The sequence below is a fragment of the Peromyscus maniculatus genome, chromosome 13, assembly GCF_049852395.1.
Source record: "Peromyscus maniculatus bairdii isolate BWxNUB_F1_BW_parent chromosome 13, HU_Pman_BW_mat_3.1, whole genome shotgun sequence".
NCBI classification, from domain to species: domain Eukaryota; kingdom Metazoa; phylum Chordata; class Mammalia; order Rodentia; family Cricetidae; genus Peromyscus; species Peromyscus maniculatus.
The window spans coordinates 63,326,668-63,398,756 of record NC_134864.1 but is presented as its reverse complement, the minus strand read 5'-3'; positions in this window follow the sequence as shown (position 1 = coordinate 63,398,756).

Genomic DNA, 72,089 nt, shown 5'->3' with positions numbered 1-72,089 from the left:
CAAAGCTCATAAGAACCCACAGAGTTGTGGTACTTACTTTTAATCCTCAATACCAAACAATATGAAGCAGGAAAGCTGAATTCTTGTCTATCAGAATGTGTTTCATCAGAGCCTTCCCCAAATTCTAAACCCTAAGTCTCCAGCATATGGGGCTAGTCCATACCACATTGCCTTGTCTTTGGGACATGCTGCCCATACTGTGATACAGCTCTAATAAAAAACTCATAGGGGAAAGCATCTCTCCAATGATGACTTCCACTATGGAGCTGGGAACTAGTTTCTGAAATATATTAAATGGCAATACAGTTAGATAATAGTCAACTTAAGAATCAGAAATTGTGATGGCGAAATTAACTCTGAAAGATAAAGATACTGCTGTTTAGTATGTTACTACCAGAAAACTGGGATTGATTCTTTATTTTGTGAAACTCAGGAGACTTTTCCCCCAAAGTCTAACACTTTGTTTTAAGACTTGTCAGACGGAAATTAAATCAGATTAAATTACATATTAAGTTTACAGAAATATGTTCTCATGAATTACTAGAACACTAACACATAGGATTAAACTTGTTATAGAATATATTTGTCTTGAAATATTCAGTCCATGACACTCACATTTATTGTAGTTATAGGAAACTCTATTTTGAGCAACACTGCTGTGGAAACAGGAAGAAGGGCTGGGTGAGACTCTATGATTAGTCAGACTGTCTGTCCAGCTACAGCCATAATCTGGCTGTGAGGCAGCATGTATTTTCTAAATCTCTGCATTTTGTTTCTATCTTCTGAAAAAAGTAAAATATCAATGGCCTACATTTATCAAAATATGTTTTGTGAGAACCTTTGAGCTAATGATATAGAGGTACATATTCAAGATGTACTGTTTTTGTGTGAGATACTTCCTAAAATATGTATATACTATCATATACTTTGTTTAAAGCTCTTAAATTATTGTGTGGTGCACTATTATCTTCCTTGAATAACATAATAAAAAGCTCTAGAGGAAGTAAGGATTTCGTGGTGACATTTGCTACAATTTTGTGTCATTGTCAATAGTCTTGAGGTAAACAAAACAAAGCACACTTGCCCAAAAGGTTTTTAAATAGCTTGGTATTGATTTTCAATGTTTGATGTCCTTATGCATTTAGATATTAGAAACAATTTTGTTTTTATAAATGACTTAATAATAGTGTACCTACACTTTAGCTTATTGAACTTATTTGGAAAAAAAAAACACAAGATCATTAAATGGCATGCTGTTTATATTAATGCAAAATAAAAATAGCTTAATTATTTGAAAAAAATGTAAACCAAATGGTCATGTTAAGATGCACTGTATGGCTAAATAATGTGAATTTAACGAATTATCTTGTAAAGAAGTATATATAAGAATTTGTGAAGTATTACCATTAAGTAGTTTGTGAAACCCCATAACATAACTAATAACTACGCTCCAAGATTGGGTATTTTGGGCACCTAAGATAAAAAATTCTTTATTTAGAAGTTTAAGCTTTTGGGGCAAGTAGGGTGGCTCAATGTATGGAAACAATTGCCCAGCAAACCTGATGCTATGAGTTCGGATCCCTGAATGTGAAGGGGGAAAAAGAAATGACTCAGAAAATTGTTTTCTGCTCTCCTCACCTTGGCAGGAGCGTCCTCGCCTGCAACACACTTCATGTGCATGAACACAAAGTAGGAATAAAATAGTAAGGATGATGTTTCTATGAAACTCTTCCACAGTCTTTTAGCCAGATCTGTTTTTCATAGTAGATGGATTTTCATTATTCTCCCACATGACTCACATTGGTCTGTTTTTTCCAATATTGTCCCTGGACTTTGAGTTGGAGTGTAAGTTAAATATTTGATTTCCTTGTATCTAATATAACAGCATATCATGTGTAACTTCTAATCAGGCTAGATTTTTCATGTTGCTATCTCTATATCTGTATCTACATCTAATCTAAAATTATTTCCCCAATAGGCCTGTAGTGGACTGTTACTACTTCATGGATTCAATTATTCATGGTCTTCACTCATACTCTTTCCACTTTATCTTTTTCTTTCTCTTTGCATCTTGGAATCTCTTTCTCTTTGCACCTTAGAGCTATTGAACATTTCTTTTCCTAAACTTAACTCCCACCCCTTTATTCCTTGAAAATTCTACTTTGGAAGTTTATACAAAACAAAAATTTTAATCTTATTAAATTTTAAATATTTTACTTAGGTTTTAAAAATAATCATGGTAATGCCCCAATAAGTCCTTTTTTTTTATTAGAAAATATACTGTTTGATGTTGATTCTGAATATTACTACTCAATTCCAATGGGTGTCACATAGGAAGAGATATTGAGGTCTATTGTGCCAACAAATGCTAACAACCTGCTTCAGCTTCACCGCAGTAGCCTTTCCTGTCTAAGGGAGTCCTATGTGAGCACCAGGAGAAGGAATTTCAAGATTATTTTCACACCTTTGTCAAAATTTCTGCTGTCAATTTTTTTCTTTAATGAATAAATTCATGTATTTCTAAAGTGATAGTGTACATTTCTTCTTTTGAGAACCAGAGCATGTGAATGATTGTATCAATATTTATGGCTATGGGGTTTTTTTGTTGTTGAATTTCTTCCTGAATTTAGTTTAAGAAAATATGAACTTGAGACATACATAAATATTGTAAAAGTCGGTACATTGATAGTCACAAGTAAAACTATCTAATAAATTCATATTCACAAGTAAAACCACTATGATAATATCTGTCTTCCAACAGCCAGGTAAATACATTTCACTCCCCAGTTGTGTTTGACTTGCTAGTTTCATATGTGCATTCTATTTAAATAAAGAGGAAAGATCCTGTTCTCAAGATAAATAGTTTTATCTTCTTACTGGGACTCTAAATTGGGTGAGACCATGTCCATTGAGTATGAACAACCTCTGAAATCAGATGTCCATTCTTCTAGTTAATACACCTGCAACTCTTCTTTTCATGAATAATAGAAAAATGCTACATACTGGAGGTGTGTAGATTATCTATGGTAACATTGATGTCTGCTCTAATAGTATGGAAAGAGAATAATTATTAAAAAATATGGATACGGTTGCATACCACTCTACTTTCCTCCTCATCTTCATGCTGTAGTTTATTGATCCTTGTTTCTTATTACTCATTTTTAATGTTTGCTTTGCTCACTGCTTTCTAGTATTTTCAAAGAAATTTATTGTGCACTATTGAGAAATAATGCTCAAAAGTCAATATTGTGTGTGCTTGGGGTACTCTTCACTGAGTAATATCTTTGCCATGCAGATCTGACCAAAATCAGTTCAAATGTCCAGGACACAAAAGCCAGGTAAAAGCAAAAGGAAGAGAATTCTTCAGTTTCCTGTCAGCCAGCTGGCCTGCTACATACAGTAGTAAACTACAAGAGAAACTCTGTCTCAAACTAGGTGGAGGAAGGGCAGACATTGAAGTTTGTCTTCTGAACTCCACGCCTAGGCTGAGGCATGTATGGTTCCTCACTCATGTACACTAAAACATATAATCACATACAAATATACATATATCACGCACACAAAAAAGTTAAAAGTATCAAATGTTCATTTCAGCATTATTTTTGTAAAGAATACAAATTTGTGTATTTTTATATTGCAGTAAATAATGTTGGTAAAATTTTACTATTAGCAAACATATCTCCTTTAATTAGTAGGTGAAAATATGTGGTACTTTCCATATAATTACATGGGACCCCATATTTTAAATTTTTAGTTTCAGATTTTAGCAATACTGGGAGGTAACACAACTTTGAAATGCTGAGTATTTTTAGCTATATTTAGAGACCTACAATTGATTTCACAACAACTTTATATTTGTATTCCCATAATATGAACATATATTCTGTTACTAGATTTAGAGTGATAAATCTTGAAATATGGTGAGGTGATGGAATCATGTAACCATACTTAATATGGTTTACTTAATTAGATTATAGAAGGAAAATAAATGAAGAAAGAAAAAAAAACATAGTATTATTGTCATGTAGCATTGTGATGACATCCTCAACTGAGTTTCCCAAGCATCAGCTTTTTAATTAGATAATAAATTGCAATAGCAGTCCAGGATTAAAGATTGCTGGCTGACATAAATAGATGGAACAGAAAATTGCACTGCACCTTCACTACATTAATACGGCTCTCACAACAACGTGTGCACCGTATGCTCTCTGTTTATATCCTGTCTCCTTTCTACCTGTGATACGTGTTTCTCTTAGTGGTTTCCTGATTATGTGCCACTCTGTTATACATGATAGTTTTATACAGCGGGTACAGAAATAAGACAACAAAACGGTAAAAATATCATACTCAGAAAAGCAATCTAAATGTGTTTGATACATTTTACCAAAGGAAAAAATAATCATGTAATTAGCTATTCAGAGTATGAGTTATAACCCTTTAACAGAAACATGTATGCAAATCCACCCCTCTTTGGTGAGGACAGTGAGGTAGCAGTGATTGCTGATCTTAGAAATAATACAATATGTAAATGGAATGGCTGGGACTGGAAAGCAGGGATGAGGATTTGTGGTGTACACTTTGACTTATAATACTCTGCTTTTCCTGACACCCTCATTTAAAATCAACAAGAATTGATTTGCCTCCCCCTTTCCCATAGCCCTTCTCTCTCTCTAATAGTCTTCCAAAGTTTGGATTACATTGTTCTTATTTTTAGAGAAGTAACATGGCACACATCTTTCTATATTTGACTTATTTCACTTTACACTATCATCAAGACCACACGTGTTCCTGGAAATAATATAATTTCTTATTTGTATCCCACTAACATTCCATTTTATATAAATAAATTTCCTTTATTGATTTATTTTTGATTTTTTAATCTGTTTCATATCTTGGCTGTTGGAAATTGTGCTAAAATGAACGTGGGCATGCAATGTATGAGTGTGTGTGTGTGTATGTGTGTGTGTGTGTGTGTGTGTGTACACACACATGCACTGGCTGTGGTTCCTTTAGATAAACACTCAGAAGCTTCTTAGTGGGATCACATAAAGACTTTTTTCAGTTTTTAAGGAAAGTCAATACTGATTGCCACAGTGCCTGGACTCATCTGCACCCCCCACACAGTATAGGGTTCCTGCTACTTCACCTCCTCCCCAATACTTGTTACTATTTATCTGTCTATTAGTTATCCCTCTTGGGGTAAGATCAATTATCAGTATTGTTTAGATTTGCATTTACCTGGTAGTTATAAATGGGGGGCATTTTGTCATATATTTGTTACTGATCATTTGTAATTCTTCATTTAAGAAGTGTTTGCTCAGGTTGTTTGGTAACTTTTACATTGACTTATTGTCCTTTTTATGCTGTGTAAAAACCTTCACATAGTGAATAACATTTCATTGTCAGAAGACTAGCATGCTGTTCCTTCCCACTGTGTAGGATATCTCTTCAATTTTTCTATTTTTCCTTGCTATGGAGAAGGTGTAATTTTGTCAGTCCTTGATTTGATTTTGTGGGCTTCTGGATTCCTAGTAGGGAAATGCTCCTTGTAACAATATTTAGAGTTTCTGGATATCCTGTTAGCAGTTCCATAGTTGTTCTCAGAGTAAACATTTTTTTTTTTTTTATCTATTTGGACTAAATCGTATACAGTATAACAGGTGAAGAACTAGATTCAATCTACCCATGGATGTCTTGTTTTATTGTGACAAAGCCTGTCTTTTCTCCCCTGCATTGCTGGTATCTTTCTTAAGATAATCAGCTGCTTGTAGATGCATGAGCTGTCACTTGGTCCATTATTCTATTTCATTGTTCTACGTGTCTACTTTTATTCCACTACCATCTTACTTTTGTTATTGCCGCCCCACCCATGAAACATTTGAAATCAAGTATCTATGCTGTTGAGACAAATATTCTGACAAAAAGGAACGTAGAGCAGAAAGAATTTTAGCTACAATTCCACGTTATCATCCAACGTGTAGAGAAATAAAGACAGCAGGTGCTTGAGTGAGCTGGTCACATCCATAGTCAGGAACACAGGGAGAATTAATGCATCATTCTTGCTTGCTTGTTTGTACTTGGCTCAGTTTCACCATTAGTGCAGTAGTGCCCCCTGCCTAGGAAATGGTGATGTCCAAAATGGACTGTATCTTTCCACATCAATTAACTCAGTTGGGACAACACCCCACAGACACGCCAATGAGGCAACCACGTAGAGACATTCTGTTGCTGAGAATCTCTTCCCAAGTAGATTGAAGACTACCTTTACACTATGCACTTTTTTTTTCTGAGATCACATAGCTTACTTAGTGATTCTGTTTACATGCGCCTTTTAGAGTTGCCCCACCCATTTCTCAGAAGTGTGTCAATTATCTAATTTCATGTTTTAAAAAGTAAGTCATCAAAGCCATCCCTCTTCCTCTCCTCCAAATCTTCACTTATTCCTCCACCTCCATTCCCTCCTAACTTGGTGTGCTCTTATTTTTTTAAACCCACTGAGTCTATGCATGGGTGTAAGCCTGTCTCCCTACATAAGCATAGGAAGTTATTAGGGAATCCATCTCTGAAGAAAGCTGACTCTCCCTCCATCAGACTTATCAGTTGCCAGGAGATGCTCAGACAGGGATGGGACGTCATAACTCCATTCCCTTGGCTAGTTTAATTGTGATCAGGTATTGAGCATGCAGCCACAGCAGCTGTGAGTTCATGCATGTGGTAGCACTCTCATGTCCAGAAAACACTATTATGTTGTGGTCATCTAACAACTCTGAGTTTTGCATCTGTCTCTCTTCTTTCCCATGATGATTCCTGAGTTTTCCTGGGGCTATGATGAAGATATCCCATTTAGAATTGGGCACTCTCTGTTTCTTGTTCTCTGTACTAGGTAAGGTACATTTTCTGCCCCCCAAAAAAAGCTTCTCTGATGACAGTTTAGAGGTGGACTCATCTATAAGTGTAAAGATAAGTACAGAGTAGGCAGTTTAATATTTTCACTTAGCAGATATTTGTAGGGTTTTCCTAGGGCTCGTGATCTCCCCAGCCATGCATTTTTTGACACAGTTAATTAATAAATTCTATCTCATGGAGCAGGTCTAAGTTCAGTTACAGCACCTGACTGAAACAGCAAGGGAATAAAGAAACTGACACATCTAGAAAAAAAGGATGAGGCTTTACAAACTCTAGTGTAGGAGCACAAACAATGCACTGATGGGAACCTCACCACTTTCACTGGGTAGAGTACACAAGAGAGGGCTATCTAGTATTGGTAGGAGGTCTCTGTAAGCAAGTAGTCTCAGGTTGCAGTTTTGGAAAGAGGACATCAAATTCCTTGGAACTGGAGTTACAGAGGGAGATGAGCAGCCATATGGGTGCTGGAAACTGAACCATGGTCTTATGAATACAAACATGTGCTCTTAACCACTGAATTATCTCTCTGGGACTTCCTCTAATTTATTCAGTTCCACACTCTTGATCCTAAAGTATGATGCTCATTCTCCAGGTGTTTGTACACTCTTTGTAGTTACTCTTACTGATTTTATTTTCATTCTACTGTGTTCTGAGTATATATAAGAAGTTATTTCATTTAAAATGTTTTGTACAGTTTGCTTTATATCTTCATATAGGATCTGTTTTGGATAGTGCTTGATGCACTGAGGAAAAAAATGACTAGTAGCTGTTTGATGGGACAGAATCTAGACTACTTAAATTCATTAATATATGGTATAATTATTACACAGTACAATTAAATCCGTTAGCATACCATATAATTCAATTCTGACATTCCTGTTTTGCTTATTTGTCTCTCTAAACATCTGTAAGTGAAAATGTAATGACGACACCCATTATTACCATATAGAGGTCATCTCTCTATTACAGTGTTGTATCTTTTATAGAGTTGTATACTCTAATTTTTGTTACATCTGTACTTATAATTGTATCTCATCACAGACAATTCCCTTTATCCAAATGCAACTGTATTGGGTACTTTTCTCTTACTGGGGTAAAATACCATGACAAAAGGCAACCTTAGAATAATGAGTTTATTTTGGCCTACAGTTCCAAAGAAAGTATCAGTAACTGCGAGGGTGGTATAGTGGTAGGTGGTCAGTGCAGGGAGCTGGTTGACGAGATTTATTCATACTCAGGAAGAGAAGACCAGGAATTAGAAGTAGGGCTGGCACAAAAATTCTTAAAGTTTTCTTCTAGTGCCATTTCCTCTAGCAAGGTTCCACATCTTGAGAGTTCCATAACCTCCCCAAACAGTACTATCGACTAGGAACCAAACGTTTAGATAACAAGTCTCTGGGTACTTTTCTCATTCATATTACAGCAGTAACTGTTGCTTTTGTCTCTCCAGACAAATTCTATTTCAAGTGATTTTTGCCCGACTTAGGACATCACAATTCATTACCTTTTCATGCCAACATCCAGGTTGCTGTACACTGAGTACATTATTCAGTGCCAATCTTACTCCAGTTCCTAACTCTTAGAGCAGCTCCAGCTATCACTTCAATAGTATCGTGGGAGATTATGGCGTGAAGTACAATGGAATGTTGACTGGCCCTTGAGTGACCTACAGGGGATGCTTTGTGTTTCCATTTGGCAATAGTATCATTTTCCTTCTTTCACACTCAGCCTGTGCACATCTTTGCCAAGGAAGGATATCTCTCACTCCACCTATTGCCGAAGTTTGCTTGTAGTGTAGGTGATGCCTGCATCTCTTGTGTTTATAGAATATGGCCACTGTTCAAGGTTCTGAATAGGAAACCTATTCTAGTTTCTGCCATTTTCCTACTCCTCTTCTGCTTCATTTCTATCATCAGTGATTTTCTTTCTCATTTTATCTTAGAGCTTTAACAGGTCACTGAAAATGTTAAATTATTTCCTAACTCTCAGTTGATTTGTTACTTTTATTATAACCTGTCTCCAGAAGCTACACTCCTCTAGCTTGGCAGCACATGGCAAAGGGAGCCACAAACCACAAAGAGGCTGTTGATGGGAGGTATATTCTGTGTGGTCCATAGCAAACAATTCCAAACACCCTAATTTGGATCCAGGAGATTCAACACAGCAGTCCTGTATCCCAAGATAACAGAAGACAGAGATTCCCTGAGCCCTCTGGCTTCCTGTGGCATGACATCTTGCTCCCTAACAGTGGACAGACATGGAAATCAAGGGATAGACATAGAAAAAATTGTTTGAAGGGTAAGAAACTCCACATTCAAGAATCTGTTTGAAACCTTTAGCCAATAAATCTTGCGGGCTACAAGAATATATCATAGAAATTCAGCTGCGTATTAAAGTTGGATTTTGACTGGCCAAGGGTCTGTCAAGAGGCAAAGCCGTTTATTTTGAGTATTTGGTGAGATCCAGCCTTTAATATTCCAGATGTCTTCTGCTATGCAGTCCTTGTGTGTCCAGACCAATTTGTAAACAGCTCAGCTCCCCAGACCTGCTGAACCTACTAAGTTACTAACTTCCCTGATGAGTTTAGGAGAGAAGCTGGCAGGAGACTCATAGCTTTGTTTCCTGTGCTAATGAAGCTCAGACCATCCCCTCACCTTGAGGCCTAGTGGTTCTCCAGAGCATTTTGACTGAAAACAAAAGAGGTTTTTACATATCAAGGTGAGAGATAAAACAGCATTCCTGAGGAGGCAGGGAAGAGGTGCCCAGGGAAAGAAAAGGCAGGCATTTTTTTGTAGATAAGGGCAGAACCGCAGGGAGAAGAGAGGACTACAGAGGTTCCTTAGAGGATCAGCAGATCTTGAGTAAAGTTTTCTGAGTGCCAGGAGTAGAGAGTAGCAGAGATGGAGAAAGAGGACACAGAGGACAGCGATGAGGCTGAAAGCATAGGAGTTAGTCATGAGCAGGACTATGAGCTAGAGAGCTGGATGGAACTGCAGTTATTGAGACATGATTTCATCAGAGAGAAATAAAATAGACGGGTATAGAGCTTGGTATGTCTAGAATTATTCCTGCCTTGAATGCCTGGTGGAGCTATAGCTGAACTGATAGAATTTTGTCTTAGAGGAATAAAGTTAACAGACATAACAACACAATGTACGTAGATTTTTTTCCCTGATATCCCACACCGGACATAGCAAAGACCCCTTGGACCTTGGGGAATTCGATAAATAAATAAAATTTCAGCACAGACAACAGCTACTAGAGTCTTTCCTCCTTTCCCGGCTGTAAATCTGTGTTTATCTAGAAATCTCACCAGAATTTTATTTCCATGACAAAGGCATATATTAAACTCCATGCACAACTCTATTGGCTCCTGGTTTTGTTATCAGAGCATAATTCCACCCAAGATAGTCCCATAGTTCTATAGCCACTTCATAGTCCCATTAATCAAAGGTGAGAAAAAAGACAAAGCACAGGTATCTTAGCAACCACTGAAATATAACTTAAGAGGCACTAAAATGGTAAATATTGCTAACAATAAGACAGCATTTACATCACATTTTCTCTAGAACTATCATCTTACAGTTGCCATGACACAACATCCATGGTTATTTCCAAGGCAGGTTCCAGACTGGGTTCATTGAGTTAGGAAGACTGACCCTAACTATGAGCTACACACTCCCTGGGTTTTGATTAGAAACTGAATTTTTTTTTTTAACAGGAAGTTAAACTCGAGCATTTTTCTTTCTGTGCTCCTTGGTGTAAGCGAGGTGTGACCGGCCACCTCAATGCTGCCACCTTGGCTTGAGAGGGAGGCAAAACAAACTTTTCCCCCTTTAGTTGCTGATGTTGTATAAATAATGGGTACATTAGCTCCTAAACATGAAGGCCTTGCACACTAACTCCTCACATTTGAATGAAATCTAGACTTGTTTTCATAGTCCCATTAATAAACTAGAGAGGAATAGACACAACAGATAGTTTGCAAAAGTGCTAAGAAGAGCTAGAGAATGCATTGGAGACCACCTTTCCACACTCTGTGTGGGAGTTTTCCTACAACAACCAAAACCAACATAAATTTCTATCTTAAAATGACAGAAATTAATTTCTGAGAGTTTGAGATCCAAGGAGACCAGAATCAACATGTCAGCAAGACTGTCCATCTCTTAGGTATGCAAGTACGAACCTGTCTGGCCTCTTCTAACTTATGGTGGCTCAAGTATTAGTTGTCTTGAAGCAAAATCACCAAATCCCTTGCCTCTATCTTTATATAGCTTCAGTCATGTGTCTGTCTATACCTCAAATATTCTTTTATTTTTAATTTTTAAATATTGATTTCTTTTATGAGATAATGTAATTACATCATTTGCCCCTTTTGTTTTTTCCTTTCCAAACAATACTATATACTTCTCATTAGTCATTTTAAATTCATAGTCTTTTTCTTCATAAATTGTTCTTTCACACAGATACAGACACACACACACACACACACACACACACACACACACACACACACACACACTTTATATATTCCTAATACATAAGTGTAGACAAATTTCTAAAATGGTCTTATTAAATAAAAACATGGAGCCAAATATAAGGGTGAATGTCTTAGAGAAAGATCAGAGGAACAGGACAAACCATGAGCTAATCTCACCTCACTGACTCTGAAGCTTCCAAATACAAGTTACTTCCTGTCTACCCACACCTTCCAAAAGAACGTCATTTATTCATTATTTTCAATTTTGGTCTTTGTTCATTTATAGAAGTTGGCCAAAAAATTCGCTTTATGGTTTCACTTGAATTTCCTATTCTCTCTGCTACAGCTGTTTTATCACCCCGAGCAGCCTGGTTTATTCCAATATGCATTTGGTTATTTAATTCCTATGAGAAGGGGTTTCTTCTATGATGGATCTGAACTGAATTTGCTGTGGGGGCCTGCATGAGGCCCCTCTGGGAGTTGCCGGAGGGCAGAGGCAAAGGATTACCTTGTCTGTCCTTTGTTGATCTACGTTCGTTCATTGGTCCAATGTTCACTTCTACTACACCTTCTGCATAATCTGGAAGGGAAGGGCATTCTGTTGCCATTGTTCCTTGAATAAACATTCTTTCTAGGAATGCCCTGTTTACACTCCCTTTTCAAATGACCTTGTTTACTGCAACTAAAACACCTGACATTATTTTTCATCAAAGCTTTTGAAATCACCTCTCCTATCCACATATCATCATGGTCATGAGACTCAATATTAATTGTGTCCCTGATCCAGTCCTCCAAGGGTGCTGATTGTGCCTTTAATGGCCTGATTATTCTTTTGCATGCTGTATTTGCTTTCTCAAAAAGCCAAAAATTTAGTTATTATCTGTTTAGTTTCTGAATTTGGTATCATTCTATTTACTGCTGAAGACAGCCTTTGTAAGAAATCCATGAAGGATTATTCTATTGTTTTAGCCTCCTCATTAAACCAGGTTCTTCACTATAACTGTGGACTGGCCTCTAGGACAACTATAATTGATTCTCTTGAGTCCTGAGGGATAATTCTATTACAAGTTGACCATGAGTTTAAGATCTGCTTTACAAATGGAGAATGCATGCCACATGATACTATAGCTTCTTTAAATCTCCTTAAATCTAACATTTCCACTAGAGTCCAATTAGCTTGTGCATGCCCTTGAGCAGGTAGTTCCTGTAAGGTTTCTGGGTATATTAAGTCTGGTTGTTTGAAAACAAGCTGTCTCTCTGTAACCATATATTTCAATCCTAATATAATTTCACCTTAAATTCTTCTGTCTAGGTCTGAATTTATTGATAATTCATTTTAACAGGTTTTTCTAAAGCATTTATCTTGGCACTTAAATTGACTAACCTATTTAATGCTAAAATAAAAATGATCAAGCAAATAATATTTATAATTGATGTTATACAAATCCCAACAGCATTAATTATCCTCTCATTTAATTGTTCCATTTTCAGACTGCCTAATGTGTTATCAAACAGAGACCAAATTCCTTCCCTTGTAAAAAATGTTTCCCATTTTTTAATGTGGGAAAAAATTCTCTTTTAACTATTTTAAGCCCTTAAGATATCTTAATTGACTTACTAAGTCTGTCAACTGCATAGAACAGTAGAAGTCTGAGAGAATTTCAAAACAGCTACCTAGTATGGTGGCAGTCCAAGATGGGAATCCAGAGAGAAAAAGCCCACCACCCACCAGGAGAAAGAAAGCCAAAAAGACTCTGGTCATGTGCTCTGGCTTGAGCCCTGGCACAAGGCCTGATCCAGGAACCCTGTAAGCCCCTAAGCATTTTTTTAAATGAATGCTTGCCACGTGGATGCCAATTGTGCTGAAATGTGGTGATATTTTATTTGTGCTTTAATAAAGTTTGCCTGGAGATCAGAGGAAATAGCAAGTCATTTTAAGTAAACAAAGAAGTTAGGCAGTGGTAGTACATGTCCTTAATCCTGTCATTTAGCAGAAAAGATCTCTGTGTGTTCAAGGCCACACTAGGAAACAGAGTCAAGCATGGTGACACATCCTGTTAATCTTAGTACCGACTATAGAGGCTTGGAGATCTGTACAGACAGACAGAAAGTGACAGAGCTGTGTAGGAAGAGGAAGTGAGGTAGCTGGGCTAAGATAGCCAATGAGAGGGCAGAACAGCAAGGCAATAAAGGCATGGGTAGACAGGAAGCAACTCACATTTGGAAGCTGCAGAGATGGTGAGGTAAGGTTGGCTGGTGGCATTCCCTGTTTCCCTAATCTAAGGCTTTCACTCCTATGTTTAGCTCCATGTGTGTTTTTTATTTAATAAGACAATTTTTGAAATTTGTCTACACATAAAGTGTCATATTCTCAGTCTGTATAATGTTACTCATATGTTTATTTTTAATGCCGATCATTTGGTATTGGTTAACCAATGGATGTGCTTTTCCATAGCATAAACTATTTCTCTCACTCTCAAAAATTCTTCAGCTGTATGCAGTTCTTCGTGTAGGATTAAGGCCTCCTGTGCTTTCCTCCATTCACCCAAGCTTATCTATTGTTGTCCTTGTTAGCTCATGTTTTTATACATTGTGTTGGTAAGATGTTATGGGTTTAGCTTCTGACATTCCAAGGAGACAATTGTCTCATAGCAAACTTCCTGATCTTCTCTGACTATTGCAATCTTTTCTTCCCCCAATCTGCAATGTTTCCCTGAGCCTTAGTTGTATAAATTGTGATGTAACATTCATCAGTTGGGACTGGCCTCCTCAATTCTGCCATTTTGATTGGTTGTAGTTTTCTGTAATGGTCTCCATCAGTTGCCAAGAGTAGTTTCCTTGATGAGGGGTGTTGTAGAGTATTAGTTAAAGATGTGTTACACGTTTTTATCCTGTGGAATATTGGTTTAATGATGCAAAGATGTATTGCATTCTTTTATGTTGCATTTGTTTAACTCTGTGCAGCTACATTACTTTGCCTGTCTAAAACACCTGATTGGTTTAATATAGAGCTGAACCACCAATAGCAAGTCAAGAGAAAGGATAGCTGAGGATGGCAGGCAGAGCGAATAAGCAGGATGAGAAATCTGGGAGAGGATTGGAGGAGTAAAGTAAAGAAGAAGGGAAGAGGACATCAGGGACCAGTCACACAGCCACAGTCAGACATGGAGAAAGAAGGGGGAAAACATAAAGAAATAAAAAAAATACTAAAAGCCCAGAGGTGAAAGGTAGGTGGGGTAATTTAAGTCAAGAAAACTCAGTTAGAAACAAGCCAAACTAAGGCCAGGCATTTATAAGAAAGAATAAGTCTCTCTGTGTGTAGTTATTTGGCAGCTGGGTACTGGGTCCCCAAAAGAGTGAAAAATGAAAAAAACAACAACAGAGGCATGAAAACTATGCTTATCTGTGGGTATAAGGACAATTATTTAAATTTTAGTTAGGGATTGTGATTTCAAAGGAGTGGTTATTGGTTTAATAAGATCAATAACTTCATTAGCCCTTCTTAGTTGCATAGGTTTCCAGTACCAGGCATCATTTTCCTCTTGATGGGGCTGGATGTCTTAAATCCAGTCTCAAGGCTATTTCCATGACTTTGTCCTGCCTACCCTGAACCACATGCCACTCCCATGCCACACCCACCCTCTCCACCCAGACAGATCTATACATCCTTCTGCAGGATGTAGCCTGGAGAATTTCTGCATGATTCTCCCCTACAGTCACCATTTAAAACTTACCACATTTAACCTTGGTCCTACATTCATTTCCCTAGCCAATTCTGTCCAGCCCTGCCTGGCTAGAGCTGACCTTTAAGCCTACTTTTACTTTTAAGGATGCTAGTTACTAGACTAATTGAAAATGTTCTTTGAGAGAGCTCACTACATTTTTAGGAACTTACCTCTCAATATAGACACATTCCCAAGTACCAAGGATTAGGACATACATATGAGGACAGGGCACAGATCCCCTCCAACTCATGTGTGTAAATAGCTGCTTTAAGTTTTTAGACAACTCTTCTAGCTCCAGAATGAGTAATGCTTCTTCCTTTTTACTTTCCTCTGTATACTGGCTTTGAAACCTTGCTAATAGTAAATAAGGATGGTTTCCTCTGTGATTATACTATAGACAGTTCTCATTTCAGAGTCTTTATATGTTTGCACTAGATTCTCTTCTCTAATGTGTCAAACTATCTGATTCATTTTCTTTGGACAGTAGAAGAATTGCCTAATTTTAACTAATCATTCTACTGAAGATAACTAGAAAAAGTGGACAAAGATAGTATCTGTTTGAAAGCATCTACTCTCCAATCAAGCTACATCTATACAGAACAACAAAGAAATGAGACCCAAAAGAGGAGGTGATTTCCTTTTCACAATTTTTCTGATTGAAAAAGGAAAATTTGAACTTCCAAAGGGCTATGGTAGGTTTACAAAGCTCACAGGATTCCAGGAGGAACAAATTGGAAATTAGGGACCAACAAGTACCCCAAAGCAGCCCTGCCAAGCATCTCCATGTGTTTGGTTAAGCTTACAAAGGAGTATAAATTAGAAGGCAAAGTGCACGACAGGTTGGGACAGATTCACTATGTTCATGAAATCTAGATTGTAAGCGGTAAACTAGCTAAACTTCAAAAGCTGAAACAACTAATTAGAATCTGATATTGTCTTTATAATTTTCAAATGTCTAGTTCCCACTCAAATGCAGTCTCTCAAAGACTATATGAGAGTTCACTAAGAACAAAAGATTATATTACATGAATATATGAATAAAAATATGAGAGCTAATTTGATGGTGCTGGAGAGATAGCTCTGTAGATAGAAGCCTCGGCTGTTTTTCAATAGGACTAGGGTTCTATTTCCATCACTCACATGGTGGCTTACAATCCTCTTTAACTTCCAGTTTCAGAGGACCTGACACCCTCTTCTGGCCTCCTTTTGCATCAAAAGTACAAGTAATGTACATGCAGGTGAAACATCCATACACATAAAGATGAAATAAAAAAAAAATGGTTCATAAAGTTCAGAGTTAGTATTCTAAGTGAATGAAATACAAAACTTGAGATAGAAAGAACTGGATTAGGTTTTGATAGTATAACTAATTTTCAAATAGAAATTTTAATAGTAATACATATATAATAGCAATATTTAGGTAGACAAAAATTGACTGGATGAATTTAGCAGCACAATAAACTTAAATTAAAAAAACAGAGAAGTATTCATTTTGAAAGCGTGTGAGTTCCCTAGGAAGACTCTGGGTAAAGAATTAATTTCATGCATATTTGTTTAGAAATCTCATGGGATGAAGACTGTGAGTAATGATAAGGGTGAAGCACATTATGCCAAAATATGAAGTCAGATTTTTTATAAGCTCAGCTCTCACCGGGCTCAGTGAGGGTGATTTAATCATCCATTCTCACTTATGCTAGTTGCAGTTCTCAGAACTTACAACATTTCCTCTGATCAGTTATGGGACATTGTTCACAACCAGATGTTATGATCTTGCCAGAGAATACTCTCCTCCACTGAGCCAGTCTCTGAGGGCACTCCTGAACATTGTGGATACCCACTCACAGCAGTATTCAAATTATTTATATGTGATGATTAATTCTGTCACTTTTATACAAACTAAAGTCACCTGTGCAGTGGGTAGCCATTCCAGCTTTGGTCTGGAAGTTCCAACCCCCACTGAGGCTTCGGTAACCATCATGCCTACAAGGCGGGTTGAAGGGAGGGCCCTGAAGATCCAGATTGGGATGCGCCATGCTCTCTTCCTTATTGGATCATGGACTCTAGAGGTAGGATATTATGGTAGATTACTGAATATACTAGTAAACACATTTAGTGAAATAGCAGCCTTAGGTAATTTGCACTGTTATGGATTCTTATATGTTGATTCAAATGTAAACTATTTTTATATTCCTGTTTAAGATAATTTGTATATTGATACAAATACAGAACTATATTTGTTATAATGTACATGTATTTCTACTCTTATTTGAAATATTTGTATATTGATGCAAATGTAAATTTATATCTGTCATATTTATGTATGTTTTACTTCTGTATATTGATATATATTTAAGAATATTGTCATATTGTATATCACACTATATATTCCTACCTCTGTTATAAATATCTTGTGTATTGTCACAATTTTGAAGTTGTCGTTCTTTACCATACATTTGCTTATAGACTGTTTACCTTGTTTACATGAAGCCTTAGTCCTTTGGTTATTTTGGTAGATAAGACTTATAGATTTGTTTGTTTGTTTGTCTGATTGTATTTTATTTTCTGGAGCTGAGGACCGAACCCAGGGCCTTGTGCTTGCTAGGCAAGTGTTCTACCACTGAGCTAAATAGTCACCTATGCTTGTCATCTCTATAGTTATGTTAGTTAGGTTATCCAGATTTATAGATACATAGGTCAGATGGACAGGTAATCTTCAAACACTTCATAGACCTAAAGAATATGGCATTTAAATAACTTAGAATTCTGTTGACATGAGAGACACAATTGCTCCTGGCAGCACCAATTTGATCCTGAGAGAATGTTGGGCTTCTAAGACATTTCCATTTGGAAGTTTGTCTTCTTGGCACAAAATGGCCTACTGGGCAAAGAACTGCCCTTGCCTCAACGGCTGACAGTACGAATGCTGTCCTTTCTGGACAAGTGGGACACAAAGAAAGCGACCACTGTACTCTGCCAAGACAGGGTAAGATGGTCTTTCAGAATTCCTGTTTCTAAAAATGGTCTGTCCGATACTCTAGGCCTGTAGCCAATTTGAATGCACCAACAATACTGAGAAACATTAGGTGACTGTCCAGGCTGCCAGCTGTCTCCGTCTACTCTTGCAAGATTCCCCAAAGTTGCTTGAATCCATCTTCCATTTCTCAGGTACCATTATATTCCTTCTCAGGTCTTTGATGGGATTGAAGACTAGCAGTTATAGTTACAACTTAGTATATATATATATATATATATATATAGTATATATATATATAAAATCTTAGATAGAACATACTAAGTATTAGATTCAGGTTCCTTGGGATAGGACACCTTTTTGAATTATCTTTGTAACATACTGTTTACCTATGCTCTAGACTTCTCTGGATTTTTGTATGTGTTTCTTGCTTGGTATTGTTTGCATTGATTGTAGTTCCATCTTATCTAGGTCATTATCTCTCATTACTCCTAGACAATATTTGATAACCATTCTTCTGTATATAGTCTTGTATTAAGTTAGAACCTTCTTATTTAGACAAAAGGGGGAGATGTAGTGGGTAGCCATTCCAGCTTTGAGGAAGTTCCAACCCCCACTGAGGCTTCGGTAACTGTCAAGCCTACAAGGTGGGGCAAAGGGAGTGCCCTGAAGACCCGAGATCAGGATACACTGAGCTCTCTTCCATCTTGGACAGTGGATGCTAGAGGTAGACTGAGGAGAGTTCTCCAGAGAACACTGCCAGACTGCGCTGCGTCTTTCCCACAACCCGCAACCTACCTATCCCTTCATTTGTAAGTTACGCCATTAAATAAATCTCCATTTTAACTATGTGGAGTGGCCTTAATAATTTCACCAATACACCTGAGAAGTGGCAATCTCTATTCAGGATTATCTATGTCAGGTTAGCCCATGAGCATTTCTGTGGGGCATTTTATAGACAAATGATTGACCTGGGAGAATCCATTCTAGTGTGGACAATGTTACTCCTGCACAAGTTGGTCTTGGGTTGAATGGAAAAGCAAGATTAGCTACCCACAGAAACAAACCAGAAAGTTGGGGAGTCCCTTAAAGACTCTAACAAGGTGTTTGTTTGATAATCTGAAGTGAGAATCTTGGTTTTTGGTCAGTTGGAGTTTAAGAATCCGCTGTTATTCATAAGAAGCCATCACCACTGAACTGAAATTTTTGCCTTATTGGGACAATTGATGCTGGTTAGTTGTGGCAAAAAAAAAGTCAGGTGTGAGTAACCAGAATCATAGGAGTGAAATATGAAGAATCTATCCTCATTGTCAGCACAAAGAAGCTGTGGCCCAATATGTATGTATGAGGACAAGTGTAATCAGAAGTTTCTGTTTTTGCCAGAGGTTTCTGGATGAATCTCTTCCACCCGAGGTCTCATACCTACTTATAAAGTAAATACATAGAGGCTTATATGAAGATGGAAGTTTTCCTGTGTCCTGTCCGGTCCTGCAGCCACTCGGTCCCAAGTAAACACAGAGGCTTATATTAATTACAACTGTATGGCCTGTGGCTCAGACTTGTAGCTCTGTCACCTTAAATTAACCATTTCTATTAATAGATATATTGCATGTGGACATGGCATTACTGGTCTGCTGGCATCTTGTTGCTCCTTGGGCAGTGGGCTGGTGTTTCTCTGACTCCACCCTTCTTCATCTCTGTCTGGAGTTTGAATATACTGCCTAACCTTATTCTGCCTTGCCATTGGCCAAACAGCTTTATTTATCAACCAATGAGACCAACACATAGACGCAATGTACAGAAAGACATCCCACAGCATTCTGTCCTGCCAGCAACTTATAAAAACCAAGCAGCTGCTTCCCAAATTATTGACTCAGAAGCTTAATATTACTTATAAATGGTTGGCTGGTAGCTCAGGCTTATTACTAACTAGCTCTTACACTTTACCCATAATTCTTATCAATGTTTAGCCTATGTGGCTTTATACCTTTTCTCAGTACAACATTCTCATCTTGTTTTCTATGCATTTGGCTGGTGACCCCTGACTTAGCAGCTCTCCTTCCCAGCATTCTCAGTTTGACTTTCCTGCCTAAATTCCTGCCCAGTTACTGGCCAATCAGCATTTTATTATTAACAATGAGCATAATCTATAGCAGGGAAAGCTTTACCTCATGCTGGCAGCATGACTTAGCAATTATTGTGTAAGTCTCCCACATGGCAGTAGATTTGATGCCATGAAAAACAGCTCCAGTTTGGCATTATATGGCAGGTTGGAGTTTCCCTAAGTAGAAACCAGGAGAAGCCATTACTAAAGAAGATTCTTCAGTATTCAATATTCAGCATTCAATATTATTCAGCTATAGTAGAGATCCAAGGATTGAAGGGGTCATGGAGAGAAGTGGAGACTTGGCAACATGTGGCACAGTCAACATCCCTGAGGAGGCCAAGAGAAGTCATTGTGAAAGGGAAGTCTTAGTTGCACTGGTGACCCTATGCATAGTTCAGATGCCAGGGCATCCATCCACAAAGGGCATCAGCAGATGTGGAGTCAGCCTGGATATACCAGAGAATCTGTGTCTGTTTCAGATGGCAGAGACACAGAAGTAGCTCTTCTCAAGTCAACTGGACATTAGAAGAAAATGAGTAAGTCCTGGATGTCACACTCTTAGCTCTTTAGAGTGTTGGATTTTGGTTTTGCATTGGTTTGATTGTTTTTAATGCCCCTTTTCTTGCATTTGGAGTAAGAAAGGATTTAACTTGTTTTTATTTTATAGGAATACAAAGTTAAGATGCTGTGAATATTTCAAATAGACTGAACTTATAAAATATTTGTCATCATAAAACCTGTATCCAGCAACTGATGGAAGCAGATGCAGAAACCCAAAACCAAGCACTTGGCCAAGATCCTGGAATTCAGTTGAAGAGAGGGAGAAAGGATTGTAAGAACAAAGAGGGTCAGAATCAGGAAGGGAAAAACACAGAAATAGCTGATCCAAACTAATGGGAGCTCATGAACTCTGGACTGACAGCTGGGGAGCCTGCATGGGACCTAACTAGGCCCTCTTTATTCTGATGAAGTGCTGAGATGTGTTCAATTGACTTCTGTGTCATGGACTTCCTGGAGTTCTGGCTTACTGATGAAAACATCTTCAGTTTTTGCACTTCTAAAACATTATTTTTAAACTTCTTAGTGTTTGTTTTTAAAAATATTTTAATTAGGTATGCCATTCTAGATGGTTTGTTTTGCATCCCCAGTGTTTTCTGACTCAGAGTTTTCAAGCCCGATTCTTCCCTGAGATTCCAGGATGACTTGTTTCTGCACTGACTTTTTCTACATTTTCACCTCAGCACTGCTTCAGGGAAGGTGAAACTCATATACTTCAGTGCAGTTTTGTTTGTAGTCCTTTTGCCTTGGCTTCTTTGGGGTTTTAGAAGTCTTTTGTTGTTGTTGTTGTTTGTTTGTTTTCTCTTTTTTCTAATCATTTATTTTCTTTTCTGAGATTCTAATCACATCATTTTCCCCTTCCCTTTCCTTCTTCCAAAGCCATATATCCTTTCTTTCTCTCTTCCAAATTCATGGTCTTCTTTTAATTAATTATTGTTGCATATGTATCCACATGTAAATACACAGAAAAAAAACCTGCTCAGTCTGTACAATGTTACTTGTAGATGCCTTTCTAAAAAATTGCTTCAGTTAAATATAGCAAAAATCAAAATTGTTGTTTTTCCTCTATTTTCTCATTTTTCCAATCATAGATGAGTATTGGCCACATATAAGCATGTCCTCTCTTATTTAAGTATATATGCATGTGAATATATACAATGGATGTGTTTCCATATATATGTGTGTGCATATACATATATACATATATTTATATACCTATTAATAGGCAAATTAAAAATACTGTTTCAAAATGACTGATGGCTTGCTATTGATTTTTATTTTTTATTTTAAAAACTAGTATGACTTTTATTCTAACTTGTAAAATATCAATTTTCTGTAATGTAATTTTTAGGGAAGCTAATTTTGTCATTGAAAGCATCTATCACATAAATCCTTGCATAAAAGACATTATAAAGCAATACCATATCTAATATATTCAGTTAGGATTTATAATACACATCAACATATTCATTAAATTTTCATTATGGGCATTTATATAAACTAACACCTGTGTAATGCATGATGAAGAAGCAATATCTGGCCTGTGTCCATATTAATTTTTGTTCACTTACTAATTTTAAACTAATTGTACTTGACATACACCCATACACACATGCACACATGACTCCTTCATTTATATATCATCTATCTGTCTATCTATCATCTATCTATCTATCTATCTATCTATCTATCTATCTATCTATCATCTATCTATCTATCTATCTTTCTTTCTTTCTATCATCTGTATATTTATCATCATCATCATTATCTATCATCTATCTTTCTGTCTATCTATCTATTATCTATCATATTGGTCTATCTCATTATTTCTTCCCATTTACCTCTAACTAGCCTAACTTTCTCTGTTCATACTACATATTCGTTCCCTTTTTACACTCAAATATTTTTTCTGCCACTTTCATGTCACATATTGCATGGCCCTGGCTTTCCCCATCCCTACCTCATTTAAACTTTTCCTTTCTCTGTTAAAGTCCCTTCCTATAATAATGTATCCCTAAATGTATATATAAACTGAAATGTAGATTATGCATATAAGATAAAATGCTATTTCTTTTCATGATGTTTGCTTATATTCCTTAAAATAATGATCTCTAGTCTATGTATACCACTACATTAAAGGTGTATGTATACATATGTACAGACATATATTCATGTGCATTAGATATGCATACCTATGTATCTGTACTTGCACATACATCTACCTTTAAGTGCACATAGAAATATTAATTTTCTTATAAATATCTTAATTTAATCTTTATTATATTTATATAACATTCTATTGTGCACATATACTACATTTTTTTTATCATGCATTAAAGTTCCGTGCATAGCTTAGATGTTGTGAAGCAGCACAAAAAAATATGATTGTGCACTTCATTACATGTTAACCCAGAGTCTTTGGGCATACACACAGGAGTTGTATAGCTATACTGGTAGACAAACATAGCTTTTGTTACTACAGCTGTGTAGTATAGTTAAAACTTTGGGTATGGTGACACCTCCAGCACTGTTTTCTTTTGCTGAGGATTCTTTGTGCAATTCGTTGTGTTTTGCCCATCAATTCATGTGCATTTGTTTATGTGCCATACTGTTTTTGTTACTATGGCTTTTTAGTATAGTTTGGGATTAAGTAATGTGTTTTCTCTTTATGCTTATGTATGCTTTGGCTATTGAGGCTCTTCTGTGCATTTATATGGATGTTAGGATTATTTTTCTAGCCTTGTGAAGAATCCTCTTCACAGAATTTTTAAATGAAATGTACTGAAAGTGTGGATGTCAGTCTTTCTGTAATGTATTCATTTCTCAAGGTTAATTCTCCCAATTCATGAGTGTTGAGTAGTGGTAGTCTGTTCATCTGGAGTTAGTTTGTTTGTTGTTGTTTTCTACAATATCCTACAGTTTTCCATTCTTTAGTTAGGTTTATTGCTTGGTATAATGTTTTTATCTGAAGCCACTGAGAATGTGATTTTCCATCTCCAGGGCATTCTTTATTGGTGAATTCCTTACTGGTACAAGAAAAATTACTGATTTTTGTAGGCTGATTTGTTTCACACAAACGCTCTTTTGAAAGTCTATATCTGATCTAAGAACTTTAAGAACTTTCAGGTGGAATTAGAGTGTTCTTCTCTCTGTCCTTCCCTTTAGTCTTTTCTCCTGGGTTTCATTTTGTGTACTTCTTAATGCTGTTATTAGGTTCAGCAATACTTTCTCTTGAAATACCATATATAACAGTCATCACATCCATTGAAGTAGTTGCCCCAGGCAATATTTTTCACATTTCTAGAAATACTATTTGGATTTTAAAAGAGATAAACATCTTCATAATATATTTAGTTATTCTAAGTTTTAAGTGTATGATATATAGTATAATTATCATTTCAGTGATTTCATCTGTGAACTTTATGCCTCTCAATAAAAATGGGACATTAGAAGTCATGGACTCTTAAAATTAATCACAAAATATTGTGTGACAAGTTATCAAATTCTGCAAACAATTGAAACTTCAGACAGAATGTAAATGCACCAAAAGAAGCAAATTTAAATAGACACAAGGTGGTGAATAAAATGTGACTTGTATGTATTGCAGGTATTAAACCAGCATTAAAAGTCTTTTATCTTCAAAAATCTCCAAGCACAGATGCCTTATTTGTACAGAAACATTAAGACTTGAGGAGGACTGATTTTTGTCAAACTCTTCGGGGGTTGAAATCAAAGAGAAATTGCCTCAATTGTTTCATAAGATAAGAGGATGATTTTAATAAAAGGACTTGAGAAGGTATCTTACCAGTCAAATGCTTACCAAATAAACATGGAAAACATTGAAGAATTTGATCGAATAAACAAAGGATAATGCATTTTAATCTAGTTAAATGTGTTTCAGAAAGTCAGGGTTGGCTTGTTATCAAAATAACAGGCAAAGCACCTCATTCAGTAGAGTGAAAGAATCAGCTCAATTGGTCATTTCTGAAGAAGCAGAAACTATGTTTGAAAATTCCTAATACTTAAATGGAACTTTATTCATGGATATCATGAATTGACAAGCTTCCACTTATAAAACTCAGGTAAATCAGACAAAGTATTTACATGTATATGTGTGTGCATGTGTGTGAGTGTGTGTACGAGTGTGTGTGTAATTAGAGTATATATAGCGAGTGTGTGTGTAATTAGAGTATATATAGTGAGTGTGTGTGTAATTAGAGTATATATAGCGAGTGTGTGTGTAATTAGAGTATATATAGCCAAGTACAAGAACCTAGCTATTGAGTCCACATGTGTCTTCTCTTCAAAAGCAACCATAGAGCCACATTTCTGGCAAGGGAAGCTGTTACATGACATAATAGATCGTTTTGTTTATTTTCCTGTTTTTAATTTTATTCTAGACAGAGGAAATCAAAATGGGAGTACAAGGATGTGTAAACAATTAGAAGTTGCAAGAAAGGGAGACATCCAATGTGACCAGTGTCAAAATTTTCCAGTAAGACAGGCTTCTGTGACTACTAGAAGGAATAGAATAGGGGCTGAATGGATATTTTAGAGGTCACACATTGCATATTTCACCATTAACATCAAAATTGAAGTAGGTAAATCAAAGATAAATAGGGACTACAGATTATTGTTATTCTTGCCTGGATGACAACAGTTAGGGTTCTTTACAGAAAGCTAAAATAAAGTGGAATCATCACATTTATAAAATATGCAAGTATAAGGTGGTGGTGGCCCATGCCTTTAATCCCAGCACATGGAAGGCAGAGGTAGGAAGATCTCTGTGATGTTGAGGCCAGCCTGGTCTACAGAGCAAGTTCCAGGACAACCAAGGCTACATAGAGAAATCCTGTCTCAAAGCAAAACAAAACAAAACAAAACACACAGTATATAAACTACATAAAATTATAGATTCCTAAGTATGCAAAGATATAGGTAAGGGTGACTAAGAATTAAGAAAATAATAATCAATATACATCTACCTGCCTATATGTTCTGGTATCAGAAAAATAACTTCTAAATACTCTCATTAATATACTACATAAGGAAAATATTCAGAATATAGTGCTTGCTAATTATACTAATTTAACAGATTCTCATAAGAACTATACATATGATATTCATAATCCTTTGACAGATGAACTAAAATACAAATTTTCTATAGTTCAAGAAATACTGATTTATTTATTTATTTAACCAAGTTAAATACATCTTTTAGCAATTAAATTTTAAATCAATTAGATTGGAAATGAGCAGGCTATGAATAAAATGATAATAAATTATCAAATAATATTGAAAATTAATCATATTCAAAATTAAGCAACTGTAGTCTTTTCAAATTCAGGATTGTAACTAAATGGTTGGTAATGCACTGTGTCCATTAACACATTTTTTTGTGTATAAGTCAGTAGTGTTAAAAAACACCTATTAATGAATTTGGAAGCCAATGCCTGTGATTATAAAGTACAATTTAAGACTTCTATTATCAGTACCAGGAGTAAGCACCCACAAATCAAGCAACAATGGATCCTTAAATTCTTGACTGTGAAGCTTATGTGAGAGATAAATTAACCATAAAATTAGGGCACAGACAACTTTATGTAGAAATAAAATGTAGTCTTATGGGTACTTGGAAGGCAAAATTTACTTAGCAAGGTAGGCCATATACATATAATTTGAAGATGATAATTAAAAAATTGGTGAAGAAATATTCCATTGAAATACACAATTGGGTAATTCAGGTACACTGAGAATTGAAGTTCCTCTTAGTTGCTTTTTTCTACATATAAAATATATAAATTAATATAATAATAAATTACTAAAATTTAATAAAATAATTGTCAGAACATGCCTTGTACCTCTTGGCTTTACAAAACATCTACCATCATTGGTAGGACAAGGTCTGCTTTCACAGAGAAAGGGAAGGGAGTATTTCACTAAAGAAATCAGAAAAAGAGATTAAATTTGCTGACAGACAGGTATGTTTAAGATCACTCATTCAAATTAAATCGTAATTTGTAATGTTTTATCTAATAATCTTTTTAATGTTAAATTTGTATCTGCACATACATTAAAATTTGTAATATTAACATATCAAACATATACAAATAATTCACAATATAATAATTTAAGAAATAAAAATAACATTAATAATGATAATTTGGTCTAACGAAGAAGAATAAAAATCTTAAAAGTAAGAGTCAAGAAGCTTTTCAAGATGCAATTGAACATACAGAATTTGTACTGTCAATGCTATTAATTATCAAGTTTTATATTGAAAGTTCCAACTAGTTTGAACTATTCCTGTTAAGATGTTGAAAGAAATATTTGAATATCTTATTATGATGTTACATATACATTTATATCTCCATTGAAAGAGCTATGACACAGTCAATTTTTTTTATAAAAGATATGATAATGGTTTGCTTCATTAAATTTGAATCACTTATCTTAACATATGTATCTTTAAGAATTAGATTTACCATAGAAAGTATAATTGACAGGCATGGATTTAAAGGATCAAGGGTGGATGTCCTTTATTTAGATAGCCAATCAACAGAATCTAATTTTAATACTTAAAAATAATGTTCCATCGGCTCCTCTGGGCTCCATATCCAGAACCACAACTCCTCCAAGGCAAAGTCTCCATGGGGAGTCAGCAGAGCCTGGTACATTCAGTTGAGGCAGGTCCAAGCCCCTCCGACCTGCACCAAGGCTGTGCAAAGTGTCTCACCATAGGCACTAAGCTTAAAATAGCTGTCTCATGCACTAGGGATGGGTCCCTATCACATTGCCTGGGGGTCCCCTAAACAGTTCAAGCTAATCAACTGTCTTGCTTATCCAGAGGGCCTGATCCAGTTCCATGGGGGCTCCTCAGCTATTGGTTCACAGTTCATGCATTTCCACCAGTTTGACTAGTTGTCTCTGTACTTTTTCCAATCATGATCTTGGTATTCCTTGCTCATAGATTGGACTCCTGGAGCTCGGCCTGGGAACTGGTCATGGATCTCTGCATCTGCTTCCATCAGTTACTGGATGAGGGCTCTATGATGTCAGCTAGGGTATTCAGCCATCTGATCACCAGAGTAGGTCAGCTCAGGCACCCTCTCGACTATTGCCAGTAGTCTATGGTGGAGTCATCCTTGTGGATTCCTGGGGACCTCCCCAGCGCTCTGCTTCTCTCTATTCCCATGGTGTCTTCATTTATCATGGTATCTCCTTCCTTGCTCTCCTACTCAGTTCCTGTTTCAGCTTGAACCTCTCACCCCCCTAAGCTCTCATCCCCCATCCCTTGCCCTCTATTACCCCCTTTTGCCCCCAGTTTGCTCATGTAGATCTCATCCATTTCTCTATCACTGAGCAATCCATGCATCCTTCCTAGATTCCTCCTTACTAGCTAGCCTCCCTGGAGCTGTGGATTGCAATCTGGTTATCCTTTGCTTTATATCTAGTATCCACTTATAAGTGAGTACATACCATGTTTGTCCTTCTGAGTCTGGGTTACCTCACTCAGGATGATATTTTCTAGTTCCATCCCTTTGCCTGCAAGCCTTATGATATCATTGTTTTTCTTTGCTGAGTAGTGCTCCATTGTGTATATGTACCACATTTTCTTTATCAATTCTTCAGTTGAGGGACATCTAGGTTGTTTCCAGGTTCTGGCTATTACAAATAATGCTGCTATAAACATAGTTGAGCATGTGTCCTTGTGGTATAATTGAGCATCTTTTCTAAGAAACCGCCATACTAATTTCCAAAGTGGCTGTATAAGTTTGCATTCCCACCAACAGTGTAGGAGTGTTCCCCTTGCTCCACATCCTCTCATAGGCTGTCTTCAGTGTTTTGGATCTTAGCTATTCTGACAGGTGTAAGATGGTATCTCAAAGTCGTTTTGATTTGCATTTCCCTGATGACTAAGGATGTTGAGCAATTCCTTAAATATCATTCAGCCATTTGAGATACTTCTGTTGAGAATTCTACACCCAAATTCCCAAATATACCAAGCTGGCTTTGGAGATGTGTAAAAGTTAAAATCATCCTTTTTGAAAAAAAAAAAAAATAGGGGAAGTGCTGTGGGATGGTCTGTATGTCAAATCTGTTGCTCTGATTGGTCAATAAATAAAACACTGACCAGTGACCAGGCAGGAGGAAGTATAGGCGGGGCAAGGAGGAGAAGAATTCTGGGAAGTGGAAGGCTGAGTCAGAGAAACTGCCAGCCACCACCATGACAAGCAGCATGTGAAGAGACACCAGTAACCCACGAGCCATGTGGCAAGGTACAGATTTATGGAAATGGATTAATTTAAGCTATAAGAACAGTCAGCAAGAAGCCTGCCACGGCCATACAGTTTGTAAGCAATATAAGTCTCTGTGTTTACTTGGTTGGGTCTGAGCGGTCATGGGACTGGCGGGTGACAAAGATTTGTCCTGACTGTGGGCAAGGCAGGAAAACTTAAGCTACAGTGTTTAGTTCTGTAGCCCATTTTTTTAATTGGATTGTTTGGTATTTTGATGTCTAGTTTCTTGAGTTCTTTATATATTCTGGAGATCATCCCTCTGTCAGATGTGGGGTTAGTGAAGATCTTGATCCATTCTGTAGGCTGTTGTTTTATCTTATTGACTGTATCCTTTGCCCAAAAATTGTGGAAATAATTTTTATATCAAAATTATTAATATTAAAATTTACTAGAGTAATTTTAAAGAATGCATCTAGTCTTTGTTTTCTTAATATAGTGTCTTAAAGTACTTCATTGAAATTAATATTTACATACATAAAATATAAAAAATATACATAAAGTAGAGTATAAAGGTCATATTAAAGTATGTAATTCCTATTCACATAAATACATATTAATGAAGAAAACAGCAATTTTTAGTTTATATTTTCATTATTTATTTAGAATTTTCTACTACCAAATAACATCAGTCTTTAAAATATATCAGTGTTTCTTCTTAGTTTTAAAAAGAAATATTTCAAGACTGTTTAAATTGATAAGAAGATAATATAATCTTTTTTAAATTATGGAGGTACTTTTATTACTAGTCTGGTGACCAGCTGCCCCTGGAGTCTTCAGTCTTTTTACCCTCCCTGTCCCTCCCAGTGTGGGGGGAATATGCGTGTAATGTCATGCCTGACATTTTGTGTGCATTCGGAGTGTTAGTTACTTTATGCTCTTAGTAACTGAGCTATTTACCAAGTCCTTAATTTAAACTTTTTATCAACACTCATTTTGAATGTATTTTCCATTGTTAGAGTGTCTTTCCTTGTGATTTATTAAAATTATCTCCATATTTACCCAAAATAAACTTTTTTTTTTTTTTTTTTTTGGTTTTGGTTTTTCAAGACAGGGTTTCTCTGTGTAGTTTTGGTGCCTTTCCTGGATCTAGCTCTGTAGACCAGGCTGGCCTTGAACTCACAGAGATCTGCCTGGCTCTGCCTCCCAAGTGCTGGGATTAAAGACATGTGCCACTGTCACCCAGCCCAACATAAACTCTTATGGGGATATTAATGTGCATTTCTATCTCCAAAGGCAGATCTAGGATAATTTGTTCTGTAATTGGTAGAAGTTGAACTTTCCTGTATTATTAACTCGGCTTCATTTTGCAGGTGGTAAATTTGGGTGGCACTATGTGTCTACATGTCCAGAATTTTGGACGCTTATGCAGGAAGTCTGTCTGGGTTAAAAAATAAACAAAAAGCAGAAACATAAAACTAAAATAACTTGTAAGATCTGTTGTTCCTATGTATCTGCAATAATACAGCCTGTTTTCAGGTTTTTAATTGTTTCTTTAGGTGAAGGTATAAAGTTATGCATTATTTTTGCTTAAATTTAGAGCTTACTGAGCACATCAGAAATTGAATATTTTTCCATATACACATATACAGTATTCTTATTGTCAAATTTTGTTTTCTAATTTGTGAAATAACTAATAATAATTCACCAGTTTTACTTTTCTTATGACAAGTTACCTATTTTTTTTTTTTTTTTGTCATTCTTGGAATCCCATGGTATTTTTCTTGTGACAGGTGGAGTAACTGGAAGCCATATTCTCGTTCTGCAAGCTGTGCACAGATATAAGGGATTGGTTGAGTTCTTTTTAATTTACTTTTCATTACTTAATTTATTTTTCTTACATCTACTGTTTTTCTGCAAAATGTACGTTTAGTGATGCTTGAAATAAGGACATCACTGACAGCAGTTCCCATGCCTATACACAACTATTTGTAAGCTAAAAACACTCCTGAGCTTACCTGGTGGCTTTTCTTGAATGCTTCTCTTACAGTGCAAGAATTCATATTCCCATTGATCTTGACATATAGTAGCAGTGTTTCATGACTGAAAGTACTCTTATCACTTTTGTCTCTTTCTACATTACTTATATTCTGGCCCCATTAACAACCTTACATTTATGTTTTAGAGACATCTTTTCCATCATGTGAGTGTTGTTTAATTTTGGCAATGTTTTTCAATAAATCAGTTTGTCACACTGATTCATTTAAATACATTAAAACTTTACTTTCCAGGTGTGGAGTTATATATGTAGGGAGATGGGGAGGATCCAGGGGGAGGAGTTGGGGACCAAAATAGTAATAAAATATATGATAAATATTTACAAAAATTTTACTTTCTAATTTATATTCTTGTTTTCAAAAAGTCTCTATAGTCTTCTTCATATCACAAGAAAATGTGTGATAGATTTCTTTTTGAGTAGGAATTATTTTCTGACTATTTCCTGAAGGTGATATGAATTCAATTTTGAATGCTACAAAACTGTGTTCAGATATCATGTTTTATTTATTCATTCATTTGCTTTCATGACTATATCACCAGTAGTGGAACAGTAAACATGAGTTTGTGGGTTTCTTTATTCTATTCCTTTATCATATGTCAAGAAAGCTGAAGCTTATGGTAGTCCTAACTTTAGATTTTGAGGATACTCTGACCTGACTTACAAGTAGGCTACATTCTTTGATATGTTTTTGACCCACATTCCTTCTTTTTTCTCTGTACCTTACCAGCTTATGTGAATGGTAATAGTCATTTTGGCTGCTGTGAGATGGAATCCCACAGCAATTTTGATATAGAACATTTTATATACTTAAATATTTGCATATTTTGAGAATTGTCTATTCAGATCATTACTCATATATTGTTTTAAATACTCTTAGTGTTTGTTTTTTTTCATTCCTTATTTTTTTTGTTTATTAATCATTCGTTATGTGGATATTTAGCAATTGTTTTCTCTAACTCATTAATCAATGTATTTTTTGCCTAGAACTTTTTAATTTGCTATAATTCCAGTTATGAACTATTGTTATTAGTTTCTCCCTTACTGGACTCATGTTCAAAAAGTCATTACCTAAACTTAAATTGCTAAGTGATTTGCCTTAAGCAGTTAAGCAAAATGTCTTTTATTCAATGTATATTTTGGGACTTGGTCAAGAAACAGATGGCTGATACTGGGGGTATTTTGGGTCTTTCTGTTCTGTTCTGTTGGTCTATAGGTTTTATTTGGTGTCAATTTCAAGCTATTTTCATTGGCATAGGCCTGCAGTATAAGCTAAAGTTGACTAGTTTGGTCCCTCTGGTATTGTTGTTTGTGCTCAAGGTTGCTTTAGGTATTGAGAAGCTGATGTTTATCATATGAAATTTGGATTCCATTTTCACTTGGACAAAAATGTCAAAGAATTCTTCTGGATACTGCATGGAATTCTGCAGAACACTTTTGATAGTGTGATCATTTTGACAATATGGGAATGCATGGAATTAGTACGCCATTACATCTTCTATGCCTTGATGCAAAATATCTGTTTACACTGTGAAGATGTGTTTCTGCCTAAGGTGCATTCTTATTGGTTTAATGAAAAGGTGAATGTCCAATTTCAAGGCAGAAGAGATTAGGTGGGACTTCTGGGGAGAAAGAGGACTCTGGGAAGCAGAGGCAGAGACATCAGTCAGACCTACAGAAATGGAAAGAGCTTAAAAAAACACATGGTACAACATAGATTAATAAAAACAGATTAATTTGAGTTATAAGAATGAGTTGGAAACAAGCCTAAGTTAAAGGCCAAGCTTTCATAATTAATAATAAGTCTCTGTGTCATTATTTGGGGGCCATTTAAAGCTAGTCCAACAAGAAAGCTTGTTAAAATTTCTTCTTCATTTTACTCATTTTATTATTTTTCATAAGAGAGATCTTTCACATATTTGAGACAGTTTGGGGGATTCTAAGAATATGGTTGTGTCATTGGTTCATTTCTCTATGAATTTATTTAATGTTTAGAAAGAAGTTAATGATTTTTGTATGTTCATTTTTATTCTATTTTACTAAAGGTGTTTTCTATATCTAATGGAGTTTGAGGGTCTTTTATGCACAAGACCATATCTTAAGCAAATATGTGTTATTTTCATGACTTTTATTTATACCTCTTGCTGACTTAGCTAGTGAATATTTAAAGCACGATATTAAGAAAAATTGGTGGCAGTAGAACATTATATCTTATATTTGATTTAAGTGAAATAATTTCAGATTTCATGAGTTTAAGGTTGGCTATATTTAACATTCTTTTTATTATTTTCAGTTATGAAGGGATGTTGAATTCTGAAAAATGATTTTATGCACTTATTGAGATGATTATGTGATGTTTATGTATCAGATAAAATTTATTAATTTGCAAATATTGAACCACTTTTGTATTTCTGGAATAAAACTGACTTGATTATGCTATATGATACTTTTAACAAATTGTTGAATTCTTGTTCTTCACCCTTACTCTGTTGTATCCTTAAAAATATTGTTTATTCTCATTCTTCCTTTCTCTGGTGGCCCTTAATTTATGTTATCAATAACTAAATTTAAGTTGAGTACTCCTTGCTTTAAATACTGAAAACTAAATGTGTACGTATAATCTTGAGAATTGGATTCAATCCAAAACATAGAATTAATTTATGTAAATCATGTCATTATATACAGCTGAAACACATACAATTTCATGGTAATTTATATATCATTAATAGTGCATCTACATTTCAGTTGCAACATATGACATGAAATTAGGTAGACATTTCCTTTAATGGCATTATGTAGACAATCTCTTTTGAATATTAGAGTATGAGTAAGTTGGGTACTGGGTAAAGGATTTTCATTCTGATATAAATAACACATTCATAACAACTACTCTCAACTACTTGAAAGACAATGTAAAGCTGTAGAAATCGTTTAGCATGTATAGCTACTAGAAAAATGATCATTGTTGACAAAAGCATTGGTTATTGGTTAAATCACTAATATTGTGAATTTCAACTCAAATAAAGATTAGTAAGACAAATGAAAAATTAATTACTCAAAGGAAGTATATAAGTATTAACCCATTCTGGCTAAATATTTGTAGTGAAGATATTATACTTTAAATAAAAGTAACAATTAAGCAACATTAGCCTATCAAAATATTGTTAAAAAGCAACAAAATGAATAAAACAAGTGAATATACCTAGACCTCATATAATATGCTACATTTAGAAAGCTGGCTTCATAAAAGCCAAATAAATATACATGAATGCCTAGTTATTTGTTGATTTACTTTAAATCTATTTTCTAATCTTTTTAATTGTTTTCTAAGAAGATGTATACATTTTGCAAGCATAAAAGAATAGTTTTCTAGTAGCTAATAGGACTAAAACCCGTATCTATTGCATTACTAGTATATTCTACAATGGAATAGAAGATGTGCTGAGACGTTATTTCAAAGGCTTCATTAACAAGTAGAACCATTGACAGTGCACAGACTGAAAGAGAAGGATAAATATAAAACATGGAAACTGAAGTGCAAAGAAAGGAAAAACAGGAGGTAGAGTGAAATGGAGGGCGTGAGGGGAAAGGGAGAGGGTGAGTTAGCAGAATGCAGCACAGAGGAAACAATACAGTGCATCTGTAAGTGGACGAATAAAAAGAGCATGGTAGAAAAATATTGTACAAGATAACTGCAAAGCACTGATAAAAAATGTTCAACAATACTAGCTCAAAGACTAAAGAACAACAGAGAACACCGACGAAAATAATAAAGATGATGCTATTGTGTAATTGTTTTTACTGTTTGTTCAAGAATCAATATCATTAGCAACACCTAGATATTACTTGAAATGATTATTTCTACAGGTTTCCTAAATAAAAAAATTTCTGAGAATGGGTTCAAGCCAAATGTATGTAAAACACAGTATACATTGAGTGCCTCAGTAGTGACACAGTTTTTCCTAGCTTCAAAAGCATTGGTTTAATTATCAGAACTGCAAAAGAAGACAATAGACACACAACTGTCAGCAACAGCAAGGGAAAATAAGATAAATGTAATATAACTTTATGCTACTATACAGACAAACATGTCCGCAAACCATGGCACTTTTAATATATTAATTCATAAGTATCTGATTGATTAGATAGCACTCATACCCCTGACTAATACATTAAAGTTCTATTAACAATTTAAATATTTTGTGTAATATAGGTGTGTGTGTGTCTGTGTCAGAGTGTATCTCTGTGTGTGTTGTGAATGTTTGTATATATCTGTGTGCAGCTCTGTTTACGTGTATAAGTAAGTACTACATTTGTTTATGTGTCTTTGGGTAAATGTGTTTATGTACCATGTTTGTGGTTTTGTATACAACAACAGCCAAACTTTAAAGAGAGTTATGCTTTGTAGAATAAAATATTTTAATTGGTTGTGTAGCAAACTTGAAAACTTTTCTTGAGATAGTTGTATAATTTATCAATATATATGGGTGGTTTTGTAGACAATGTGGTGTTATCTTTTTAAAATTTTTCATGTGTGAAATCATATAACTTTGGGAATATTTAAATTGGCATCTAAATCTATCTTAATCTCTATAAAGCCAGAGTCCTTGGAAGTTACACATTTCAACATTAGATGCTTTATTCCTATTAATCCTAGAATCTGACTTTCTGTAGTCTGTGATTAATTTAAAAACTAATCACATGTAGTTATTGTATTGCAAAGATAGAAATACATATGAGAATTTATGTCTTATAACTAACATATAGCACAATTATTAATTTTTTAAAAATTATGTCCTGTGACTTTTAAAATAAAAACTCATCCAAATTAGGCATTGAAAAAGTGACATTTAAGGACAAATTTACTAGTTATAAATAATTTTCTAGATATATGCAATTATTTATTTTTAAGTATAAGCGTTGGAACACAATAGGTGGTATTTGAGTTGCCAACCTTAGCACAGTTATGGATTATTATTGTGTCTGTTGTAGATGGTAAAGATGGCAGTTTCTTACTTCAATTTGATCTTCACATAAAGTCCCAAGGAGATTTTATATTATTGTCATTTCCAGTATCTCATGTGGTTAAGAGCTGGCCATCAAAAGGAAATTGATTTTGATGACATTTAATTTACCTAAATTCCAAAATGTTGTCCTTTAACATTAGAGCATTTGTTCATTATGTTGAAGATTACTAAACTATTGAAATGGAATAAGGGAGAGAGAGTGAGAGAAAGAGAGGGAGAGGTAGAGAAAGGGAAAGACAGAAACAGAGAAAGAAAGACAGTGAGAAATCACAAAATGTCCAAGAAAAATGTAAAGGTCTGATCATCATATTTTAAGATTTGGAGGAAGACAGGAAAACAAGAGAGCTTCCACAAATACAAGAGAAAAGAGCCAATGCGTTTAACTTAACTGTGGCTTTAGTTTAGAAAGCAGATTAAATACAAAGAATTTACTCTCTTCGGTAACTATCTGACTATTTACCCATTTACAATAACATTACAATGAGCAGTATCTTCTTAGAGAGCAAAGGGTTTACCTGCATTAGATCTTATTTTACTCATTATACAAATAATAGTAAATGATAATATATAATAAAGAGGAAAGTTGAATCTGGGGAAAATATAACCATTGCTTCTAAATTTCTTAGTTGGATTGAGTGTGCATTGTTAAGTTTCTTACTGTGGATCTATATTTATCATTGTGAATATTCACTGGAAAATTTAGACGAATTTACAGCAAACTAAAATTCAATGAGACTCTTTCTATCAAGTTGAATGAGTCTTTCTACAATATTCCTGAATTCCTGAATGTGACAAGTTTGAGGTAGAGGAATGAAGGCCAGAGATCAATGGGTGAACAGGTTTTCTAATAGGAAGTTTAAGTTGATGGTCTTATGTGAACAAGATAGGGCAAAATGATACTGTAGATTTTTAAAGTGACATCGTACAAAATATCTCTTTTGTTATCTGGTGGTTACACACATATACACACTTTAGGATGTCTATCTTGTTATGAGATTAGGGAATATTTACAAATTTGGTCCTGGAATCCTAAACTTGAGCTCCTGGAATGCAGTGATTTCACTCCAGAGACCTTTCGCCCACACAGTGTAACCCAACTCTGAAACAGTGGGTTCTGATCAATCACGACTGCCCTCACTTGTATGGAGCTGAATTGCAAGGCCCATATTTGCATGACAGAGATTGAATAACTGGAAATTGCTCTCCTTACATTATGTGAACAAAGCCTTCCAGAACTGCATCTGGATTGTCCTTGTTTTCCTAGTGAAAAATGCATGCCAGGAATCTACACACAGACACTCGTTAGACCGGAAGGACATGAAACTGTAGATATTTAGTCATTTCTCCTCTCATGTAGAGTATTCAAGACAAGCTTCTCTCCTCTGTGCTAAGTTGCAAGTTCTAACCTTATTTCCAACCTTTACTGTAATGGCCAGTCTTTTAGTCTATTATGAAAGATAGAATGTAAATGTCTTATGAACATTGCTCTATTGGAAAATGCTAAACACTTATGGATCAGAGAAGTGTTCCTGTAAGTCATAACAGTTCTGCATAGGAAAACAGTTTGCAAGTTGTGGACCCTCTGCTAAGGTTCCTTAATAATAGATGGGAAAAACGTAATTTTTTTCTGATCATTTTGTCTGTATTATATTTCAATATGTACAGAAAAATCAATATGATGACACATATTTTACAAAGAAATTTTTAAATCATTGAACAAATGTAATGGATGTTCATTGATAAATGGATCAATAAAAACAATTGTAGTATTGATCAAAAACATTTAAGTTTCAAATATTGATAAATATGATCCATTATTAAAAAGTTTTCTATGTTATATTGTATAAAAATACTGTCTCTATTTTAAATATTAATGTAAAAACCAGATTTTATTAGCTTTAATTGCATTTCAATATTTTTTAAATAGTCAAGCTATATTTTACTCTCATGTTTTTTTATCAGTTCTTAATCCTTTTTTTAAATTCTGAATTATATCTCTAATAAGCAAATTAAATTAGTGGAACAGTCTTTAAAGATAATAATATAATTTAAGATACTTATTTCATGATATTGAATCATTTTAATTTAGTTTTTAATTTTATCATTGTTTTAAGATGACTTCAAGCTACTTTGTATATAAATGTATATAAATATGAAAAAGTCTACATTTACTTTTTTCAAGGAACTGAAACATTTGTACCTCTATAGGATTGCATCAGTTTACATCCTCACCAGCAGTCCATGTGTTTCAGTTTCTCCCAAACTGTTTTAAAGAATTTTCCGTCCATATTTAAGAATAATATCACACGTGGTACTTTGTGGGGCCCTCATTTTGTTGTCATTATCAGACCTCTGTTTCTTTACTTTCCTGGGGTTTGCCATGTGTAGATGCTTATAGTTGCTGTATTTTCTAACATTTTGTGAGTCCCACGATTCATGGCAAATGTGGTTGTTTTATTTTTGACTTGTTTGACATGTTCTGTTTCCCTGCGAGGACTGTTTTCTATCATTGCCCTGACCCTGGCTGCAAGGATGTGCTGAAAGGTGCAGGGATCTCCTTAGTGATCATCACTTCTATGTGATCATTTATGTTTGCTTTGCTATTTCCAGGCTTTTGAGCTTCAGCGTTTGACAGTAGTATGATGTTGTGCCTAGGTGTGACTTGATTTGAAGTTTTCTTTCTTCAGTTTCATTGAGTTGTTTACGTGTTTTTATTAATGCCTTCCATCAGTTTCAGCAATACAGGGCCATTATTTACCGAATTAAATTTCCTTACTCTGAGCTTTTAACCATGAATGTTTGGAATGACTTCGTATTTTTTCTGGTTCCTTAGGTTATTTTCAAAGTACATGGTTGTTTTAGTTTTCAACTTTTAAAATAGGTAGCTCCAAGCCTAGAATAATGAAAGGGGTATAGGCCTATTTCTTTAAATTCCCAGAGAATCAGGGCAACTAAAATTGGGAGTGGCTAATGGTGGATCATCTTGGTTGTTATGCCTTTTTGGAGGAGGGAAAGTGGCTTGGGGGAGGAAGGAAGAGAGGGGGACCCATGATTGGTATGTAAAATGAATAAAAAAATTTTTTTCTTTTCAGTACCACTGTTTTTTTATAAATATTTTTTATTTTATATTATAATAATTATATTTTAATAATAAAATAATTATATTTTAATTTAATTTTACATATCAGCCATGAATTCCCCTGTCTTCCCAACCCAGCCTTCCCTCCCAACCACCCCCCCATTCTCACCTCCTCCAATGCAAGGTCACACCTGCAGAGTCAGCCCAGCCTGGTAGATTCAGTTGAGGCAGGTTCAGTCCCCTCCTCCCTGCACCAAGGCTGAGCAAAGTGTCTCAGTATAGGCCCTAGGTTCCAAAAAGCCAGCTCATGTACCAAGGACAGGTCCTGGTCCCACTGCCTGGGGGCCTCCCAAATAGTTTAACTCATCAACTCTCACTTATCCAGAGGGCCTGGTCCAGTTCTATGGGGGGTCTTAATAAAAACATTATGGCTACATCTAAAAAAAGGACTGGAGACTGGACCACAGTACCCAATCTTTATATATACACTTCTATTAAAAATCTTTATAGATATTTGTTAAATAAAAACAACTAGACTTAAACTAGCTTAGCTTATATGTGTATAAAATTTGTATGGCTATTTGGAAATAAGTATATATACAATACTTTGTATAAGAATTTTATCTCCCAGGAGTTTCCCATACATATAATTTGAGTATAAGAAATATTTTGCTTGAAAAGAAATCAGAAGAAATCTTTCCTCAATAGCACATATTTTATATGTTACCAAACAAGGAAGGCAATTATGTATTTCATGTTCCATGTAGATAATGGCCAATTATAAAGCATCCTATGCAATTTATAACTTGTGACCCTTGTATGTGGTACTGGAAACTGAACTCAGCACCATGTGTGGCTAAATCTACACTGAGCTACATTCGAGCCCAGAACATATTGAAATATGTAAATTTACTAACATCGTATAGAAACTATTTAAGTGATTTTCCATCCACTGTAAATGGAGTTTAGATATATTTTATTTTATTAAGTGACTTTGATTCTTTTCTGATTGTAAAAGTGATCATTCATGTAGTTTTAGTGTCCAAAATACATAAGAAATAATAAAAATACCTATGAATTCAAAGCTTCTACTCTGCTAATTATTCTATGATGATTTTTCTTCTTATGTTTACTTATACAGAAATATACAAAACGTTTATATATTCAGGGGTTTTGTTTAAAATGGCACAGTAAAAGGAACATTTGATATCTTGTTCTATTTTCTATTGATTTAGAAATGAAATTGAACTGTTGTTAATTCATATAAGCAACACTATCTGTAATGGCTGACTCATTTCCTATTAATGATAGCATGTTTGATGATGGATTTCAACACTTTCTAAATGTTAGATGTGAAGATTTTCCAGATATATTTCCCATTGCACATCATGACAAAGGAAGCATTTCACTATTATTTGTGACTTTTTTCCTCATACAACCATGTAAAAATACACAAATGTAAAATAAGTTATATATAATATTGATTCATTGATATAGCAGAAGTTTCAATATGGAAACTCATCTTTTAATAAGTAATTTTTGTTAATTTTTCTTTTTTAATGAAGGTCTAGACCCAAAAAACTTTCAGAAAATATGGATCTATTGGGTGCTCATAGTTCTTCAGATGTTTTAGTCCATGACAATTTATTTGATCTATACTTAAGGGTTTGTGATGTGGCAGAGAATCATAGTGAAGAATAAAGACACACACACACACACACACACACACACACACACACACACACAATATTTATTCTAGCATATTCTAAAGCCACGACATTATGAATCTTTTAATAGGTTGTTTTCTTGATGAAATTGGGGCCTTTGTGATCCAATATGTTCCCTAATATCAGACCTAGCATTGTGAGAATTAAACTTCCAATGCTTTTGTAAATTCCATATCCACATCATTATATAATCATAATGTAAATGTACTTAGTATTCCAGGAGTAATTTTGATTATTTAATTTTGATATCTCAGTCCTTGACAATTCTTGTTTTTTAGTTTCTAACTTCATTTTCATGTCACATCATTTTTACAGCCTTAAACTTGATGTTTAGATTTTTCACAGTGTAAAATATGTTTTTATGCAAAATTATAGACATTCAATTCTAATAATTATTCAGTTTTTTATTGCTTGCATAGTGCTTTGTGGGTTACTCTAAAATATGCCAAAATAATTGGTTAAATACTGAGATATGATTTATGTTAACTGGGAAATATAGCCTAAAAATCTTAAAAACAAGTACCAAAATATCTACATTATCTAAGTAACTAATTCAGATTAATGCCACTTCAGTTGGAAATGGACACTTCTCATGTCAAACTCCCAGGTAGGAAACATAAAAATTGCCTTAAGAAAATTAAACTTTAGCCAGGCAGTGGTGGAGTACACCTTTAATCCCAGCACTCAGGAGGCAGAAGCAGGCAGATCTCTGTGAGTTCAAGGTCATCCTGGTCTACAGAGCGAGTTCCAGAATAGGCTCCAAAGCTACACAGAGAAATCCTGTCTCAATCAAACAAACAAATAAACAAAAAGAAAGTAAAATAAACTGTAAACAATCAATCTGTTAACTATCTCCATTCCTATTAAATATAGTGCTTGAAATCTTCGCAAGAGTAATAAGACAATTGAAGGTAATCAAACAGACCCAAACAGGAAGGATAGAAGTCAAAGTATCTCTACTTGTAGAGGATATGGTTGCATGCATCCATGACTCTAAAATTCCTACAGCCGATAAACACTTTCAGAAAAGTAACAGGATACAAAATAAATACACAAAGATCAGTAGCCTTCCTGTATGCAACTAACAAATGGACAAAGACAGAAATCTGTGAAAAACCTTTCAGAACAGCTTGGGGTAACTCTAACCAAGCAAGGATAAGATTTGTATGTTAAAAACTTTAAAACACTGAAGAAGGAAATTGGTGAAGGAAGCAGAAAATGGAAAGACCTCCCACCCTCATGGATCAGAAGGATTAAAGTAGGAACAATGGCCATCCTACCCAAAGCAATCCACAGATTCAGTGCAAGCTACAACACAATTATAACATAATACTTCAAAGAATGTGGCAGGATAATTTTCAGCTTCAGATGGAAACACACACACACACACACACACACACACACACACACACACACACACACACCAGAATAGCTCAAACAATCCTGAGTATTAAAAGAACTCCTGAAAGTATCACTATCAATGACCCCAAACTCTACATGGTATTAGCACAAAAATAGACATATTGATCAATAACATTGAAGACCCAGACAAAAATACATATAATAATGGACACCTGTTTATTTTTAATAAAGAAACCAGAAATACACACTGGACAAAAAGATAGCATCTTCAAAATGATGCTGGTCAAAATGGATGACTGCATGTAGAAGAATGCAAATAGAGCCGGGCGGTGGTGGTGCACGCCTTTAATCCCAGCACTCGGGAGGCAGAGCCAGGTGGATCTCTGTGAGTTCGAGGCCAGCCTGGGCTACCAAGTGAGTTCCAGGAAAAGGCGCAAAGCTACACAGAGAAACCCTGTCTCGAAAAACCAAAAAAAAAAAAAAAAAAAAAAAAAAGAATGCAAATAGAACCGTGCTTATCATCCTGCGTAAAACTCTACTCCAAATGGACCAAAGACCTCAAACTAAGGCAAGAAATAATCAATAGGAAAAAAGCGAGGAATAGCTTTGAACTCACTGACACAAGAAGGGGCTTCGTAAACAACACAAATAGCACAGGCACTAAGAACAAGTAATAAATGGGACCTCATGAAACTGAAAATCTTCTGTATGACAAGAGACACCATCACTCTGTAAAACAGCAAGTTATAGAATGGAAAAAAAAGTTTTACCAACTACACATCTGGTAAAAGACTAATATCTAAACTATATAAAGAACTTTAAAAGAAACTAAACATCAAGAAAACAACCTAATTAAAAATGGGGTATAGATCTAAACAGAGAATTTCAAAAGAGTAAACCAAAGTGTCTGAGAAGCACAGAAAGACATGTTCAACATTCCTAGACATCATAGAAATGCAAATCAAAACTACTTTAATATTTTATCTTTCAACAGTCAGATTGGCCACGATCAATAAACAATTGACAGTTGGTGAGGATATGGAATAAAGAGAACAATCATCTACTTCAAATTTGTACAACTACTATCAAATTCAATATGACAGTTCCTCAGTAATATGTTAACCTCAATATACAGCTATACCACTCCTGGGCATATACCCAAAGGATACTTCATCCTATTACAGACACATATGCTCACATATATTATATGTGATCTATTCATAATAACCAGAAACTGAAAACAGTCTAGATACATATAAACAGATGAACTGATGAAGAAACTATGACACATTTACACAATGGAATATTAGTCAGCAATTAAAAATGCAGCCATGAATTTCACAAGTAATGGATAAAACTAGAAAAAAAAAATCTTGAGTGAGGAAACCCAGACCAACAGAGGCAAATATTGTAGGTATTTGCTTATAGGCGGATGTTAACTGTTAATATCTTTGATAAACAAGCTGCAATCTGTATAATTACAGAGATTAAGTACAATGCAAGGAACTTTGAAGGGAGTGGGTATCCCTAGGAAGGGGAAACAGATTAGATAATAATGGATGGAGTGAGGGGCATGGACTCAAATTGTAGGAACAAATGGGAAGTGGGTGGGAAGAGGTAAGCCAGGCGGGGGATATAGGAAGAGACAGCTAAAACAAAGGGCCATTTGAAGGACTGCATAGAAATCTAAATACAGTAGAAGCTGCCTAAAACCATACATAGAAGAATGTTTAAAAGAAATCACCAGGTAACAGGGTATAAGGAACTCCAACTGGAGTTATCACCAATTAAAGCTTCTGATAGTGGGAATGGGTTACATATAATAGGATTGTTACCCGAATGGGTCCCACAGGAACCCCCAAACAACCTAGGCTATTGCTGACAGCTGTTGGTTGGACTACACAAACTGACACTACGGCCTGATTGCTGAAAACAATACCTACATAACTTATCAAACGTGGAGAAATTGAGCTGGTTCCTACACAGGGCCTTCACTCTTGTGGACTAGTAGTGTTCATGGTACTTGAAGGTACTCTGCACCTTACCAAGGAGAAAGATAAGCTGCAACACAGCTATAAACTTATCAAGATAAAACAATGACCTGTCTGCAAGATGAACTCATACAATAGTCATACTAAGTTTGTGGGGGTACCCAACAAATTTCTGATTGGTTTTAAGGACCATTTCATTAGATGGAAGGATGCCTGACACTGTTCAGTTGGCCAAGAACCTGAGACCAAAGACCTAGTGGAATACCAAACACTACTGTTCTGTTAAAGAATGTAGCAAAAATGACTCCTAATAACACTCTGATATAGGTAACTGCCTTACTCAGCCATCATCAGCAAAGCTCTGTAATTCAGAATATAGGAACAAATAAAAAGCCTCTCAGAAAAACAATGGGCAGAGAAGGAGAGAACTTAGCACACTCAGTCCTAAATGGGATATCTCCATCAAATTCCTCTCCTTAAGCCCAGAGAACCTTTGGAAGATGAGGTAGAAAGAGTGTAAGTTTCTGTGTCATGATATGAGAGCTGGGTTTTTTTTTTTCTTTTGGGCCACCAACCAGCTCCCATATCATGACACAGAAATGTATTAGTTTTAAATGCTCTGACTAGCTTAGGCATGTTTCTGGTTAGCTCTTTTAACTTACATTAACCTGCTTCTCTTTACATACCTTTACCTTGGAGCTTTTCACCTTTCTTACTTCTGTTTATCTTACTTTCTCTGTTTGTCTATATCTGTGTGTCTGGCAGCTACCTGGCTTTTGGCCACAGATGTCTCCCTCATTCTCTCCTCTCTTCTTCTCTCATTCCTCTACAGCCTAGATTTCTCCTCCTACTTATCCTCTCTTTCCCTGCCAGCTCTGCCTATCCTTTCTCTGCCTAGCTACTGGCCAGTCAGCTCTTTATTAGGTCAATCAGGTGGCTTAGGCCAGCAAGGTGAAACAAATGCAACACATCTTCATATAATTAAACACACATTCTCACATCATTAAACAAATGCAGCATAAGAAAAGTAACACACCTTTACAGTTAAAGTAATATTCCACAATATAAACAAGTGTCACACATCTTTACATAGTTAAATATTCCACAACAAAGAAGCAGTAGCATGGAGGACACCAGAGGAAATAAGGTTTTCTAAATCTAGGAGCAATAAACTCATGAACTCATAGAGAATTTATGGGGCCTGTACTGATTTAGCCCTGATGTGGTCCCAGCCTTGAAAGAAGTAGACACAAACCCACATCACTAACCTAAGGCCTATTTCCAATTGATAACTGCTCATGAATGAAAAAAATCAGCTTTCTCCAGTGGAGTCTCATTAGGCATACAAACCACTCTGAGGGCTAGCTCCCATCTCCAGCAATAGATGGGCAACACAAGACAAATTCAGTGGCATTGTTAGTGATCCATTGTTTCATAATGTTCAAACACAGATTTATTTTTTATTTTTTGTGTATTTTTCAATTCATTTTTAATTTTTTAAGTTTTTTTTCTCTCTTACAGATTCTTTACATATTTGTTTTGGCTTCTGTTTTTGTCCATTTATAGGATCACTGTGTTTGTGAATGTCTGTGTCTCTGAGTCTATATGTGTTTCCTGTGCTTTTCCTTTGGCTCTTTTCCTTCTATTTTTTTTGTCTAATTAATAATTTTTGTTTTATCTTACTTGATTATATTATATTTTATTTAATATCCCTTATTAATATTCTTTAGATTCCTATTTGTTTTCTAACTAGAGACAGAAAGGGGGTGGCTTTGGATGGGACTGGAGATGGGGAGAATCATAGTTGAGTTGGGAAGGGGAATCATAATCAGAATATATTATACAAAAAATTATTTTTAATAAAAAAACTTTAGGATTATCAGTGCATTGAAGAACAAAATAAATCATTCTTTTGAGACTGAATTGAGAACTGACATAAGTTCTGGAAGTTTTAGAGACACTTATTAAATACATTATGATAGTTTCATTCCTTCTCTTCCCAAATACAAGCCAATAAAATCAAAACTTTAAACCAAACAAGTCAAAGCACATATCAAAATCATCTGGAAGCTAACAGAGATAAACATGACAATAACTAACAAGAAGGTATTTTGTCTGTGATCAACAGCTTAGATTGAGCAGGTGACACACCAGAGATTTGGTAAGAGAATCATGCATTCAGTCACAGATATATAATTTTAAAAATATAAAATACAATCATTAAAAGACAGAAATAATCATTCCCCAAAAGAATAAAACACATCTGTTCATTCACATTAGAGTGAATTAGTAAATAATAGAATATTTAAACAATAGATTAACCTACAGAAGTGAACATGAACCAAATACACCTATCTAACTGAGGTGTTGTAAGAAAATTGACCCTGAAGGGAGTGGCACTATTAGGAGGTGTGGCCTTGTTGGAGGAAGTGTGTCACTGTGGGGACAGGCTTTGAGGTCTCTTTTGTTTAAGTTTCTTTCTGTGACTTTCATTCTACTTCCTGTTGCTTGCAAGATATAGCAATCTCAGCTGCAGCACCATGTCTGCCTGCACACTGCCATGCTCCCTGTCATGATCACAATGGACTGAACCTCTGAAATTGTAAGCAAGTCACCTTCAATAAAATGTTTTCTTTATAAGAGTTGCTGGGGTCCTGGTGTCTCCTCACAGCAATGAAAACCCCAACTAAGACACCAACAGCAGGAGTTAAATCTCACAGGGGCATCACAAGCATGCCATCTCACAGCAATATGCATTGCATGACGGTACCTATGTGGGCTTGGAACAGGTAATCCATAATACCAGCAATGAGGACAGTGGCTATTTTAAAGAGCTTTTGTTCCAAAAGATCGTAACAGATCACTAATGCTCTAAGAAACATTAACCCTTGTTTGATTGAAGGTTGCCTGTGTCATCACTGTAAGTGAAGTGGAGTCATGTGCTGATGGAGTTCTATGTACTTGTAACTCTATGTCTCTGTGTTACAAGTCAATTTTACAAATAAAGTGAGAAAGCCAAAGAAGAGAAACACACACACACACACACACACACACACACACACACACACACACAGATAAAACACATCCCTCTCCCAACATACAGTAATCAATACCAATTAAAGCAACAAATACATTCTATGAAGACAATGTTCTAAACATTTGTGGCCATCCATAAAGACGTCTGGTGATCTTGAATTCTAGAGCATTTCAGGAAAAAAGATGATAAGCACATCCACCTATTGACTATAACTGAGAAATGGAAGAACATGCTAGCTCCAGGAACTGAACTGGGAGATTTTCAGATGTCATAGACCTTTTCTGTGGATAACGTAAATGACAGTCAATAGATAGTGTTTGCTTTTGACTTCACTGATAAACTATGTCAATCTGTAACCATATAAAATTTATTCTTGGACTGAGATAATCTGTGACAATAAACACAGTGACATTTCTGTAAGTTTTTATTTCATCAACTATATTTTAATTTTCTTGTCATCTTTCCACAATGTGCATCATTCATGTATTTTGATGCTTTCATATTTTACATAAAAATGAAGTGCCATGCTTCATATCATCCCTATTGAACATTCAGGTTTATTTAAAGTAGTACAGTGTCATATTTAGTTTCAGGATTGTAAAAGATGATTGTTAACTTTTGACAGGCCAGAATTTTAGGAGAGAAATTGTCTGGCTTTAAATAACTAATTAAATTAACATGTGCATCTTTCAACATACATTTTAAGAATATGTCCATCAGCAGGTCTATTTCCCTCCACTTGTTCAACTTGCTCGTGCAATGTAAATTGGGATTTTGGAATTGATTGATGACTCTAGTCTGTTTCTAGGGTCTTGTGCCAATGCTTGACTGTGAAGTTTTAACCATCTGTGTCTTTTGTCTATGCATATAGAATCTAGTTAGTGATTATTCTGATAACCTCTTTATATGAAAAACCAAGTTTTGAGTCATTTTTAACTCCAACATTTCTTACTATTGACCACATAAAGACATCAATTGTGTCAATTAATTTCTCCAAAATGTTTGACTGTATTTTCAATCCATTATTACTGAAAACACACTTACATTAGTAACAAACTCTCTAGAGTTTACGAGCGTACACTTTTCCCCTACCACTGCCACCATGACACAGCCACATACACAATTTAGGCAGCAACAGTGCAAATCTGTTGAGATATCCTCAAGGAATCCTCACCAGCAGAAAATAACCCTTTATGTTCTTTAATGAGATGTTTGGGAGAGAGCATAATTTGTGTCCTCAATTTCTTTCTAATTATAATCATCTGAAATTCCAATAGCCTAAAGCAATATTTTTGATATTTTATATATGTAGTAAATAACTAAGACACACAAGAAATTGAATTTTTATATAGAATTTGCAATCAGCTGTAGTAAGGCACTTCATGTTATACTCTAGACTGGTGCTCTGGAGGATTGGAATACTGGAAGCCCAACACAAGAGAACTGTTACTGGAGCACTATTCTTTCTGATGTATTATCTCAGCATCAGGGACAAATTTTGATCAATTATACTCTTCTATTAAACAACAACAACAACAAAAAACACTTTCTGCAGGGATGTTCTTTTTCCCAAGTGAAAAGCTCAATGCTCGGTGTTTCACAGCAAAAAGTGAGACTAGTGTTTATGCAGAACTAACTTCTATCCCAGCCAGTGCTCTTTCCTTCCTTGTACAAAGAGTGTGACTGAAATAGGTACAATGTGATTCTCTGAGAACTTCTTCAGAAGCTGCCAGTGAATGAACCGGCTTTTTGCTTTGATTGTCTGAATTGTGTTTGACTGCTTGCTTCATTTATGTGGAAGGAATAAGACCCTTACTGTGGCATTGTCCCAAGCTCCAAAGTGTAACAAAGAGAACTTTTTGCAAAGGATTAAGTTGAGATTATCTTCAAATATAGTAAATGAAGTAATTGGAAATATCCCTTTTATGGAAACATATCCCTTATATGTGAGAGAAACTGACAAGGGCATTGCTAACTAGCAAAATAGCTGATTTGTCAGAGGTCCTGGTAAATTCTTAGTTTACTTAGTTCAGTCCAGAGGGCAGCTCAATGAGAAAGTTTCTCCTTTTACCCAGAGGCTCATCAGACAGCTTTTCCGAATTTTTCATCCAATACACCAAAAGCCAACATTCAAGACAGACTCATTTGTTTACATAGAATTAGAAACAGAATTAAAAAAATACAGAAATAAAATGACTTTGACAGACTCAAGAGGCAGTGCTTATTTGTGGGTTTGTTTTTGTGTGTATATGTGTAGTTTGTGTGTGTGTGGTGTGGTGTGTGTCTTGTGTGTGGTGTGTGTGTGTGTGGTGTGTGTGTGGTGTGTGTGTATGTATGTGTGTGTTGTGAGTGTGTGTGTGATGTGTGCTCTGTGTGTATGTGTGTGTGTGGTATGTGTGTGTGTGTGTGTGAGTGTGTGTGTGTGTGTGTGTGTGTGTGTGTGTGTGTGTTTGGTGATAATCCAGGAAATAACTTTCAGAGTCCATGTTTGTCTCTAGAGCCTTCTCTTGGCCTTCTAAATGAGATTATGGAAATGGGACATGAGAGCATTCTGATCCAGGTGAGCCAAAGTCAAGAAATTACTATCTTAGCCATCCAGGCAGTGTCAGGCATGGGCTCCCACTGACAGGGTGAGTTTCAAGTTAAATCAAATGTTGGCTGGTGGCTCCCATAAGTTCTGTACACCATTATTTGAAAATATCTTCCAAACAGGACAGATTGTAGGATTGTATGGCTAGATCTACATGTGCCTGCACCAGGTTCACTGTGTATATGCTATGGCTGTTCACTCATTTTGTGGGGTTTCTAACAGTGGGAATGGGTATATCTCTGACTTTTTTGCTTGCTCTTGGGGTTCTATTCCTTCTGTTGGGTTGCCCCATTCAGCCTTGATATGAGGGCTTTTGCCTTATCTAATTGTCTCTTGTTCTGTTCTGTCTTCTCTTGGAGGCCTACTATTTTCTGAAGAGGAAACTGAAGGGGAGTGGAATTGAGGTAGAAGGAAGTGGGGAGGAGCTGGGAGGATTGGAGGGAGGGTAAACTGTGGTCGGGATGCATTGTATGAGAGAAGAATCTATTTTAAATGAAGAAGAAGAAGAGGAGGAAGAGGAGGAGAGGAGGAGAAAAAGAGGGGAAGGAAAAGAAAAAGAACACGCACTAATATATAAAATAATATAAAATAAAAAATAGTTAACAAATGTGCTGGTTTGAAAGAAAATGCCCCCCAAAAGGACTGGTGGTATTAGTAGGTGTGGCCTTATTGGACGTGTGTGGTCTTGTGGGAGGAAGTGTGTCACTGTGAGAGTGGGCTTTGACATTTTTTTTTCTCAAGCTTCACTCAATGTGACAGTCAGGTGACTTCCTGTTGCCTGCAAGATGTAGCCAACATCATGACTTCCCACACACTGGACCTCTGAAACTGTAAGCTATCACCTCAATTGAATGTTTTCTTTATAAAAGTTGCTGTGACAATGGTGTCTTTTCACATCAATAAAAACCCAGACTGAGATAGAAGTTGTAGCCAGGGACTGGGGTATTGCCATGATAAGCCTGACCATGTTTTTGTTTAGAGTAATAGGGACTTTGGTACTTTGGGTTACTAAAGCAGTGGGATGCTTTAAGTGCTGCTTAATGGGCCATATTAGTAGGAGCATGGAAGACAATGATACTGATAATGATTTGAAATGTTGGGAGCTGGCTAAAGAGATTTCAGAGAAGAACTTTAGTATGTTGCCTAGAAATCATTCTTGTGATATTTTGGTGAAGAAACTGGCTGCCGTTTACCCTTGTCCAAAGAGTCTGTCTGATTCTAAAGACTTTAGATTAATTCCATTGGCATAAGAAATCTCAAAAAAGTCTAGTATAGACTCTGTCATGTAGATATTGATGGTATCTCTAATGAAGATTTAATGAAAAGGAACAAGGTGAGCAGGGTAAATTACAAAATGTAAATTTTGAGGAGAAAAAGAGCACCAGGAATTGGAATGGACTAAATCTATGTTCAAGGAGATAAACAGTTTGAGAAATAGAATTTATGGAGTGGTGATTTCAGGGCAAGATCCCACCCAACTAAGTTTCCAACTTGTGAAAATAACTAAAAAAAGCTTAGAGTTGGGTTTGGAGGGGCACACCTTTAATTTGCCCACTGGAAAGGCAGAGGCTGGCAGATCTCTGAGTTTGAGGCCAGTCTGGTCAACAGTTCCAGTTTCAGGACAGCCAAGCTTAGGCAGTGAAGATCAGAAAGCTGGTGAAGTTACAGCTGAATGAGGGAGCCATGGTCTAGCCTCAATAAGCAGCAGAACTTGGTAGCTTTGACCACATGGTTCTGGATTTAGAATCAAAAATAGAAAAAAGGAATTATGGAATAAAGCTGCTGAGGCCAGGCATGTGTCAGGGGTGCCCCTTGAATGGAAGCCTAGGAGAGTAGAGAGGCTATTGCATGAAGCTTTGAAGCTGAAGCCTGGATTGCCTTGGAGAACCCAATATGTTAGAGATGCCAGAGTCATGAGATGTCTGCCAAGGAGAGCTGCAAACAGTGAGTGAAACTATCACAAGAGAAAGAAGTATGTTTCATTCAACAAAACTGAATGAAGTTGGAGACCTGAAGAGCATTTTGACATCAAACATGAAGATGCAGAGTTTGGAGTTCGCCCAGCTGATTTTTAGTATTGCATTGGTGAAATATTTCTGCACTGTGCTTCCTTTCCTGTGGTTTGGAATGGTAATGTATATCCTGTGCCACTATATGTTGGAAGTATGTGATCTACGTTTTATGTTTGTTTGTTTGTTTTTTCACAAGAGGAATTACAGTTAAGAGGTTGCCATATTTTTGGCATCTCAAAAGAGACTTTGGAGTTTGAACTTTGAAGGTAGTGGAGACTGTTACAGACTATGGGGACTTTTGAAGTTGGGATGAATGCATATTTTCATCATGGTATGGCTACAAGCCTTTGGGGGCCAGGGAGTGAAATGTGGAAGTTTGAAATTTAATAGCCCCCAAAGGGAGTAGCACTATTAGGAGGTGTAGCCTTGTTGGAGTAGGTTTGGTCTTGTTGAAGGAAGTGTGTCACTGTGGAAGTGGGCATTGAGGTCTCTTTTCTCAGGCTTCACTCAATGTGACAGTCAGTCGACTTCCTGTTGCTTGCAAGATGTATCCAGCACCACATCTTCCTGCATGCCATCATCTCCCTGTCATGACGATAATGGACTGAACCTCTGAAACTGTAAGCCATCATCTCATTGAAAAATTAAATGTTTCCTTTGTAAGAGTTGTCATTGCCTCTTCACAGCAGTAAAAACCCAATTTAAGACAATATCTTAAAATATACATTATATTTCCTGCTGTTTCTCACACCTCAAATATTTTTTAGCAAGCTAACTTATCTGTGTTAAAAATTCACTTTCCATAGCTGTCTGGTGTAATTTTAAATGACCATTGGTAAACAACTGATTTTGTGTGGGAGAAGAGTGTTTTCCTGGGGAATCTTTTTTCTGAAGCTTTTTAGAACACCTGCTAACAGAGACTGAAGGGGATGGGCAGGGAGAAAAACAAGAACTGTTGAAACATTGCCTTAACTATTTGGAAGGGAGACTTTAAACTCCTGGGACCAGTTTACTTCCAATATTTAGCTGTAGGGATGATGTCAAATCATTTTTCTTTTGGTTTTTGCATTCCCATCCATCAAACTTACAGTTTATAAATATTTGTAGAGAATTAAGAACACTTCTCCACTCATTATTATTTTTAAATTCATTTGGAAAGCATGAGCAAAGGTCACAGATGAATATGTACACAAACATGTTGTCAACCTTTTGCTATAAGAGTCTTAATGGTTCTACACATAAGAATTCTGGATAATTGTCTCTTACCCAGAGGTAGAGTGCTCAAAAAGTCATCTAGGTGTACCTGATATCCAGGCCATGCCTCCCCGAGGAGAGATTGGCAGTTGATGGGTGCTGGAGGGAGGAAAATCTGTTTTTGAGGCAGTTCCACTGGCTGGTTCCCCTTTTCCATTGATGACTCTGAACTCTCATATACCGGTAGCAATAACTGGACATGGTGGATTCTAAAAAAAATGTGAAGTTGGGTGGGTGTGCATATTACAGGTATGCAAGGAGAGTTAGAGATGGGGTGTGGGGGACAGGTATGATGGTATTTAATGGTATACATGTATGAAATTCTTTTTCCCCATTTTTGAAAATAAATTCTTTTCTCATACAATATACCCTAATTATAGTTTCCCCTCCCTCTCTTCCTCCTCCTTCCAGATCCTCCCTACCTCCCTCCCACCCTGATCCACTCCCTTTCTGTCTCTTGTTACAAAGTAATATGGTTCTAAGAGATAACAACAAAACACAACAAAATAAAACATGATAAATGGAACACATCACATGGGAATTGATTGAACAAGGCAACACAACAGAAGGAAAAGAAGACTAGAGACACCCTATGATCAGAGATGCTCTTGATCACACAATCTGGACTCCCATAAAAAAATACTAGACTGAAAGCTACAGTACATACGCAGAGGACCAGCTGCAGACCTGTGCAGGTCCTGCTCTTGCTGCTTCAGTCTCTGTGAGTTCACATGAGCTCTGCTCAGTCAATTTAGAGGGCCCTGTTCTCCTGGTGTTCTCCATCTCCCCTGGCTCTTATACTCTTTTGACCTCTTCTTCCAAGGGGTTCTTTGAGCTTAAAAATAACAAAAAATACAAACAAGTAAATATTTGAAAATATGCCATCCACATTGAGTTGTATGACACAGACCAAAGGTCAGGTTTTAGTTCATATGGAGCAAAATCTGAAATTTAAACTTTAATTTAAATTAAATTAAAAAAGGTATAGTAAATATTTTCTCATTAAAAGTTAAAAATTAAACAGTAGGGCTTGGGAGAAGATGTAGTAGGTGAATTGCTTGTGTGTAAGGCTGAGGACCTGAGTTCAGGCACCCAGCACCTTTGTTAAGAATTTTGGCACACACTTGTAATCCCTGCCCTGACAGATGGTGTAGCTTGAGTTTTCCTGCCTGGCCCACAGTCAGGACAAATCTCTCTCACCCTCCAGTTCCACAGCCACTCAGACCCAACCAAGTAAACACAGAGACTTATATTGCTTACAAACTGTATGGCCGTGGCAAGCTTCTTGCTAACTGTTCTTATATCTTAAATTAATCCATTTCCATTAATCTATACCTTGCCACGTGGCTTGTGGCTTACCGGCATCTTCACATGCTTCTTGTCATGGTGGCGGCTGGCAGTGACTCCTTCTGCTTTCTTGTTCTTTCTTTTCTCCTCTCTGTTACTCCCACCTATACTTCCTGCCTAGCCACGGGCCCATCAGTGTTTTATTTATTGACCAATCAGAGTAATTTGACATACAGACCATCCCACAGCAAGATGGCATCAGGAAGATTGGCCTGGGGACTACCTAGCCAGTCTGTCTAGTCAACTGATGAGTTGTAGTTTCAATGAGAGACTCTGTTTCAATTAGCTGAGGTGACAACAATAAAGAAATCAAATGTCACCTTGTGTTTCCATAAACCATACATGTCCATGTCTATACATATGTGCACAATAACACACACATACACACGCAAACAATCACACATACTATTTTTCAAAGTAGTATCTATAAATAAACTGGAGGAAGACTAGGTCTATTCTGAAATCATACAATCAATTTCTAAATATCACCTGTGAAAATTATCAGTGTGTATTGCTGTTGCCAGGCTTTCATCCTGTTTATATATATGTAAAGTATTTGATTGAATGGTAATCTAATTTACATTTCCCTGAAAAGTTATTTGAATCACTAACATAAATCACTGTAGGTTAACAATTATTTTTACATATGGGCTGTGTTAAAAAGAATATCTTAACCAACACATCAGTTTTGCTAAACAGCTTACATTATAGGGACATGTAGTTCCATTACAACCTTTATGACTCCTTTGTGTGTGTGTGTGTGTGTGTGTGTGTGTGTGTGTGTGTGTATGTGCATGTGTGCATCCACAATCTTGTTTGTTTATATGGCGAGGGTTCATGGGAAATGCAGAGATTAATTTCAAGTGCTTCTGTCAATTGTATCAACATGATTTATTTTAGGTCAGGGTCTCTTACTGAACCTGAACCCACTACTCTGGTTATACATGTTGACGAGGAAATCCCAGGGACCCAGCTGTCTCTGGTTCTCCAATGGAAGTATTACAGATATAACCACCTGACCCTGAAATTTAGGTGAGTGTGCTAGAGATCAGACTCAGTTCCTCATGCTTTTGTAGCAAACACTTTACTGAATGAGAATTTCTGCAGCCAGAGTGTTTCTAAATCTTAATTATATTAATGTCTTTAAATTATCTTATTAAAATATGAATAGGGAATAAGAAGACATTAGAAAAGAAAAGTAACAACAACAGGAAAGAGAGAATTGTAAATTATGCCATATTCTGAGTTAAAATTGAATGGTGAATTCTGAGTAGTCACCTTCTATAAAAAGTAAATGGAGTATGTAAATACCCTGAATGAATCTTGGTTATCTGCTCACTATTGTATAAATGTTATTGAAAAACAGTGCTCATCAACTATGAAACTTCATTGTTCTTTTTTTACATCTTTTCTCAGTACTCTTCTTCAAGTCATTCATTAGAAATTTATTGTAATCTTATATCAGAACATTTTGATTTTATGAATAAGGTAAAATTAAAGTAATCACTTCCACCAAAGAAAATAAATAAAATAAAAGTCATCATTCCCACCAAAGAAATATATAAATGGGCCCATTTTTAAATCCTATAAAATAAAAAAAACTACACAATCATTTAGCTTATTATTATGATGGTTCAGTTTTCTTCACTCTTATTTTCATTGTATTTCTGCTTAATATACGCCCAATTGAAATATAACAGTTCCAAAAAATTATTAATTGTACACTATAGTTTGAAACAATTACATCTTTCAGTTATTTATCATTGAATATTTTTCTACTGTTTTCTCAATTATAGAGCTCTTTATGTCAGAGAAGAAAGAAAACCTGGTTCTCTGTGAGACAATAAAAAGTTTTGATCATTTGCTTGTATAGTTAATGTGTGTCCAGTACATCTCTCTATTGTAACATAGCCCATTTCCTGGTGCAAAATATGACCTGAACTATGTTCTTACAAACTCTATACACACATTCATCCACATAAACATTTATCACAATGAAACTGATAGAATGATATACATATGACAAATATGTGGTAGATGATCCTTAAAGGACCTTAATATCCTCTGTCATCTATAAACACACACACACACACACACACACACACACACACACACACACACACACACACAAGCACAATGGGGAAGTTCATGTTCATGCCAAGCAAGTGTGGTCAGTGAACTTCTTGAGGGACTCCATTCTCTCTGTTTGAGTCCCTTGGCTAAAATTATTTAATCTGAAGTCTTGATTGTAAACACCTTTATACCCAGAGCCATGTTTTTCATTCAATGTATTTCTTAAAAACGTCCAGTTATAAACTCTGTAACCTCTAGCTCCCTTATCAATAAACAGAGGTAACAACTTATTGTGTCTTTAAAGGAATTAAGAGTTTCAGAGTAAATCTCAGCACTTCACTGAAATGCACTGGGCATCTTACAAAGTGGATTTTATATAAAACAGTTATGACTTAGATTTTTGGTTAAGGTATAAAAGCAGCTAATTCTCCACTTACTTATATTATTAATAAATAATCAACAGGCAGAAATACAGGGGTGGACTAATAAGGGCGCATCTTAGACACTCACATCACCCTTAGGCACAGGCGATTTTAAATGTTCATGTATCCTATAGAAATTGCATACAAGCTGAAAATTATGCTCATCTATATAATTGTGCTTCTCCTTTTTGGAGCAAACATCATTGCCCTTGTTCTAACACAGCTTGTGTACATGCTACAGACACAAAGCCTTTTACAGCACCCATATTAGGTCAATACCATGCAAGAAACATAAATTACAATCCTGAAAAAAGAAAGCAGATTTGTTGGGGACCTAAATACTTGCTATCAAAGGATGTATTGATTCGATGATTAAATATAAAATGTGGTAGATTAATCTCTCAAGGTTATAAGAATATCTATTTATAGAATCTTTATTGTACTTTTTATAACTCAAAAATTTTAATGGCAGAATACCCTTTTGAATTCCAGGTTTTAGACTTATGCTGTCACATTGTGAACCTTTCAATTTTCATAGACTCAGATATGTATATATATACACCGTAAAATGTCTCTTAAACTTTTGGTCAGTTACTTATTCACTATTTTAGATTATAAAACTGTTCATTCTTCACATTTATAATGGATTTGAAATAAATTTCACTAGTGTATTATCTGATTTTCTGATCCACACAGTTAACTATTATGGAAAATCAATATTGACTAACCGACACTGGTGAGTTTACACAAAAATGAAAATCCTTTGCGTATTTCAGGGTTTGAAAAAGATACAATTATTTAATTTACAATACAAAAAGAAACTTTTAAAATCAGAATTAAAGGCATTACTGATTTAGGCCAGTGATTATACTTGTAACATGATCAAAGTGTATGAATAGAACAAATACAGGATATTACAACCACTTAAATAATCACCAAGGGCAAAGATTTTCCTCCAGAACAATGTGAACAGGAAAGACCTTATGAAATACTGACTCAGCATCCTTCCCAAGGAAATCTACAGAACCTGCTTATTATGATAAGACACTGATGGCTGTGACATGAAGATTAACATGAACATTAAATTAAATACAAATCTACATGCAGAATTAAAGTGAAGAAGAAAGTCTAGTACATACCTCATTAGGTACATTCAGCTGTCTCAAATATGGAAGTGATCATGAGCTTAAAATGGCAATGAATGATAAATTACAGAAATGTCAATAAAGTTCAGAGACAATACAGAAAATACAATCATTTTGCTCAAGATCTTACATGAATTATTTATAAACAAATATACCACTTTCAAACTAGAGACAAAAGTCAAGACCTACATGTCAGTAGGTAATATTATGAAATAAAGCCAAAGATTAAGTTGAATGAAAGTGATAGAACAAATGTAGATGTAGAACAAAAGCATGAAGCCTCAGAAACAGTAATAAAATGACTACAGGAAGAACACATGCCTATGAGATCCACTTATATCTACATAGCTGCATAATATTTTGAAATATAGAAAAAGAACTAGTGATTTAGCCCAGTTGGTAGAGTGCTTGCTTGTATGCACAAGAGCTGTGGGTTCATTCTCTAACACTGCACAAACCTGGCCTAACAGAGAATTCTCAACAGAAGAATCTCAAATGGCTCAAAGGCATTGAAGGCAATTGCTCTATATCCTTAATCATCAGGAAAATGCAAATCAAAACTACTCTGAGATATCATCTTACACCTGTCAGAATGGCTAAGATAAAAAAACACTGAAGACAGCTTATGTTGGAAATGATGTGGAGCAAGGGGAACACTCCTCCACTGTTGGTGGGAATGTAAACTTGTACAGTCATTTTGGAAATCAGTATGGCAGTTTTCCAGAAAATTGACATATCATATTAGAACCAGATGTTGGTACACAATAGTAATATCCCAGTGCTTTGTGTGTGTGTGATTTTGTCAATGTGTTGTATATTCACATTTATTTATGCTTTACATGCAGATAATTGAATGATATATATTTATTCTGCTTGAGTTACAGATGTCTATGAACTGTCATGCATGTGTTGGGAATTGAACCCAGGTTATCGGGAATAACAAACAATGCCATTGATTATGAGTCATATCTCTAGCCTTGTGTATACATGAAAAACAATCTCATCTATCACAAATGACCTCTTTCTACCTAGTTTCAATGACATTGAATTTCTGATCCTTTGTCTACTCCTTCAAGGTGCTAGGAATGCAAACTGCCACTACCACATTTGGTTTTATGTGGCAATGAGTATTAAACCAGGATCTTCAAGTATTCTAGACAAAAAGATTAGGCTTGCAATCTATAACTGAAGTTCATCCTGAGCCTCAAGAGAACTTTTAAAATATTAGGAATAAAAATGCTAATATTCTTCTGAACATGAAACATAACAGACATGTGCTTTGCATATACATAAATAGTATATGTGTGGATTGTATGTACATCAACCTTTTATTAACACACAGATAAATACAAATTTCCAAAATCACAGAATATATTTACAAAACTTACCATATGCTCTAGCATGAAGGTAATATCAATGCCAGAGAAGAAAGTCATTTTAGTCTTTTAATTTCTTCTACACCTTATAAAAGTAAAAATTTTCATGAAATACTTTTAATTTAAAAACTTTTTCTATATGTTTCAGAATCTGCCACAGTGTTCAAAAACCTGTGCTCTAATTCAACAAAACTGACTACTAAAATTAGCCTCTTCCTAATTCAAAATATGTCTGTATTTTTTAGTTGTCACAATGTGAAATGTAGATTTTTAAATAAGTGAATTTTAGAAAGACATATTGTTTAAAATTAGTGAACTATATTGTCCATTATAAGTTAACTGAATTAAGTAGAGCAAACTGAGAACACAGTAGAGAAATATATACACAATGTTATACACAAAATTAATTAAAAAGTAAGTTACAAAATTTTTATTACATTAGTATGAGCTATGTTAAAATGTTAACATAATATTTCTTCTATATTATTACTGTATAAATGTCTTCCCTCCCTGTATGTTTGTGGGTTAATGTGCATGCCTGCTGCCTTCAGAAGCCAGGAGAGGGCACTGGATTCTTTGAACTGGGAATTACGGCTGAGTTACCATGTGAGGGCTGGGAACTGACCAGGTGCAGTCTTCTTAAGTGGCCTTAAGTTCTGAGCCATCTCTCCAATACATTGAGATGATCTTTTAAAGAGAAACATTATAAACAAGTTGTGCTGTGATTGAAAACTGTAGATTTAGCAGTCACTACGAATTGTCAAATGATATCAATAAATGTGAAATTTTAAAGATGGTTAATTTTTCAAAGCCATAAGATGTGTTACTAAAGGAAAACAGAAAATGTGAAGAGCTGTCTAAATATTACTATGCACTCTGTTGCTTTAGTTTATGCAATCTTACATAAAACAATTCTAGAACCTGATGCTTTTAGTAAATAATTATACTACACATATGCTAATGTATATAGCTCAAATTTTACTCCAACTATTTCATGCCAAATCTTCCCCAAGACATACCCTGATTTTGCCATAGATGACATCAAGCAACTTGAAGTAACTGAAATTTTTTAGATTATGCTTGACCCAAATAGAATTGAGTTAATTGTGATTCATTTATTAACTGCTAATTGTTAGTCTTTTTGTAGAATTAATGAATACACTGTAAATTAGTCACAGGCAGAGTAATGGTATTAGCAAGAGCTGGCTAGAGAGGGGAAGGGAAAAGCAGTAGCAAATGGTTCTGAAGCATGTGAGGTAAAACTGGATATGCATCAGAGTGTATGAAGTGCAGTTAGATGGCACCCACAGATGTTCGATGTTTACACTGGAAATAAAATAAATATAAAAACTTAAGATTTCTCCCCAAGAAGAAAAAAATATATAAAGATAATAAAAAGGAAGGGGATAAAGAATAGAAATAAAAAAATATCAATTAACTCAAAAGAACAAAGAATAAAATAAAGTCATGTTTGTTCAGGAAAATGAGTAAGTGGAAAATATTCTGAATTGCAATTGAGAAAAAAGGCAAGGGAAAGTAACGATAGAAATGATAATGATTAGTGGACACTTTTCTAAGCCCACAGTTTTAAAGTAATATTAGTAAATACCACAAGTATCATGATGCTTCACCAGGATGAAGTCAAGTCATCAAAAACATAACTTATTATAAATAAGATGCAATAGAACATATATGGTAAAACTAATGAAAACTCACCTTGAATAAAGTCCTTACTACCTTGAAATTCCAAAGATACATTAATGAACCAGTGAATTACAGGTTGAAGTGTACAAATCACAACAGGATTGTAGAGAAGCTAATGCTCTTATCAAATATCAGAACAACAGTGTACTGGGCCTGGACGTGAGCAAAGGCTACATGTAATCTATGTGTATTCCTGCATTCCCCCTATACCTGTTGAAGAATATTATTTTAATTGGGCAAAGATGTGTTCCATTTGTTTATGCTGCAGAATATTACTTTAACTGTGTAAAGATATGTTACTTTTGTTTATGTTGCGTTTACTTAATTATGAAAAGCTGTTTTTACCTTCCCTGCCTAAGACACATGATTGACCTAATAAAGACCTGAATGACCAATAGCTGCAAAGAGAAAGGATAGGAGGAGCAGGCAGGGAGAGGGAATAAAGAGGAGAAATCTAGAAAGGAAGAGAAGAAAGAGGAGAGAAAAATGGCCACACCAGGGGCAAGAAGCCAGGCAGATGCCAGCTAGCCAGACAGAGAAGCAGTGAAAGTAGGATATACAGACAAAAGATAGATATGAGCCTCGACACAAAAGCTAGATAAAGAGAAACAGGTTAATCTAAGTTAACAGAGCTAACCTAAGGGCGAGAATTCAAAACTTACAGTAAGTCTCTGTGATTTGAGAGCTGGTTGGTGGCCTGAAAGAAAAAGTCTGGGAAGCATACCCTCCTCTCTTTCACCTCCATGCTAATTTGTGAGTAGGTATAGACAAAATAAACCTTTAAATGTCCCTATGTCAATAAAAGGTATATTGGAATGAGTAAATGTCATTTTTCTGTTTTAACTCAATTGAAATAGTTCTTGTCTAACACTGAGTAGACCTGGGATAACATACATTCCTGTAATGCCAGCATTGAGGTGGCAGGTTTCATATGCAGGTCAATAGGAATGATTAATGATATATTAAGCAATGATACTGTGTTCAGCAGAACATGTGTGTAAGACCTACTTCTCATTACTACCAACTAAACTGTGTTCTTTTCTTTGAAAAATAACTGATGAAGTCCAATATGTCCTGTTCATATACTCTTGGACATGTGGCTTGCCTCTGAAGTTTGGTCAACCAATCATGGGCCATGGTCTCCCTTTCTCAGGGGCCATCAATTGCCCATAGCTCCTCAGTTAGGGGTGGAGCTCCAGGGGCCACATTTCATGTTCATGATGTGATTTTTTTTATGGCTTTCAACAGCTTGTAATGTTTCGGGGATCTATGGGACCTCGCTATCAACAATTCCAAAAGATAAAATCCATTCCTGATTTATTTACACTCTGGGTGTCCAGTGGGAGCACTGTCACCCCATCATCATGTAACTCCGTTTAAGCCATCCTGATAGGAGAGACAGAAAGAAGCATGAAGACCAATGTAATTCGAGAATGGAGTGTTAGCTTATTAGCAGAGCTGTCTTTTCTCTCCAAATGGGAGAAAGCAGCAAGGTCAGCCACCATGGCAGTGTTTCTAGCTGCAGGGTAAGCTGAGAAAGTTAAACTGTAACTAGCAAGGGCTTCTGGAAATATCAAATGCTAAAATATACACTGAAAGAACAGAACAGTGAGCTGAGCCTCATAGTTCTGCAGCTCACTGCACTGCAAAGTGCAACTTAACCTCAGGAGAGTGGTTGGTACAACCCAAAAGTGCAGCAAAGCGCTGACCACAAACTCCTGTTTACCTGCCCAATGGCCAAAATTCAGAGTATGAAAACAAATTTCTCATGGAGGTATATGGCTCATCTATGAGGTGGAACCCATACCCAACACTGCTAGGTGAACTCCAAACCTAAGACTAGACAGCCTGGGGACCTAGGGCAAAACCAAATATTACTGCTCTGCTAAAGCAATGTAGCAATAACATGACTCCCAGTGACATTCTCAAAGATCAGCACCATGCTCAGCCATCATCAGAGAAGCTTCCTCCTGTAGCAGATGGGAACAAATATAGAGACCCACAGCCAGACAGTATGCAGAGAGAGAGAGTGAGCCCTGGACCACTTACCCTGAAACCTCAGATCTCTGTTAAATCCTTCCTGTGAAGGCTCAGGAAACTCTTTGGGAGAGGAAGAAGAAAGAATATAAGAGCTGAAGGGGATGGAAAACACCAAGGAAAGAAAGGTTCTCTAAATCAACATGAACAAAGCTTGTATAAACTCACCAAGACCAAGCCACCCTGCACTGGAGCTGGGTAGGTCTTCACTAGGTGGGATACTAGAGCTTAAACAAGTGTATACACGCTCCCATTCCTAAAGTAGATAACTATCTCCAGTTGATAACCACTTGCAAAGGAAAATTTAGTTTTCTCAAGGGAGTCTCAGTAGACAAAAGACAAACAAAAAACTACTCTTAAGGATAGGGTGCACGCCCAGCTTTAGATGGTCAACAGAAAGTCAACTTAATGGCATCTTTGGAGGTTTCTTGTCTCACAGTATCATGTTAGGGGTTCTTTAAAAATTTATATCAGTTTTTGTTTTCATCTCATTTTAGTTAATTTATATATTTTTTCTCTCTTCTTACCCCACAGGTCCCTTTAGTATATATTAGAGTTTCCAGTTTAGTGTTTTTATGGGATTCTTACTCTGAAGAGCTGAGTGAGTCTCTGAGTCTGTATCTGTTTCTTCTACTCTTTTCCTTCTGTTTGTTTTGTACTGTTCTGATATATTAGTTTTTGTTTTGTCATTATATTATGTTATATTGCATTACATTATGCTATTATTATTATTAATATTAATATTATCCCTTAGAGGTCTGTTCATTTACTAATGAGAGATAGTGTGTGGATCTGGATGTGAGTGGAGGTTTGGAGAAACTGGGAATAGTAGAGAAGGGGGAACCATAATCAGGATACATTATAAAAGAAAAAAAGTCTTGCAATAAAAGAAAATTGAAAATTAAAATTAAAATAAAAAAGTAATAAAAACTAAAAATCGTCTAGTCATTCATTTTGAATGAAGCCTAGGCAAATTGTTGCATAGTTACTGTCAGTTACCATCTCCATATTCACATACACATACATCACATACAGGACCTAGAGGTCAGGATTAGTGAAAATTACATCTGCTACTTAATCATATATGATCTGTAATACATTTGGAAATATTATTAATATGATAAAATACATTTTAAAAGTTCCTATTATTTTAATGAGATTTGGAAAATGTCATTATTTTGACAGAAAGTCTATAATGTAATATAAAAATGCTAAAAATGATGTTACTATTCTTGAAATCTTTGAAAATTTTAAAGCATTTTTAACATCATCTTACCTCTTTTCTGTCTGGGCATAAAAGGCATAATAAAAATATGTTTTAAATGGGAAATAACATTAAACCATATAAGATTCTTATTTTAAATAGTTTTATGAACTACAATTAGATAATCATTGTTAATTGGTGTGTCAGCGTAGCAGAGTGATTAGTGTGGAAGACAGTCAGCAGTATGTTGAATAGATGGTATTCATCCAGGAAGCAGTGTGGATGGATGACATTTTCTCTTCTTTTTATTTAAAAATTCTTTTTTTCATTTTACATACCATCCCCATATTCCCCTCCCTCCCCTTCTCCCACCCCCCACCTCCCTTCATCCCACCCCCCATCCATTCCTCAGAGAGGGTAAGGCCTTTCTTGGGTAGTCAACAAAGTCTGGTATACCAAGTTGAGGCAGTGCTTAGCTCCTGCCCCCTATATCAAAGCTGAGCAAGGTATCCCTCTACAGGAAATAGGCTCTAGAAACGCTAGTTCATGCAGCTGGGATAAGTCCTGGTCCCACTGCCAGCGGCTCCACAAACAGAGCAAACCTCACAAGTGTCACCCACATTCAGAGGGCTTACTTCAGTTCCATGAAGGTTCCCCATCTGTCATTCTAGAGTCCTTGAGCTCCCACTAGCTGGGGTCAGCTGTCTCTGTGGTTTTCCCCATCATGACTTTGACCCCTCTTGCTCATATAATCCCTTCTCTCTCTCTTCAACTGCTCTCCAGGAGCTCAGCCCAGTGGCATTTCCTGAAGAGATAAAGAAGTGCTCTTGTTCTCTATCAACTTCATGAACATCTTTAATTTGAAAATATCCTAGTTTATATTTCAAACTCTATGTGTTGGTGTTTTTTTTTTATTTTGATGTCTATTACTTGTTTCCATACCTTAAAGGAGTTTTAACAAAATAGTAAATGAGACCCAAAACCTAAAGCTAAATCATAAATTAAATATGAATACTTTATTACATTTAAAAAGCTATTTTTCTTTCAAGTATTGAATCTATATCTAGATGATTTATTGTAAGAAAGCATGATGAATAATATCAAAGTATTATTTAGAATATGACTATTACATATAAGCTGCTATTATATTAGATGTAAAATAAGTTGGTCTATGTTTGAAATATCTGATGAAGATGAATGGGTATGCTAGATATAGAAATGGACAGAAAAATCAAAGGTCATTAATGTACAATGTCAGTAATGTTAAACTTTCAGAAGGAAATTAAAATCACAATCTGTTAGATATACTTTTTAAATATATAATACTGCCTCCATTGCTGTGAAGACAGATTTAAATAATATGAATGAATAAATTCCTGTCAGCCCTGACTTATGTTTATGTGCCTATAAAATTGGTTTAAGAACAGAAAAAAATATGAACATGTCTACTGTAGAGAGTCAAAGATACCATATACATTTTCTCATAGGCAAGCTAGAGGAGGACCCTAAAGACTGAATCAAGAACTGATAGATATTATCTGCTCTTTGACATACAATATTAAACATTTCAATTTCTCTGTAACATTCACTTTATTTAATCCTGATTCCCTAAACACACAACTACACACTTTAGAAAGAACAGACTAGGATTAGGATATATAATTTTATATAGGCATCAGTATCCAACAGCAAATATTTATAATATTTAAAACCTTGGTATAGATCAAAACTAATATTACTATTATCTATTCTAAGATGTCACAACACTATGCTTAGATTCATACAAGTCGATCCCTGCTGCTACTAATTCACCACAAGTGATTTTATCTGACACGTGCTGCCTAAAAGTCTTACAGCAAGCCTTAAAGAAATATTACTTTTATTCCTTCATCTTTTTTTCAATGAATGGCACACATACTTGATTCAATTTATTATAGACTATTAATGTGGCTATAGATTTAAGAACACTTTCTCCACTAATCCGAATGCACATAAAATCACTGCATTAAAATGACTCTTCCTCAGAGGACAGCTACTCACTAGCCCAATGGATGAGTAGTGGCATTTCCCTCTCCTGTCATGTGTCCCCCATGCAGGTTTTAGAAAATTTCATGATCATTATTGAGGACTCATTACACCAAATGGGAGTATTAAATTTGGAGTTTAGATTAATGTGCCCTTTTAATTCCATAGGTGTTTTTTTTTTCATCTTCCTTGTATGTACTAATTAAATTATATATATATATATATATATATATATATGTGTGTGTGTGTGTGTGTGTGTGTGTGTGAGTGTGTGTGTGTGTGTGTGTATCAACATAAATTTTCTTAATTATGGTTCTCTATATAATTACCATGATACATAAAAAATTCCCGAATAGCATGATAGAATGATTGGCTTATACCCATTTTCAACCATGTACAGCAGACCATTTTATCAGCATATCTATATTCATCTCTCTCTCTCTCTCTCTCTCTCTCTCCCTCTCTCTCTCTCTCTCTATATATATATATATATATATATATATATATATATATATATATATATACATTCTCATGTGTGTAGAGAACATGCTGAAGGAAACCATAATGGAATGGAATAGAGAGAGCTATGCCACATAATTTTAGAATTCAAAAGGAGTTAACAACTACTTTTGTACTTGTCAAACTATATACAAGGTGATTTTGAGTCAACATGAACTGGGAGATTGCAAGAAAGAATATAGTCTGGTCTTAAAATTCTTAGATATTCTGTTTTTCTGTGTTTTCAGTGGAATAGGAAGGAGAGAGGAAGACAGTTAACAGAGTGAGGATTTTAGAGTAAATATACTTATGAATTTCATGCATGATATTCCCCTCAAATTAAAATAAAAATAAATGAATAAAGTTGAAAACTAATTTATCAAAAAATGTGAGAAGCAATAAAAGTATGCATTTGATACTAAAGAATCAAAGGTTGTGTTCAGGGGGTAGAGAAAGACTGAATGGAACAGAGGTTTTCATTGCTACTAGTTGTGAAATGGACACTAACATAACCTAATCAACCTCTCTAAAATATAATCAAGGAGAATAAAACCTGTCATTTCCTTTTATTAGTTGTTTAGATATTTGATAATATTGAGTTGTTTCCATTTATACAAGAGTGAAATTTAATAACTTTTATTTCCTCTGGAAGCATTTGCTGTGGATATCACTCTATATAAATAAAACACTGATGGCTAGTGACCAGGCAGGAAGTATAGGCGGGACAAAGAGAGAGGAGAATTGGGGAAACAGGAAGAAGGAGAGAGAGACACTGTAGCCACCGCCAGGACAAGCAACATGTAAAGACGCCGGTAAGCCACCAGCCACGTGGCAAGGTATAGATTTATAGAAATGGGTTAATTTAAGATAAAAGAACAGTTAGCAAGAAGCCTGCCACGGCCATACAGTTTATAAATAATATAAGCGTCTGAGTGATTATTTTATATGTGGATTGTGGGACTGCGGGGCTTGGTGGAGCCTAGAGAGAAGCCCTCCAGTAACAAGCATTGGTTCATTCTCCCCAAGACTTTGCTCTTCTGAGAAGGCAAGTGAAGGTAAGTCTAACACTAGGATGCATTGAGAGAGAGATGAGGTTGTCTGTCCCTCTCCACACAGAAAACTGCATGCTTTGCTAGAAAAGACTGTGAGCAAAGTGACACAGATGCCACTTGTTTGACCCTGGAGAAACACCATGATGTCCAAATTATTTGCTTCCCCTTTCTGTAAAGCTGCTTAATGAAACTGTAATATTTGCATCACCTGCTATGTTCTGACAGGATATAGTGTTATCTACTTAGTAAAACCAGTGACATTGGAAAGCTTAGCAGATGTTTCAGGACATAGACAAAACTCTAATCATGAGTGAATCTGGGAGTGAATTTTAACACCAATTTGTCATTTATTTTTTTATTCTTGATCTGTCTTGTAATTAAAGGGGCAGAGTGCAATGGTTTGAATATGGAGAGGTTTTTAAAATGTGACATTTTGGTAAGGGCATTTTTGTAGCCTGTCTGATTCACAGTCACCCTTTCGTGTACTTCAGATTTAGAAAATTTGTAATGCAAAAAAATCCTCAGGAAAGATCGGGTGTGATATATTCTGGCGCAGATTATCTCCATTAAAAATGTTTGCACATTAGAATTTGGAGTATGCAGAGCAATTGCTCAAGCCTAGCACTTTGCATTCGGGTGGCCTTTGACAGATTCTTTGTGCATTTCTTAGAGCAAGAGGGCTAGAAATTGTCCTTTCCCTGACATAAAGAGGATTCACAGTGTGGATGCCTTAAAACCACATCCTTAATCATAATTCTATGACCATATAGATACTTAGAGCAGATAATCTCCACACTAATCAGAAGTGAAAAGACTAAGACTAGAGTGATGGCTATAATTAATTCATGAAATGCCCAGTAAGAAGAACATGGGATTCCAAATTAGGAGACCAGAATTCAATTCAGTTTGGGACATTTACAAATTAAGCTATCTCAACAGGTGACCTCACATCCCTAAAGGTTATTTTCCTCTTGGACTAAAGTTCATGGTAGGCCCTTGAAATTAAATTCGTAGTAGTTCATAGCATACAGCTATTTTACCCTCTCAAAATACAGTCCAGTAAAGTAGTCAGCACTTAGCAAGGCATTTATCGTATTCACTCAAGATTTTAGAGTACTTGACAATCTTAAAGAAAGTAACTATATGTATATAGAGATTATTAGTTTATTAAGCAATTATTGGGTCTATTGTGTACCATTCAATTTTCTGAGTACTGTGGATATTTAGTGTGCAAAATCAGTTTCTGTCATGGTTGAGTTTCTGTTCTAATAAATTCAATTAATAAAATTTGATATTTCAGGAGTTAATATATTCTATGGTTAAAAGGATGAAGTGTGACATAAACTAGAGGAAGGCATATTTTTAATGAGTTAATAAAGAGAGTGAGTTCACTACACATGTGTAGGGGAATCAATCAAAGTCAATAACAATGTGCATTCACTAGCAAAGACAATGTAGGTAAAAAGACCTGAGATTGAACAAGCCCTGCTCTGCTCTTTCCTATTAAAGTTCTTTGAGAAGCTACATGATGTTCCCCAGTGGCTCATGAAACTTTAATTAAATCAAAAAGAGTTTTAAAAACAGAAACCAGTTGTGGTGTTTGAATAGGAATGGCCCCCATAGGCTCATGTGCTTGAAGGCTTGGTCACTAGGGAGTGTCACTGTTTGGAGGCGTGGTCTTGAAGAAGCGGGTGTGGCTTTGTTGGAGGAAGTTTGTCACTGGGCGCAGGCTTTGAGGTCTTACATGCTCAGACTAGGCTGAGTGTGGCATTTTCTCTTTGATGCTTGCAGCTGTAGAACCCTCAGCTCTTTCTCCAGCGCATTGTCTGCCCAAATGCCGACATGTTTTCTGCCATGACGATAATGGCCTAAACCCGTGAAACTGTAAGCCAGCCCCAATTAAATGTTCTCCTTTATAAGAGTTGCTGTGGTCATGGTGTCTCTTCACAGAAAAAGAAATCTTAAGACACTAATATAAGCAAAATAATCGTGTATCAGTTTCCTGGGAGACGAGATGAAACCCATGGTGAACATTTCTTCTGCATGGCACATGTTGGATATTTCGGTCCAGATGTAAATGGAGTGAAGGCTAATTAAGGCTACCCTTAAAAATTTCAGTGATGAAGCAATAATTAATCTTATAAATTAGACTGAAAGAACTACTAACCCAGAAGATGCAATTAATTGAAACACAGTCCATATATAAAAAGTCTTTGCTTAATGTCTTCAATGGTTTCATATACTATGAACTTCATAGACACCTAATATATTAATATTTTGCTTTTATTGTAGATTTATTTTGATTTTTGTTATTAGTTTTTGATTTTACATATATCAGATATAATGACCTAAAATCTGAAAAAATATGAAATTTATTTTACAAATAGTGCCTTCTTGAAATCATAAAATGTTATAAATATTACAACTCAATTGTTCTTAACCTGAAAAGTATTCTTTTTTAAAAGATATTTCAGATGATAACATTTTGTCTAAATTCAATGTTTCAATGTAGTGTTCACTATATGCTAGAATCAGGCTTTAAGCCTTAAACATTAGTTGATAGTTGTATATATGATATTATCCTTTTATTTTTAAATATTTTTAATTTCAGATATATTTCTTTTTATTTTAAATTTTTTATTCATTTTACTTACTACCCACAGTTTCTCCTCCCTCCCGTGATCTGCTTCCCCTCGACCCCACCACCATCCCCTGCCCAGAAAGGGTAAGGCCTCCAAAACACATCAAGTTGAGGCAGGACCAAGCTCCTCCCCTGCTGCATCAAGGCTGAGCATGGTATCCCACAATGGGAATGTGCTCCAAAAAGTCACCTCATGCACCATGGTAGATCCTAGTCCCACTGCCAGGGGCCCCACAAAAAGAAGCCACAAAACTGTCACCGACATGCAGAGGGTGTAGTTCAGTCCCATGCAGGCTCCCAAGCTGTCAGTCCAGTCTGTTTGAACTTGGCTGAGCTGTCTCCATGGGTTTCTCCATCATGATCTTGACACCCCTTGCTCCTGTAATCGTTCTTCTCTCTTTGACTGGACTCTCAGAGCTCGGCTCAGTGCTTGACTGTGGGACTCTGCATCTATTTTCATCAGTTACTAGATGAAGGTTCTGTGATGACAATTAGGTTAGTCACCAATCTGATTATAGGAGAAGGCCAGTTCAGGTACCCTCTCTACCATAGCTAAGAGTCTTAGTTGGGGTCATCTTTGTAGACTCCTGGGAATTTCTCTAGTACAAGGTTTCTCCCTAACCCCATAATGACACCTTCGATCACGATACCTCTTTTATTTCCCTCCCTCTCCTTTTCTCCCCCAACTCGCCAATCCCATTCCATCATGTTTTTGTCCTTCATCCCCTCTACCCTATCCTCTCCATTACTGCCTGCCCCCAGTTTATCCAGGAGATACCATATATTTCCCCTTCCCAGGGCCATCCCTGCATGTCCTGTAGGGTTCTCCTTGTTAGCTAACTTCTCTGGGGTTGTGGACTGTAGTCTGGTTATCCTTTGCTTTTCATCTAATATCCACTTATGAGTGAGTACACATCATGTTTGTGTTTCTGGGTTTGGGTTGCCTCAGGACATTTTTTTTTCTAGTTACATCCATTTGCCTGCAAATTTCATGATGTCATTATTTTTCTACAGCTGAGAAATACTCCATTGTGTAAATGTACCACATTTTCTTTATCTATTCTTTGGTTGAGGGGCATCTAGGTTGTTTCCAGGTTCTGGATATTATGAATAATGCTGCTATGAATATAGTTGAGCAAGTGTCCTTGTGGTATGATTGAGCATCCTTGGGATATATGCCCAAGAGGAGCAATGTGGCTGGGTATTGAGATAGATTGATTCCCAATTTTCTGTAAATCACCATACTGATTTCCAAAGTAGCTATACCAGTTTGTACTCCTACCAGCAGTGGAGGAGTGTTCCCCTTACTCCACATTCTCTCTAACATAAGCTATTATCAATGTTTTTGATATTAGTTATTAAGACAGGTGTAAGATGGTATCTCATAGTTGTTTTAATTTGCATTTCTCTGATGATTCAGGATATGTCTTTCAGCCAGCCATTTGA